General features: G+C 43.6%; 4 protein-coding genes across 4 annotated transcripts in view; 2 read left to right on the forward strand and 2 right to left on the reverse strand.

Moving 5' to 3' along the window:
- Positions 1-4,663: 4,663 nt before the first annotated feature.
- Positions 4,664-8,938, forward strand: bloc1s5 (biogenesis of lysosomal organelles complex-1, subunit 5, muted). The gene is made up of 5 exons (XM_036522184.1): positions 4,664-5,021; positions 5,179-5,261; positions 5,450-5,579; positions 6,424-6,482; positions 7,635-8,938. The coding sequence occupies exons 1-5, from the start codon at positions 5,003-5,005 to the stop codon at positions 7,806-7,808; spliced, it is 465 nt and encodes a 154-aa protein (XP_036378077.1). The 5' UTR covers positions 4,664-5,002; the 3' UTR covers positions 7,809-8,938.
- A 15,094-nt stretch (positions 8,939-24,032) lies between these two features.
- txndc5 (thioredoxin domain containing 5) lies at positions 24,033-33,676 on the forward strand. The gene is made up of 10 exons (XM_036517446.1): positions 24,033-24,320; positions 25,629-25,778; positions 27,372-27,477; positions 28,159-28,255; positions 28,855-28,970; positions 29,224-29,310; positions 29,738-29,878; positions 30,431-30,513; positions 31,009-31,138; positions 32,525-33,676. The coding sequence occupies exons 1-10, from the start codon at positions 24,133-24,135 to the stop codon at positions 32,645-32,647; spliced, it is 1,221 nt and encodes a 406-aa protein (XP_036373339.1). The 5' UTR covers positions 24,033-24,132; the 3' UTR covers positions 32,648-33,676.
- Positions 33,677-35,680: 2,004 nt separating this feature from the next.
- On the reverse strand, positions 35,681-65,194 carry bmp6 (bone morphogenetic protein 6). The gene is made up of 7 exons (XM_036517454.1): positions 64,319-65,194; positions 48,442-48,634; positions 44,128-44,276; positions 43,428-43,622; positions 37,906-37,982; positions 36,438-36,548; positions 35,681-36,163 (listed from the first exon to the last, which is right to left on the reverse strand). The coding sequence occupies exons 1-7, from the start codon at positions 64,722-64,724 to the stop codon at positions 36,014-36,016; spliced, it is 1,281 nt and encodes a 426-aa protein (XP_036373347.1). The 5' UTR covers positions 64,725-65,194; the 3' UTR covers positions 35,681-36,013.
- Positions 65,195-68,236: 3,042 nt separating this feature from the next.
- The window catches only part of zgc:101569 (uncharacterized protein LOC449822 homolog), a 13,258-nt gene continuing 9,794 nt past the window's right edge, over positions 68,237-71,700 (reverse strand). The window contains exons 5-6 of the mRNA XM_036521742.1: positions 70,217-70,366; positions 68,237-69,097 (exon numbers count right to left, since the gene is read on the reverse strand). Coding sequence (XP_036377635.1) covers positions 68,874-69,097; positions 70,217-70,366 — 374 coding nt within the window. The 3' untranslated portion in view covers positions 68,237-68,873. The remainder of the gene's footprint in view (positions 69,098-70,216; positions 70,367-71,700) is intronic.

Below are 71,700 nucleotides of genomic sequence, written 5' to 3' on the forward strand. Positions count from 1 at the left end.
TCTTTTTTTCCAATCAGCTCCTCTTCGCTTGCTTGTCCTAGAACGGCCTTGAAGAATCCAACAAAGAAGCCACCTCAGCTGATGAATCCAGTTAATAGACCTGTGAGACAGATGAGCTGATACACATGATATGTTTCATGCGAGGAGGAATCATCGCATGCAAACCTCAGCCGAACCTGGAAAATAAAGCCAGCAGATATTAATGTCACAGGACAGTGCTATCCTCATTATGTCGATGTTTGCTTTTTGCTTAAACTACTTGCATGCTTCAACATAGCAGTGTACAGGAAATATATATTCATTAAAAAACTTGGTATGTGCTTTTTAGGGGAATAATCTCATTTGTCTCAGATGTAGCACAGTATTTCTATATATTACCTTCTCTGCCTTATAGAAGGACAATTCCAAAGCTACTGGAAAATCTACAGCACCTCTGTAATTAAAGTGAGAATGTATAGAGGACAAGAAAATGCTCTTCATATCTTGTATGTACAAATCCATTTCTATTTACCATTTATTTTAACACATGCAACCAGACATGGTGCATACAAAGGTTCAAATGTATGAAAAATTAGATCAGAGTAAAACAATTGTGTTTAAAAATCTTCAGGTACTTGACTTGACTTACTATTTTGCACGTCTTTAGAGAAATAATACTATACTAATTATTACAGGTATAAGCCCAAAATATGGAATCAGTTTAGATTTAGTTTTCATGTTTGATATGTTTGACATTAATTATGGCTAAAATAACCAGAATTTTCTTTTCAAACAGTTTTGTTTGAAACAGTAAGCCAAGACAGGTGATTTATGAAAACACACACACATACATATGAAGCATTTAAGAGATATTTTGCATGATGACAATTTTTTCATGGAGTGTCCGCCATTTAATATTTAATAACCTGTACTGATATATTATAAATTTCCATAAAAATAAGAAGAATATAGTTACGATTATATGAATTGAATTCATTTCTTTATTTTTCCTAGAATGCTAAACTCTGTGTCATCTACTGATTAATGTCTACGAGGTAGACCCCTTGGTCACCAGGCAATGCAAGCCGCAATGATGAAAACTGTGATTGTTTGCTAAATTATATGGCCGACGTGAGCACAGAATTCCTTTATCTCAGACTGCCTTTTGAAAGAGAGACAAAATAAGCCTAGTACTTGGTAAATGTAATATCTTTCTTGGAATAAACATTAATAATGATCGGTCATGCGATATCTGAAATGTCGAGACTGCTCCTTTTATATTACTTTTCGTTCACATGCGCCAACATGAGTTCTAAAGAAAGGTCAACATTAAATTATGGTAACCTACTTTTTTATTAAAGATGTCGAAGTTTACAACGTCAGGGTCCGACCACAAAGGAATTACAGGTGTAGAAAGAATACACTATGAAGCGTTTACCTTTTAGCTTTTTTTTTAATTACACGTTGTTTCTGAACAAACCATAAATATTAAAACAACATGATGGAATCTATCTATCTATCTATCTATCTATCTATTTATATAGACATTAGATTAGATTAGATTAGATTAGATTAGATTAGATCCAACTTTATTGTCATTGTGCAGAGTATAGGTACAAATCCAATGAAATGCAGTTAGCATCTAACCAGAAGTGCAAAAGAATTGTATTATTTACAGAAAAGTGCAGGTAAAAGTAAGGTCTACAGAATAAGTGATGCTATATTTTACATTATGTACAGTGTTATTGACAGTGGGGAGCATCAAATATACAGATTATTAGGCCTATATATGTATAATAAATAACATTAGCTATTTATTTGGAATACACGAAAGATAAGTAGAGATAAACTGCATTTAAAGTTTAAAATGTGTAAAGCTATAATAAAAATGTAGACAAATGAGAAAACCCATTTCATTTAATTAATTGATTAATCGCTGCTTAATTAAATATTGGTTATCTGGACACCACGGTTAATTTGTGAGTTTAAAATGAACTTCAAAAATATCATATTTATATCACGCAGATCGCCTTACAGTTTGCACAGAAGATAAGGTTAATTCATCCGAAGAATACATAATAGTGGGTCTGTGCAAGGGTAACTGACAAACTGACGCTCTTGCACAAAGAATAAAGTTTAAAATGAACATTGTCTCCGCCTGGTGGTCAATATGAGGACAGACACACGTAACTCAGCTTTGGCATATTTACCTGGCCTACGGCCTACCTGCTTCTTTAGTGATCATTTGTTTGTTTCATGGGCTGTTGTTGTTTTTATCTCGATGTATCAGACCAATGCTTAAACTGAGAATTATACTTCAGTCCCTGAAGGCCTATAAATTTAACAGCATATTGAACTGAAGATTAGATTTCTAGAAAACCAAACCCTGATTACAGCATGATGATTGTGAAAATTGTTTCCCTGTTTAACAGCAGGTTACTAATGTACACACTACAGCTACAACTGCTGGAATTACTATTATAAATGAATTAGAAACAGTACCGGTCAAAAGTCTGGACACACCTACTCATAGAAAGGGTGTTCTTCGTTATTAATATTTTCCACATAATAGTAAACTAGAATAACAGTAAACACACAATCTATGAAATAACGTAAATAGTGAGCGACCAAAAGTGACCAAAAAGAATTAGCAAATCAACTATCTTGTATTTTAGATTCTCCAAAGTACCCAAACATATATATACATATATATATTTTGGAAAGAAATTCATACAATCATTCAAATTCATTCATTTACATTCGTCTCAGAAACAAATTTCAGGCATTTAAGAATAATGGCATTGAATGCATGTTTCCTGTTATCTTAATCAAGTGTGTCATTTGACTGGTACTGTACGTATAATACTTATACTACTATTATCATTACAGATATGACTGCTAAAATGAATATTGACCATAGTAATAGGAATTAATGATAAAATAGCTCTTTGCTATTCTGGTGTTTTGGTTCTATGATACTCTGAATTTCATGTCATTCAGGTTATTGTTATCAAAGACATTATTCTACCTGTACCTTTGCCAGAGATATAACACAAATACAGTAGAAGTTGGAAAGTTAATGTTAACAGATATAACATTATGGTAGGAGAACAGTGGGTTTGTAATGGTGACAGTTCTCATAAACCTCTGAAACTTTCACTCGTTAGCAGCAAATAAGACTTCCATAAACTAGAATCAATTTTTGTTTTTAAGCAACACCAGCCATCTGGTTAAAAGTCAACCTCCGTAGCCACTACAGTGGTCTGCCTCCCCCAAATAATATACCATGGCAAAAGGCTATGACGTTATCTTGTAACAAACTGAGCAAGACCAGAAATGTCATCAGGTGAAAAAACGCAATATGCTGAATATAAGAAAAGATAAAAGGAGGAAAGAGGATTTTATTGTCCGTTCCTCAATACATGCAGAAGTGCATTATACTTGCCAAATGAAAATGCCAAATATTAAAGGGAACTCATGCAAACCCTTTCCATGGTGCAAGACTGACATCTGCAGTCTGATCTCATACATGCATGCATTATCTCCAAAATTATTTCTTGTTGCTGCTGTTATTTTTATTTATGCATTTTTTTTTTTTTTACATGGAAGCAATTTGCATATTTCATATTTTACTCCCATTTTGTATGTTTTATACCACTATACCATGCTTGCGTTTTTACATGGTCTCCCTTGTCCTATCTGGTCAATGATATTCATTTTCATAAACAGTTTGTGTAAACTCCAACCCCTAGTTTTTTTTGTGTTTTCATGTATGTCCTATTTATGTGTAATCAATTGTCCTATTTTCATTTCCCCTACTGTTTTCATTTATTCAAGTTTTTTTTTTATGTAAGAAGCATTGGCCTGGAGTAGTATATAAATAGAGTGCAGAAAAGCAACATATGTTTGTTCGTGTTGGCATGCCTCAGAGCGCAATGAAAGTAGAGCTTAACTGTAGCTCAGCTGAACTCAGTTCAGTGAAGGAAAATACAGTAGTGCTCATGGGGAGAAGTGTTTATTTGCAGTTATCTACAAAGGTTAGAGTTATCTGCCAAATGCATCAAGGGAGACCTTGGCAAGTGTATGACAGGTAGTCCTGATGTCATAGTCATAGTCTGAGTGATCCATCATCAATAATGAATTTCAGCATGTGCTCTCTATTATATTCAAGGCAAGGAGGCAGGGTGGAATTTGAATTTTCATCTGTGAGTCTAATGCACACACTGTTTTTGTAAGAACCATCCTTGTGGTGTCTTTTGAAAGTGTGACAAACCACAATATGTTCAGTCCAAATCAAGATCCTATAACACATTACTGTTACACACCTGTATTGACTTCATAAACTGTACCAAACAGTTAGGTCAGGACTTGAAGTCCAGGCTCAAGCCTTGAGTACAGTGTTCCACATTCATCTTAGTATAAAGAGCAAAGATCAGATTATTTTTATACCATCTGGATGGGTTTATTACTTCAGTTTCATATATTTATATTTCATCCCATAAAATATAAAATAGTGGGTGTATTCAGGACTTAGATGCTCGTAAACGATAAGGTAAATTTAAGATTAACATTGTCTCCTCCTAGTGGTCATTACATTGTTCAGTTTTTCCTGAAAACACACACCTTTGCTTGGTTTGTTCCACCGACACGCCCACAGCCAAAACCCGGAAGTTGTATGCTCAAGCGATCTGATGATTAAATCGTGACTTCACTCTAGCTCGCCTGGTGCGATTACAACGGTGCCGTACTTTACGTTCAAGCCAACTAGAATAAACACATGACTCGTAACCGTATTATCAGCAACTTTATGCTAAAATATGGTGTAGATATTGTTTAAAGTAAAGTCATTGTACAGCCACATCCGCAACTAGCTAATTTTACTTGTTATCTAGCTGGCTAACTAGCCTGTTACTACGGTATGCACGTCTAGCTAGCCAGTTCTCATAAAAGTAGCTTCTGAACTCGTGAATCAAAGAATCTCCTTTTCTTGTTTGCTAGTTTAATAACGAGTAAAGTTGAGCCGATGGATAAAATATCAAAAGGTGAGTTTCTACTTGTAAATTTCCCTGCTTTTCGTTAAATATGCCTGACCAGATGACATTTGTACATAGCTTGCTAGCAAGAACTTAAATGAGCTGATGTTAGCTAATTTTATCTTCCCAATTAGCTTGCAATTCGTTGTCGATTTTCTTTCTCTAGATGTTGGTGATATTCAGTCCAGGCTGATAGATCACAGGCCAGTAATACAGGGAGAGATTCGCTTCTTCGTGAGAGAATTCGAGGTGAGTGTTCCACCAGAATGTATTCAGGCCCGTATCTTAACTGAATTAGCTAGCTTAACTTCACTTTGAATTGCTGTGTATTGCCAGTGATTTTGTATTCATAAACAATTAGCCATAGCTAGGTGCAGTAAGTAGTATGTTACGTGTGTCTATTCGTATGCAAATGCACCGTCTCTCATATTGTGTAGGAGAAACGTGGATTCCGAGAGAACCGTTTGCTGGACAATATCAACAAAATGGTGATGGAAACCAATCAACAAGCAGTCCCCAAGTGTTCAGAGACAATGCATAATCACCTTTGTGAGGCCCTGACGCGATGTAAGCATCCTCCTCCTTTTAACACGCTTCTGTAATAGATTTTCATTTTCAGAATTTTAGAATTCGTTATTATAACTGGTTCTTTGAAGCATCTTAACCAAAAGGTAGCTTTTCTCCTATTAAATTATGTGAGTTTTTGCAATGCTGTAGTTTGTTGTAACACACTGAAGTTTACCGCAATACACCATGCAAAACATTTGGTTTGCTCTTTTTGTTAGTAGTATTTTTTGAATATTTTGAGTCCTTATGTTGTAATTATTGCTTTGCACTTGCATGTCAATTTAGGCACAGATCTGTGATCTCAGCACTGTGTTTACCACTGACGTTTGTTCATGTGAGGTTACTGGTGTCCTCTTTATGCAAATTTTCATGCCACCTTATTACATGCACTGTGTAGGTTGCTCTGGATAAAAGCGTCTGCCAAATGACAATAATGTAATGTAGTGAATAGAAGAAGAAGAAATACTTTATTAATCCCGAAGGAAATAGTACTCCCTCTCTTTTCAAAAACTCTAGTATATCTACTCATACAACCCAATCACAAAGAGGACTTTTTTTGTGACATTATCCAAATGTGAGCTTCTTTTCTAGTATTACTCTTATAGTTATTAAAAGTTCATGGTACCCTCACTTGCCAGTTTGGTGCCTTCTAATAGGTTCTTGTTCAGAAGAAAGCTTGGAATTTAGCAGATATTTTGTACTACCTCTTGCTACCTGGTATTATTTGCATGGTGTCTTTCAGTAACAGACAAGTAACCTATGAGTCCCAATAATAAATACAGAATCTGAATTAAATCATGTTTGTGCCTGAAAGACAAAAATGCCCTTTCTTCTCCCACTGCAGTAGAGGCAGCTAATCACATGGCACAGAGAATCCAGCAGAGGGAGCTAGAAGCACAGAAGGTAAGCCATGTCAGCACTAACCTGACTCTCAAAGCAATGGCAAAGTTGCTGCGCTAACACTGAGTTTCTGTTCTGCAGTACATCACATTTTGTTATTTTAATGAACAGAAAAAAAACAAAGTAGCCATACATATTAGCTTTTTTTTTAGGAAAATCATTTAAAACTTTTTAACATTCTGTTGTATGTAATAATTTTACTCCCTGAAGTAAAAAAAGATTTACTTCAGGGAGAAAAGTGTAAGTAAGTATGGAGTAAGGGCTTCTAAGCTTCTGCATGTATTCTAGAACAATTTGTGTCAGTTATTCAGCAAAACAGTGAATCAACTTCATGGTCACAAACCCGGGATTGAGCTGATAGGAGTGAAGGAACATTCAGTCTTGTTCAGATAATCCTACCAGAAGCTCATTTTTCTGGTGTATCACAATATAGACCAGTACAGACCAGAAGGGCTGGATCTCACTATGAGGCAAACTGTCTGTGAGAAGTAAGACATTAATGTCAGGAAATGCCTCCCTATCGCCTTACATGTTTTAATATCGCAGTACCTTCCTGAAAAGTAGCATTTCATGTTCTTGTGGTAAGGAGATAAAAAGAAGTGGTTACAAGCAAACACATTATCCAAGGCATAGCAACATTTCGCTTTTAGTGAGGAAGCATTTTTTACCCACTCATGGTTAATTTGCACCATCATATCCATGTTGTGTAGCTACAACAAAATCATTTTCATTCTCTCCCTATAGTGTACTTTAAATAGTGATTTGAATTAATTTCTTCTTTAACACTTGCAGATGTGTTTTTGTATCATTGTTGCACCAAAATGTGTAGATTTGCTTTGAAATTTGGTTACGCCAAACCTCTACAGATCTCTGCATGGAGTGGAAAGAGGAAGCAGAAGTGAAATGAAGGCTAGTACAAAACCAGTGTGTTTTGATTTGACAGTGGATCTTGGACCTAGATGGCCAAATCTAAAATGGAACAGTCTTACGTATACTTACGTATAAATGTCCAGGTCAAACAGTGGCAGGCATAGGCAGGTCAGAGCAGACAGGAAGGGGACTCCTCTCTATAGCAGACTACCTTCCCAGTATGGACCCTGGTTGCCATGGCAGTGCGGCAGTGTGTCTGTATGTGGTTGTCTGTCTGCACCTCAGAGCACCCGGCTGCAGACTTGCATGGACCGGCGCAAGGTGGACTGGGAGGAGTTCCTGAAGGAGCAGACCCGTCTCCGAGAGGAGGTGGACGATGAGCACGCCAAGGCCGTGGGCCGCCTGAGCACCCAGTACAGCGAGATGAAGAAGGACCTGGCCAAGTTCTCCAGCTTCTGAGCCCTCCCCACAGCTGAGCGTGCTCGCACACATGCGTGCTTCTCCGAGCGGAGCGGAGGAGAGGGTCGACGTGTGTGTCCCCGCAAGAATGGAGCATGTGTGCGGGTTCTGTGTGAGGGTGCACTTGCGTGTGTGTGTGTGTGTGTGCATGTACGTGAGTGCGTGCTTGCGTGTGTGTGTGTGTGTGTGTTTGAGTGAGTATGCACATTCGAAAGAGAGGCTGTTGACAGGAACACCGCAGAAACCTTTAATTGACTCAGAGCCTGGCTGATGGCTCTAACAGAACATTGAGGGCCCCTCATGATCGCCAATGCCGCAGAGAGTTTGTCATTTGTCTGGATCAGAATAAGAGCTGTCTAATAAAGAACTCTGCATTTCCACAACCCATTAAAGAGAGAGGGCTGCTGTCATAGGACTGGAAAGATACATAATGCCAGAGGTTTGGAAAATGTCAACATCTTTAAAAAACAAAGGAAAACCGCATAGCTTTTTTGGCTGAGATTTTAACTCGCAGAAATTTCTGCATCTAATTTTTTAAACAGAGCTGTGTTTGAGTATGTTGGGAGTCCATTGGCTTCCAGTGTTGAATGAGATGTTAAAAGGAGCAGGAATCTGGCACAGAGATGTGACATTGTAAGTTATGTATACTGTTGTAGACTTGTGTGAGCCCGGGCATGTTGGACTGCAAAAACTGTCCAGAGCCTGATTGTTTAACAGAACCACAAGGCACGTTGGCCAATACACACTTCGCACCTCCACTCTCTTAAGTGTTCACCGCAAACTCTGTGGAGTCCACATTGTTAAAAGCAGACGTAAATCTGGAGCTGCCCATGCTTGGGTATGCTTGGCAAGGTGGGCAAACACACGGGAGGGGGGTGCCTGACGTGCTAAGGCAGTGGTGAGAGGTGTACGTTTGCCCCGAACAATGGCAGCCTGTGTGGATGGATAGCCTGGTATCATGTCACATTCCTGGCATGTGGACAGCGGTGATTAACTTCAGCTGAGGTGACAGCATAAATATTTGAAATGACTTTTAACAACATCGAGCAGAGGGCCAGACTGTTTCTTTTGTCCTTCTTCAAGTGGGGGGGAAACAACCTCGTCAATCATTGTAAGAAAATAAACAGGCATCCAGCTTCACATGGCTCAAGCGTGCAGTTTTTTTGGGGGGATTTTTTTCAGTTTTTTTTTTTTTTTTTAAACTTGGGGAAACTATGAAACTGTTGAGAGATTCCTTTAACATACTTGACTTCAGAGTTTGAAGGGAAAAGGTGTCGGCTTTCGGTAAAAGTCGAGTTCTGGACCTCTCTGCCTGCACCGTGGCACGCGTCCCTTTGCCTCTGCTGGCCGGGGCCGGTGCGTCTCGCGTAGCTTGGCCGGGGTGCGCTCGCTGGCACGGCGGGACCGAGCGGAGCAGCGGTGGCAGAAGTCCCGGGGCGAGGCGAGGCACAGCAGCACACGCCGAACGCGCCCGCGCGGCCGGGGGAACCGGGGAGCACCGCCATCTACGCTTAATCAAGACTGACAAAACTGAAACACAGCCCACCTCCATCAACAGGGCAGCTTTCATCTGGCCCTGAAGAGCTGGTCCCGCTTATTTAGAGTTTTTTTTTAACGGTGCTTTGGTCTTATGGAATGACTTGTGTGTTTGCAGAAAGGTTAAAAGAAGGAATATATCAACCATACCTGTGTTAAAATAAAGCCTTGCTTGCCCTCCACGTCATGCTGGAGTTAGACAAAAGGAACAGGGTGTATGTTTTAGAGGTATGTTTTTGTGGCTTTTGAAGCAGAGTTACAACTACTCTAAAGGGAAGCGGCTGGTTTCCCAGCGGTTGGTTCAGGAACTGCCATGGGGCGTTGTTTCCCTCACGCCCCACAGATAGACTCTCGCCATCCGGGAAGATGAGTGTGAGGCAGGTCGGGCAAGGACTGACCCGCTTTATCATCTCGCCCCGCGCAGCAGGAACCGGCCTTGTTTTTGTCTCCTCTCTCTATCGGAGCCATTGTGTTCTTCCTGTTATGGAAAGATTGCGATGATCCCGAGCCCATTCGAGGAGTGCGGTTCCACTGCCAACATAAATCATCGGGGAGAAGCATAGGAACCCAGCCTGTCAGAGGGGCTGCGGAGACAGATTAGGAAAAGTCTGATCACAGTCTGAAGAACACAAATGAACACACGAGTGGAAGGCAGACTCATTCTGGTCTGCCGATAAAATCAGGCAATGCGGTCGGGCGAAACAGCTCCTCCGATTCAGACAATTTTGTACAATGTGTGTATTTTTAAAATCAGTCTTAGCCAAATACATTTACAATGATCTCTGTTTGCCTCTTAATAAACTTTTTTTTCCCCCTCTCCTCAAGTTAAGGAGAAAGAGCACCATACTGTAATACCTCCAGTCTCAAAGGCAGTGTTCTCACACATTCAGGACCAATAAACCTTTAGTTCACCGCTCTTTCTGAAATCCTGACAGCCTTGGCAGTACTCAGCATGAGCTTTCAGCATACTTACTGGACTTCACGCTTCATGTGAGAAAAAGGAAAAGGATGAAAAAAAATCAGTGATATAAAACAGAATACTAAGTATTTTTCTACAGTCACATTCACTAGCCATAAATTTGTGCTTCGGTGGTTGTATTCTTCATTCTATTGTGCATCCTCATAGCCATTTTCCTCCATTATTGCTTTCTCTAAATGAAACCGGGTGTGAACAGTTGGGTGTACTCCCAATTTAATAACCTTATATTACAGCACTGCAGGTGTTCTACAGAGGGGTACAGTGTGGGTGGTAAGGCAAGGGCTGATATGAATTCTTTGGCAAAGCCTGACACTCACCCTGAGAATTCAGAGGAGTTGGTGCTCAGTGCTGAAGTATGATGATCAGGAATCGCATTTTGTTGAGAGGGGAGCAGAGAGGTTAATCGTCCACCGAGAACACCACCCGCTTTCAAGGAAGACTGCGAAAACAGATAAACCAAAGGACGTCTCTTCGAAAGCGATAAAAGATGACAGTGAATTATTGAAAGGGTCCAGTCCTGCGGTTTAAAAAGAAAAGGAAAAAAACGACCCCCGCTAACCCCTGTCAAACTCGGGTTGCGTGGCATGATGAAGCCCTCTCGTCCCCGGGTGCGTGGGGTATTTTTTCATTCGCTGGGGCGAGGCCCGTGTTCTGGCCCTGCCAAGTCCAAAAACACAGATAAGAGCCAGCAACAACAAGCGCCTTCCTCAGTCAATCACAGACAGAACAATGGCCAGAAAGGACACAGAGAATGGCTTGTCATCGCCGCTCCGACAGGCTCACCGCAGCCGGGACTCGCGGCCCTTGTTGTTGTACAGGGGTTGAGGAATGTCTGGCTCTTTTGCCAACATACCTCAGCAGATTTTTTCCCCTTGTAATTAGGGACTATTAATAATGATTTTTGTTTGAAAGTCAAAGTTTTGTCCTTTTTTTTTCACCCCCCTCCCCAACCTTTTCACTGGGCAACCTGCATAGGAAGCCTTCATCAGTGTATATTTTGGACCGGAAGGCTATCGGGTCATCTCCCGTGTCCGGATATCTCTCGGCAGGATTTTTCGATACCCTGCCCTGCTGAAATGAAAAGAAGAACAGAAAAAAAAATATCTGCTCTGATTCCTCTTGTCTCCTCAGGTTCTCTGAGAGGTTATGTACAGCCATTAGGGCCTAATGGATGCCAGTGAATATTATCTGAGGAGATTATACAGAATGTACCCCATTGTTCACAACCCAGTTATGGGTCATGTTTGACAGGAAAAGAAACAAAGAATGTCTGTTCAAGCTATTCCTTCCCCAGATGCAAAATGACACTAATAGGATGTAGTAGCATATAGCCACTTAAGTGTGCCATGAGAGATGCGATCAAGATGTCAACTATTATAGGCAGCTGGAGATCTCGTACAGTTTGGTCACAAATATTTATGGGGGATTTTAAATTTTGGAAGTCCAAACACAAAATTTTAGAATGGGGCTGACCCTCTCTCAAATTTAGCTGTGGGAATCAGGGGAGATTTCCCTCAGATGTATTTTCTGAAAATTCACATTTTGACACAGTATTCCTTGAGTTTTTCCTAAATGGCCAATCATTGCATTTTGACTATGTAATGTCAGTTTTGTGTTTTCTTTATTGATGTCATCTAATTAAGTACTAACATTGTTGGACTACATGCTTTAAAATGGAGATCTGAAACAAGCACTTACTTCTTACATCTTCCTTTTATATTTCCCATGGTATGCCTTATGACATATCCTTTCCTGGACATTATCCAGGAAATTATTTAAAGACAGAATATGAGAGAAAATGAGGAGTGCTCATTCCATTACCCCAAAGTCAAAGGGGCCCAGCCATTCAAAGGATTCTCAAAACGGGTACAGAAAGCAGGAAAAAATTACCATCAGCAGAATTTTGTTCTCAGTATCCCGTTTCCAAAGTAAATATGATGTTATGACCCTAAAGAGACCCCAGATTCCTAAATTCAGTGATCCAGTCATTGGTGCTTAGTTGAACTTTACATGTTTTCATATAAATTTTAATAAAATCATAAACTGAGCTCATTTTCATCATTTAAATGAAGCCGGTAGCTTCATTAACTGGATGGTGAATTTAAAAAGCTAAGAAAGAAAAAACGCTTTGGCACTCTGTCTAGGACACCAAGAGGGTATGGATGTCCAGTTTTAAGATAATTTTATATGCTGATTAATGCATGTGGTGATGTTATAGATTGTTATTCACCTTGTGAAAACTTTTGCCTGACGACTCAGTGTAGCTCTAAACGTACCCGATATGGTAGATGATGTAGCCTCGTGGCAGACAGAGCTTGATTACACGATGGATGTTCCCTGTTGACACAGGGACGGAGCCCTGATTCAGACAGCTGATTGTTATTGAGGTCCTGGATTTGGGCTGCCAGGCTTCCCTCTCCTCCTAACTCTTTGAAATAGGCTGGTGAAACCAGAGCTTCATCCTGTGCTCCCTGCATAGCCATTTCAGCGTGATTGTTAGCAGTGTTATGGCACCCTCCCTGCTGACAGATGTGCAGTAATGTGTCCTGGTAGGCGTGTGAAGCAGGCCTTGTGCCCTTTCTTGCTCTCCCCTTGTCTGTCCCTCCCTCTTTCTCCTCCTCACTCCCTCTCTCTCTCTCTCTCTCTCTTTGTCTCTCAAGCTCTCTGTTCCGCTGGCTCTGACTAAGAAATAGTAATCAGTTGCCCTCAATTTCCTGCAGAGGAACAGCAACAAAGGCTGGACCGTATGGGCAGGTCTTCCCTTTCTGTACATATTCCACCACAGGAGTCAGTATGCTCCTGTGATCACCGTCGCTCACAGGTATGTGTCAAAGTGTGAGTCGCTTCACCACACCGGATCCTCTGAACATGGTTCCGGCACACACTTAAGAGCTGTACCCCCCGGCGAAACGTTAACATTTATATTGTGAAATAAAGGAAATGATTTAACGAAATCTGTCTGTAAAAGTCATGGGAAAGGCATCAGCCGGTATCCATATTATTTATTGCTCTTTGTTGGCATATTGATATAGGAAAATAATTCATGAAACAGAGGAGTACAGGACTCAGTATAAAAAGATGATTCAGGGCCTTGTCTTTCCTACAATGAGTAAAGCACAATACCGCCAGGGATGTTATGCAAAATCCATAATAATGATGAAGATTCTCATATCCTCTTCACATCCTCTGTGTAGTTAAATCATGCGGATAACCTGTTTATAACAGACAGTCCCCTTCCTGAGTTCTTTTCATCTCCGCACCTTCGCCCTGTCCCCACTGCTAGTGCTCTTTCTCTATTTTAAGATTTACTGTACATTATTTTGGGAATGTTTCCTGTCTGGATTTCCTTTAAATATTTCTGGTGTGTTCTTTTTGCTCCCAGTCTTTGCACAATGTTTTTTTTTGCTCTGAATATTACAATGATACTCTATCTGGTCAAGCTTAGTTAGAGTTGCACTTACACAGGATTTAGGTAAATTTATTACTTCTTTACTGGCAATAGTGTATGCAGGTGTTCAGTGAAATTGAGCAAACTCTGTATTTTTGCTGAATTCCAGTGGGGGGAGGGATTTCCTAGGCGCATCAGATATCCCAATGAATATAGTCCCTAAAATAAAATAAATCATTCTGCTCCGTTTTACAAGATGATGCGTTACCCATTCAGGAAACTGCTCCTGTCTGTACACTACAGCAGCTATATGTTATGCCCAGAAAGGAAAAGACTGTGTGTAGCTGTGCTCTGTGTGCTCACGGGCCTGTGTGTGTGTGTGTGTGTGTGTGTGCGTTTGTGTTTGTCTGTGCATGTGTATATGTGTGTGCATATGCAGGTCTCCTCATCTATGTGTGTGTGTGTGTGTGTGTGTGTGTGCGAGAGAGAGAGTGAATGGGTCTGGAGCAGGTCTCTCTATGTGTGTGTGTGTGTGTGTGTGCATACATGCGTCTGTGCATGTGTGCGAGTGGCTCTGGAGAGGGTCCAGATACAGAGCCTTGTCTGACTCAGTCTCTCATCCTCTCGGCTCCTGGGAGGCCCGGGCTCTTGGCTGAAGAATGCACAGGAGTGGGCTTTTCCAATAAAGGCAACCCTTTCAGTCCCCACGCCAGGCTGCCGTTTACTTTTCATCATCTCGCTCTCTCAACTGGAGTGGGCTGCTTAGTCTCTGCCCTAATGACTTTACCTTTAGGCAGAGGGACCTGGACCTAAAAACAGCATTACTCACGTCCTGCCCGCCCATGTAACACACAAGGCACAGCTATCATGTCATTTTTAAGTGCCTGGGCCTGCGATGATGGGACTCGGAACAGAGCTGCACACTGTCTCTCTGACCTGCATTGCTCTGTGCGGCCCTGTCCCGTCTGATGTAACGTCTGCATCGGCTCTCGGCAGTAGAAGTGACTTCGCTGTGAAAGGTCCAGAGAGACTGTTCTGGTGTGAGAAATCTCAATCTGTATCGTCACTGGGTGTGAGAAAATTGCAAGTCTGAGGAAAAAAGAATAATGCAAAATGTGGAACGTCAGTGATTTTTGTGTATCTTTGTACAATTTGTATTTGAGAACAATAAAATACATGCACAGCTAAAATGTTTTAATTTTACCCACTTTTAATAACTATTTCCTATTACCTGAACTGGCAGACAACAGTATTACATTTACCATGAAATGGGCTGATCAGTCAAGTAAAGCTTATTTAGTTAACTATATTGTTTTTTCAGTATTGAGCACAAAATAATTGATAAATCATTATTGGGGATACTTGTCAGTTATGTGTCTTTTTCTGTTGGAGGTAATTTGTTTGGCATAATCTGATTAATTCACTACATAGTTTATTCAATATTTATTTTTAAATCATACATTACAGCTGTGCTTTATGTTACACACAATATGCTCAAAGAATGGTTTTGTATCTGTGTGTCTGTGTATGTATGTATGCTTTTATTTCTTCACCTCCATCTGCTTATAGCTTAGGATTGGCTAGCACAAAAGCATGAAAGTGCATTTCGGAATATGATCCACCCTGCTGTATTGTAGGGGGTTAGCTAGCTTGTCAGCGGTCCGGCGGGGTTAGCGCTGCCGAATCCTGAGGCGGCCGTGGCTGGGGCCGAGCTGGAAGACAGATCAAAAGAGGCAGTGAGCAGCAGTCCAGGGCAGAGCCTCACGGCACCTGCTGCAGCCCGGCGCCAAGTCAAACACATTATTCCACCAGCCGGGCCGCTTAATGGCTTCTGTTGGGACTTAAGGAGCATAGTGTGATATTGGGCTTCTCGAACCCATGCGCCACAGCGGTGCGTGGCTTCAAACCCCTCTCCCGGCCCCCCACTTACCTGCCCCTCACAAGCCTGCGGGGCCCGCTGTTTGTTACTCTGCGCTCTGTGACAGGGGTGTGTAGTTTTGCTTGGACGGGGTTCAATACGGAGAGAGAACAAATCATCCCTTAGAAAAACAATAAACATCTGTTTTGAGACTTGGCCACCTCACGTTGGCCGGGCCAGGCTGACTTCAGCAAGGTTAGAGCTCTTTTTTCCATGAAACAGTATGTGACAACATCTGCAATTTCTTTTTAAAGGGAAAATAAAAACAAACCTTTGACGTAATGCAGGTTTGCTTAAGTATATTGCAATGTGTGTAAACAACCAAAGGGAGACTTCATGAAAGCTCTCTAAGGCTGACAGATCAAAGCTTATCAACAGTGTTGGTGTCAGCAGTTACCACCGTTTCATACGGAGTGGCACCGGAAGTTGGACCATTTGTAACAATGAACTGCTTGTCTGCTAATCTACTCCTCTGCCCTAATTTGAGATGTCAGCCACAAGCACTGAGTTCCAGTCACCTATTAAAGCAAACGCCCAGCTGCTTCCTTATTAACACTGGCAGAAGTCACCTCGTGACATCACAAGTCCTGCTCAGAAGCCCCTCCCACTGAAAAAGTGGTAAGTTGCGACGAGGGCAGAAGCTCTGTGGTACCTATGAGGCGTAACGTGGTGATAGACTTTACAGGTTGGTCCGCCTGCTCCTCAGCTCCCTCCACACACCACAGGGGAGTCAGGGACCTGGCTTCCAGAAGATTTCCTAGTATTCGATGTGCGCGTCCCAGCCTCGACACTCCTAATGGGTTTTCCAGCAGGAAGGCAGAGAGCTTTCCCTAGGACTGTGAGCCAACGCCTTCAGCCATGGATCCAGTCCCCATGCCTCAGGTTGCACTCTGGTCCGACTCATTCTAACTGGAGCGCTCAGACATAGTGTGGAAAGGAACATGCAGACGCACGACAGGAGCCAAGTGTGCTTTGCTCTTCCAAACCCCAGAGGGCATTCCAGACGCTAGACTGTGCTCCTACAGAGCCACAGTCCTGCAGAACCTCAGGACCACTCCCTATCACCTGTCTCACACAACTGAACTTTGAACGAGTGGCCTTTTGAGTAACCAATACTAATAGCTGATCCAGTTCAGAGGCAATAAAAAGTAGAAGTTGACTCTCTATCTATAAACATGAGAACAGCAAATGCATAGCAAGTATTTCCTCAATACCCGGGCCATTCTTCTTCTACAGATGTTCTTCCCTGTGTCAGATCACATACCACTGCTCTCCTGAGAATCACTGACCTGATATAAAAAATGAAAATTCCTAAAATGGACAGCGTCTGAGGCCCTCCCTTGGATTATTCGGCAAAATGAGAACATACAAACACTTTGATACAACGGCGATAGCTATGGCAACCGACCTTAGCTGTCCGCCGGTTCCAGATGAAATGCTGCTTTAGATATTTTCCATACTGATATATTCTTGTAGGCGGCGTTCCACTGCCTTTTCCCATGAAAGGTGGCTTGTGTAGCAGTTAGTCTGTAAATGACATCCATTTCTCACAATTGATAGCTTCCTGTATCCATGAAGTCAATGCAAAATAACAAGCAGATGCAATCTCGTTCACTCCTCTCACCTCTACTTCAGTCAAAAGAACGTAAACCATGATGTATCAAATGAGCACAAGCATTTTTCAAAGTAAAATAAAATTACTGATGTGTTACAACACTGTATATTGTATTAACATGTATACCTAATTATTACTGTTGTCCAATTAGTTTCACCAACTAAAACAAGAAACCATCTGATGTGCTGTATTACCACGCAATTGTTTGTGTGTTTAATTTGGGAGCACTTCAGCTGCTATAATCAGCAATGCACCCTGAAAGTGAAATATCTTAAATGTACACTGCTAACCTTGAAAAAGAAAATCTATAATTAGCTCTGAAACTCACAGCTGTGTGCAGACCTGTTTCATATTCAGGGTGAAATGTAAACATCCTGACACTGCTCCACACAACAATAGGAGCTACAGTTTATGTGACGTAATGCACGCAGTATATACCACTGTCTATATCAGGAGTTATGTTATCAAGTTATCAAGCTTATAGGTATACTTCATTAGATTTTTTGCTCATGACATGTCACATATTTTGTTCTCAGTACTATATTTGTAAACCTTCAACCTTGGGTTTATTTCTAAATCCGACGGGATTACTTCTGGGTCAGTACAAGTGAGTTTTAAACACTTGAACTACATGTTTAAAGACTTGATTAAACACTAAATGGTACCTATAATTTGGCTGATTGTTGAAATCAATACAATGAATACAGTTGACAGTGTGCAAACACCTCTTATCGCTTGTGCACGTAATGAAGAGCGGTAGATGTATGATGGCCACATTAATGGCACTCTCGGGCCCACCAGTTGAGTGGCATTTTTTTCTCATCCGCTTTGGCAGAGCGCTAACAGTCCTGTCTATTTGGCCTTCTTTAACCCTGCCACCTGCCGACTCCATCACTCTGAAGCGCTAACCTCAGGCAATTAAGAAAATAAACAGCACGTCTTCAAATCTCCGCAGGCCATTAATCTACTTTTCCTATTACAGAACATTCTCTGGAGTCCGGCTCATATGGCAAGCTGCCCACCATTAACAATGGGTAACCAGTAGACACTGGAACTATTTGGCTGCCTCTGGGAGAGGGATACATAAATGTGTCAGCCACAATTTAGTCACATTTACCACTCCTATGAAATGTGAAGATTAAGCTGTTAGGATGAACTGTGAAATGTGGATCCTAGGAGGCCACAGTAATGAATGCTTTCCCATGAAATATTTGTCTATAAATAATACTTATGTACATGTTCATTGAAAATAATACAAAGAAAATCTGTAACAACGTATGTTTCATTGAACATATTGAAAATGAAAAAGTAAAGGACAATGAGTGATATACATCAGATCAAGAGTAGCACTCTGATCCAAAAATTCCCTTCTGTATGATAGCTCTGACAGACAATAACTCGGTATAACAGTGCAATGGGCAGGGTTTGGTGTTGTTATACCCCCCAAAAACGTTGAAAGTGGTCATATGTTCCTTGATTTTCCTCCTTTTGACGGTGCCGTAGCATGAAAAACACTATCACTCCCATCCATCTGTTTGGTCTTTTCCTCTAAACTTCCAAACTGACATTACTACCTAATCCAATGAAATCACTAATCAATCATGCCTTCTGTGAAAACGCTGGAAGAGAAAAAGCTTCTGCCATGGAGAGAGGTGGAAGTTCAACGCTAGTCAACCCTGAGGGCAAGGAACATCATTTATCTCCATGAAGACAGTGACTAACACTGTTACTCCATAAACAGGCACAGTCCCTGTGGACAGCTGGAATTTTAATGGCTGTCCTGAGAATGGAGCACTGCCACTGATCCCATGTAATAGGTCGTCTCCTAGCCAATACGTTGCAGTTCAACCTAACCAAACACACTTCATTAACACCTCATTCAGTGGCACGCCTGAGAGGGGCATTCGCATTTGCACCCCACTCAGTGCTAATTGTATGAAAGCCCTTAAACTATGGTTTTCCATACGATGTATTTTTTTTTTGTAATGAAAAAGGCCATTCAAAGAATTACACAGTACCTCTTAAGCATGAAACAAAATAAAATCTGACAAATTATGGAATAACTGAAAACTGTTATACCCCTATCTATCAATGTAGAAATCTTCATTATGAAATTATGGCGGTTGTGAAACAGACCAGAAATACTCTGTGCTGCCTAAGAGTTGACTGCCTATGAAGGCAGGGCACTGATACCTAGGGAATCGGACACAGATTTATAGGCCTGCAGTCACTGCGCTGGAATACAGCTCTCCTGGGAGGTGACAGCCACTACAGTAAATTGCATTAATTCATAGCTAGAAATGTACACTTTCTCAAGCATGATTGGCAATGATGAAGAAAAACCCATGAGTCCCATGAGGACCAGACCAGCTATATGGAGGGAGAAGAGCTCAACTTACACAAACTGCATGTGGTCAGTGTAAAATAATCACAGCTACTGACACATAATGGTTAGTCTTTCTGAATGAAGATGCGTTGATTATCTTATTTTTCTGCTTACGATGACATAGAACACGGTGTCATTATTGTAGGAGGGAACATGGGACACTGACACAACAGCATATAATTCTGTTTCATTTTGTTGTATATTTTTTGCCTTTTTCAGAATTTTTAATCATTTAGACAAATACTATGTACTATGTGCAGTTTGTACTGTACATATCGTGTGTATGCAAAGTTTGTCCTCAAGCTGGTTTTCTTGTAATGCGTAAGTGTACTTATTGTTCAAGCTCTGAGCCAATAAACATATTTGATGAACTGAACTGGAGACAGGATTAATGCAATCACTAGCACATGCAAAATGAACGCACAAATTAATGAAAATATACATATGTATGAATACATATTAGAGAGACAACAACTATTGCCAAAATACGGGGTTGCCAGTCTCATACACGTACCACAAGAGAAATATACTCTTTAAAGGCTGTTAAATAACAGTCTGCTGAAGAGTATTGCAGCCATTAAAAAAAAAAAAAACATCTGAATGTTTCTGCATGAAATGAGCTTTGTGAAAAGGGTTTATGATACGCTCCAAGCTGTCAGATGAAACTCTGAAGGAAAGCCATAGTGGCTGCCAAGGTCTTGCAGTCAACCAGAACTCTGTGAGTTCCACTCGCTAACCACTAATTTGACCTTTTTTTATGATCTGTTAATGAAATACTTTGCCATTGATTTGTCTACCACCAGCTGACAAACAGAGATTTCTAAGCAACCCTCTGAGGGACTAAAGACTGGACCACCAGAGAGTATCACTGGCTGGTCTCATAGTTTACAGAAAGTATCCAGAAAATGTGCAAAAACTAAACCCTTGGACTGGCCTGAGTCAAGTGGAGAAATCCAGACCTCCCAATAAAAAGGGGTCAAGAAGATTACCAAGAATAAAGCCAGGCACAAAACAACCAACCAGACCTGGGATAACGTCCAGAAGATAAGCACTGAGAAAATCTGACCTTTCCTCAAGTTTATTTGACCCTTTCAACACTACATACTCCATAGTTATCTCCATCTCACACAAGCCACTTTAAAACCCACAGAGCATGTAAAAGTTGCCCGGCATTTCCCTGTCACATTTGACTGCTAGTGACGAAGTCCTAAAAGTAACCATACGGTGGGTAAGTCAACATCACAAGGCAAACAACTGAATATTCAGAGCAGCATGTTGACAACTGTGTCTGAAGGAAGATATTCTCAGATGTATTACTGCATCAGATGGTATGAGCTCGAGAACATTCCCATCTCTGAGCTGTGGGGGCTTAGTTCATACTGCAGACACAGATGTGAGGGCAAAATAACTTTCCACATGATTTTAAAAGAAAACACAAATTCCATTCAAAACAATGAAACATTATGACTGACTAATAAAGACTACATCCAATTTTTATATCCACAGAACAGAAGCTATAACTGTAGTGCAAAGTCTGCTTTTAAAATTCCAAAGTAAAGAAGGTATCAAACAGGCAAATTTCCTCTGTGGGAGGAATGCCATTGTTCAAGTGTTTAAAACAGCAGAGTAAAGGAAGGCGTCTCATTTTACTTTATTTCCTGTTCTTCCATAAAAAATAATAATTCTCTGCAGAACTGTTCCTTCCCACTAGTGTTGATAAACAGATTTTCACAAAATAAAGAAGATGACTATGGTAATGAGCAATTCTATAAATGCTTGTAATGTTTGCTACAAATACCTGTGGTGGGAGGCAGTTTATTAGCAAACTAGCAAAAGTGTATACAAAGCACTACACAAAACACCCACCAGAGCGAAGTACTATAATTCTAAAATGTGTACTCAGCGTTATTAACTGACAAAGTATTACAAAGTGCAGCTGAAGGCATCATTCCTGAAGGTTGTGCCTCGAAAGGATTAAATTCTAGGTTTCAATTCACATGCATCAGATTCAAACAATCAATGGTTCCGATTCCATTTTCAAGGGGGAGCAGGCATCACTTAAGAAGTTTCTGACCTCCTACATACCTGTGCTGCAGTAGACATAGTACTTCATAGTACTAGGTCAAGTAAAAAATGCATATAGTTTCCTAGATAACCTATTTGGTGGTAAGACCTTAACCAGGCTCCCCAGCGCTGCCCAAGACTGTGGAGGCCACTAACAATGACCCCGTCATAACCAGGTGGTAAAATCTCATGACAGTCCAAGGAGAGGCCCATCAAGCCACAGATGTTATTGAGCAAAGAACCCCAGGGCAATGCACATGAGCTAGCCAATGAAAACATATCCACAATATAGTGTACCAAGCCCTGCTTACACAGTCATTCCCTTTTGGAATTGAAACAGAAATTATGTTTCAGACTTAGTGCTTTAATTACATATCAGACTTAACCTAAATGAGGATACTCCATGGTATCAAGTAATTCATAAATTATTCACAAATTCAGTTAATTTCGTACTGAGGAAAAGTTCCTCAATTACAAGGCAGTTTAGGCAATCTGTCTTTATTCAGTATGCTAGTGCGTACTGTACACATCTACGGGGAAGAAATATTAACCGGGTTTCATGTCTGAGCATTCACCCTCATCTAAATCAAAATTATCTTCTGGTCCCATATGTGAAGTCAGGGAAGTTTTGGAGACCTCACCCCTTTAAGGAACAAGCTGACAAGAAGCTGCAACACTGCTGACAAGCAAATAGTCCATAATAAAGAGACTAGTCAACATCTTTACATTACATTGTTGGCATTTAGCAGATGCTCTTATCCAGAGTGACTTACATCAATTACAGGTTTTTACATTGTTATCCATTTATACAGCTAGATTTTTACTGAGGCTGAACTGTGGGTTAGGTACCTTGTCCAAGGGTACAGCAACAGTGCCCTGTGGAGAATTGAACCAACAACCTACAAGCCCTGCTCCTTAACCACTATGATACACTGCCACCCCCATTTTGTATGACACCACGTCCAGCTGTGTTAAGCAACACTAACAACAGAATCTGCCCCAGATTCCATTTCAGACAGCACTCGTCAATAGAGCCTTGGATATCTTAAGTGTGCTCAGCACCATCAGGTCAAAGCCCAACAATTTCCCTCATCCAAACACCACAAATGCACATCTACCAACTTTGGGTCCAAATGCCAGATCAACCCCTACACCACAAGGTAGCATGTCCTCTTAAGTTGCAGGGAAACAGGGAAACCTGTTTACAGTCTTATTAGACTGATCATCAAAGTCCTGTGTAGCCAACCTGGGGCTATAATAGGACTCTCAATCTCATCTCTCCAATCTTCACTAGAACAGCTGGAATGAGGAGAAACAGTGGGAAGGCATGCTAGAAGCCAGTGGTGCACCAGGGTACCTGGGACTAGCATCCTTAGACCCACAAGGGACAAGGTGGTCTCCAGAGAGGTGAACATATATTCACCTGCATTTGGAAATGAGTCTTAACAGCCTCAATCAGTGGGTGGAGACACCACTCCTGACAAGAAGCCCTCCTGGACATGAGGTCTGCTGCCATGCTGGACAACATTTCAAGGCGAACAGAATCCATGCATGACCATTCAACAGCTTAATTCACAGGTGGTAGTTTGGTGCCAGGGCTGTCTCAAAAAAAAAAAAAAATGCTACACCTGCATTGAAAATAAAAATGTTTTTATTTTTTAACACATGACAAAGGAAGTAAATGAAGGTAAATGTTAAGACTAAGAGAAGAATAACCTACAAAAACTATCATCGGCACTGTCCTGGGTCATACAATTTGCAAAAATAAAATCAGGACTTCCCCACCTAAGCTTCTACTTCTAATTCCAGTCGAATTTGCATGACTTACCTCTAAAACAAATAGTTTGTGCACTTTTTATTTTTACAGGTAAAGTGCTTCCAGGTAAACGAACATCTTGTAAGTGCGGACTCACAGCATCAACGTTGTTGCAGAAATTGCAATACTAAATTGTTAACTGATAGGAGCTGTTTTCACGGTCTGTGCATTCACATTCAATAGCATATTATTATTTTGTTTTTCTTTCTACGAAATCAGAATTCACGTCCTTTATAAAAACTGGAGTCATAATGCATGCATACAGTTTACAACCTCTGGCACTTAGTTTTTCACAAGTAACTACTTGGTTACCTATCCACCAGCAAGCTTTGAAGATCCCTGATTGTGCAGATATTTGTATGAGACGTGACGCGCATGCAAATATAAATGAATTAAGTGTAAATAATTAAGCCACTGTACAAGGTCAATGACACGATTTACTTTAGACAGGTTACTTAACGCCGTGACTCGTATGGTTTATTACCTTGCCACACACCAAGTCACTTTACGGCACCGCAGTAGTGAAACCCGGCAACGCAGGAGGAAACTGAACATAGGGATTTCAGTACAGCTAGCGGTATCTTCGGATTGTGTGCTGTACCGGTAAACTTAAGATAGGATCATGGCCTCTATATCGTTACACAACTCATTCTTTCTGCATTGTGTAATTTATTGTACGTTACTTTTTAGTAGCATATTATGCGACAGTGAAGCAGAAGAAGATGAACATGCAAAACATACGTATACGGTGGACATGTTCAACAATGCTATTCCCACCGCTCCCCATTTCGTTATGTTCTTTGCGCCGTGGTAAGTGTTGGAAGTTTTCGTCATTGTTAGTAAGCCAGTTACGTTTTCTTTTCTTGTTGGTATTGGATTCTGCTGAAAAACGAGTAAAATCATTTTAACGCTGGGTAGCTACTACTAGCTAGCTCGCAGCGTGAGTGCGCTGTAACCTAACGGGCTACACTGGCTCTTTTAGGCCATGGTTGTAGCAGGTAAGATTACTAAATCAGACAGCAGTCAGTTAGCTAGATAGGTAGGTAGCTAACGACCATTAGCTAACGTTTCTTAAAAATGGGAAGGGCAGCAATGTATCTGGTTGGCAAGTAAACTTGCTAATTATGTGTTTGCCAGCCAAAGCATGATTGAGGAATCCATACAAATTCTCTTTGCCGGGTTGCGTCTCCGAACAATACTGTGAATGTGAAGGAACTTTGATCTGGACTGGATAAGGATGTAGCTGGCTCGCTAACAACCTAATGGAGGGTTAGCTAACTTCAGGGTGTCTAGCCGTAGCGATTCAAGCTGCCGAAACTTTGTGCTTACGTGGCAAACACTGACGTAGTACCAAATCCAGGCGGATATTGTCAGCATGGCCATAATGTGACTAGCTACCTAACATGAGAACGAATACAAATGATGGTTACCTATTGACTAGGTATCGTGCAGAAACACGAGTGCTGTGCTAACAACAAGCGAGTGATACAAGAAGAGCACGGAATTTAGCCAGCTATGTAACTTTGCAAAGTGCAGATGTTAGCCGGATGTCTAACTAGAGATATCAGTCACTTAAGTTTCCGGATAGTCTGTTTATCTGCCCATTATGATTAGGTAGATTATCTTAATTGTTGTAAAGCCACTTGGGAATGAAGGGTAGCTAGCGTCCAGCTAAGTAAATGTTTGCGACAGTTTAGCTAAATTACCTGTTAAACTGCTGTACTTGACTGGCTAGCTAATTGTGTGTTCACGTAAATTATGTTACAATTTATGTTTACTTTGTTGTAGTCACACATTTCCACAGTTCACCTATGAGTGATGCAATGGCGTACAACTCAATACAAATGCTGACTGTATAGCATTTTAAAAAGTTGTTAAATACTCTGCTAGAGCTGTAGATAGATAAATGTAAGGCGATACTCTTATATGCATTACTGTTGTTTAACGTGGTTAACCGCTTAGAAATATTTACAAGAATAAAATGTAACCATTAAATGAAGTCCGTTGTGCAAGTGTGATTCTTCAGTTTTATTCATGCTTTTTTTTTCTTTTTCATCTGAAATAATCTGGTTATTGACATTGCGCTCTAATATTATGTTCTCTGCATTGTGTGCGCAGGTGTGGCCACTGCCAAAGGCTGCAGGGCACATGGAACCAGTTGGCAGACAAATATAACAACATGGAGGCCCCACCCGCGTATGTCGTTAAGGTCGACTGCACGCAGGACACCAAGTTCTGCTCTGATCATGGAGTCAGGGGGTACCCTACGTAAGTGCTGCGCGTTAGCCCTCTTCATTGTTAGTTCATCCCAGCCCGCTTATGTGGTGTTACATAGCATCATGGATTGGGTGAGGAGGGGTACAATATGGAAGCCAGTCTTAGGGATGTTGTTGGATCAGGAGATGACAGAGCCGAAGCCGGATGTCTGTTGCAGTCTGACAGTCAAAAAGCCTACCCTGCCCTACCCCCCTGGGGTTGTGGTGCGTCGACAGTGTAGCACCTGTGAAACTGTTTGAAAATTAAATATGAAACAAAAGACTCCTTTAGCCAGCTCACCACAGAAGTTCAGAAGTGATCTGAGAAGCAAAAATAGTTATGCCCTTTGCCAGCTGTGTAGTTTCTCAGTGAATCCAATGCTGCCCTTCTGCTTTACCTCACTATAATAGAATCACTATTAACCTATTACAGTATTAATTTTCTTACGCTGCCTATGACTCATCATAGCAGACCCTTTGAAATTAGACATTAGGAAGACATCAGAGATTATCAGTTTTCCCCACACCTAACATGCTTATCAGTCATGCCCTCATGTCTAAAGTAAGACTCATCACCAGTTCTGTTGAGAAACTTGAAGCACAGTGTCTGTTGTAGGACAGCTAGCTTCTTCAGTAAGACTCATTCCACTTACCACCGAAGTCTGAAAAAACTCTCATAATCGAAACACAGTACGTTTATATATCCATACATTGCTCCGCTTTCTACATAAGCAGCACTTCTTTGTTTCTTGTTTGCCTTGTTATGAAGCGCTTATATGATGATGCAGTATGAACTTATAAATCAGTATTCATTTTTTAGTTGAATAGGTGTATTATATCGGTATTTTAGTACTGAACAGTCAGTCTTCCTTTAGACCTCTGTCACCTCTGTCCAACAGCCGGCTTGATTCAAGTAGGACCTAACTTTTTTTTTTTGTCATGATAAAATGCTTGCTAATTGCACATTTCGAGAAAGCAGCTCTGATCTTCAGCAAGTAAGGTGATAATGAAAGCACTATTAGTATGTTAGCACAGCAAAGACTTGTTCAGTGTTTTAAAATTCTCTCTTTTGTGCAAGAGGCAAAAAGATGCATAGGTGTATAGATGTACTGGTGGCAGTTATACAGTAATAAGTGTATGATTCTATTCTATAATTTTTATTTAATTTTTAATTTGCTACCTTCATCGAACTGGAGAGAAGTGTAGAAATTCATCTCTTAGCCCAGACATCCTTTCTAGAAAGAATGCGAATCACATGAGGATCATTGTGTGGCTTATCTGCATTTGACAATTGTAAAGCAAATGCAGATTGCTGACGATTCTACATGTTTTATTACTCAGGAGGATCATAGTTACACATTATTCAGTAGTAAAGCATATGGGTGACACCATAACTACTGGTAATTCATTCCCCCAAAATATGAAGTAATGTAACATGTTCACATGAAATCCCCTGTCTGGAATTAGACCAGTATATTTTCTAGAGTGGTTGTGTATGTGAAAATTGTGTCTAAATTAATTACATTGTGTCCAATGGAGTAAGAGCAGTGTAAGTGTAGAGTAAAGTCATACTGCAAAGTCGTGCAACGTCTGTGCCTCTTTCCAGTCTCAAGCTGTTCAGGCCTGAGCAGGAGGCTGTGAAGTACCAGGGATCGAGGGACATGGAGTCACTGGAGTCGTGGATGCTGAAGACTCTAAACGAGGATCCTGACGTGAGTCTTTGAATTTTCTCAGAGCAGAGGAGGCTGTCACTAAGAGTACAGAACAAGCTGTTTGCGCTTTCAGCACTTTGGTAAACACTTCGATATTTTGATGAACTCATGATTATGGATAGTCTGGATAGCAAAAAATATGCCCCTTTGAATGAGACGTTGTACGTAAGTCAGTCCAGCCTGTAGCATATATGTGGGTATGCGTGCATTTTGCGGTATACATTATTACTGCAGAAAGTTAAATGCAATGGATAGCATGTCTAATGGATATGAAAACTGGATTCTGAGGCCAGTCATATGAGATGCTGGCATCTTGTCATCATTGGATGGTCTGGCACGGAAGGCTCCCACATCACAATGTCACTAGCACTAGCACTAGCACTAGCTAGGTCACTAGCTAGCTTTCTTAGCCCTGTGCTGGCAAATTATCCAAAATTTCCAAGAAGCATGGAATATCTCAACCTTTATTGGTTCCACAAGTGTGCAATAGCTCTTCAGATTTATTCCACTTCTGACCCATCCGCACGTACGCTTCAGAGGTACCTTGAAAAATAAACATCTGGAAAAGTGAATTTGGGGAGTGTCACCGAAGAGTAATGTTCCACCGAGGACTTGCATGCTGAGTAGATGACAGTCCCTAATGGCTGTTTTCATGTGATGTTGTATTTGTGTGGCTTCCAGGAGCCTGAGAGCGAACTCGAGCCACCCAAAGCCCCGGAGCCAAAGCAGGGCATGTATGAGCTCAGCGCCGCCAACTTCAAGGCCCACATTGCTAAAGGTACAGTGCCAACAGAGTCCACATTGAAATGGCTACCCACAAATGCATTTTTAAATTCCACTGGTACGACTAAAGGCATTACCTGTTTTTTTTATTTATTTATTTATAAAAGGTCTGTTTGTAACTTGCTTTGTGTTCATGTCAGTGTTTTATTTAATGTGCATTGGTATTTCATTTTGTTGCCTGTAACTGTGGTTGTAGTGGTAGATCCTTTCAGCACAGTAAATCATGCACATATTGGTTGTCTGAAGGAAGTTACTTAATCTAAAATTATCTTTCAAGTAAAAATTAGGTAAATGTTTTGTTTTTCCTTGCGTGTATTAACAGTATGTGTAAGTACCATGTCATATTTTAAGTACATAGTGTATGTACATTCTTTTGTAACCATACCCTGAACCTTAACCCAGAACCCAACCATAATTTTATATGCAATCACACAAGTATATACTTACATAGCAGTTGCATGGAACTTCCTTACAGTTACAGAGCAATTAGTTGAGGAGTGTAATTACTGTGTATTTAGAGCATCCATACTGCCCACTTAATGTAAGGTGTGACTGTAATTTGTTTATACAGTGTCCTTTCTTCTTCTTGCGTAGGGCACCACTTTGTGAAGTTCTTTGCCCCATGGTGTGGTCACTGCAAGGCCATGGCACCCACCTGGGAGCAGCTAGCCACCACATTCGAGCACTCGGACAGTGTCAAGATAGGCAAGGTGGGTCAGCTGGAGCAGCGCGGACCTGCCGGCTGCGTGGGGTACACATTGTACACAGCCATCACGCGTGGAGAGATGGAAAGTGAATGTTCAGCTGAGGACATTTGGCTGCTGTACTTGTGTAAACCGAATGTTATCACTGCATCTGCCAAGCAAATTGATTTATGGTGGTGGTTCTTCAGTGTGAATTTGTTGACTTGCAGCAATAACCATTTGGCAGCCTGAAGGATGTCTAACCTGTTTGTTTCGGTAGGTTGACTGCACGCAGCACTATGAGATCTGCTCTGAAAACCAAGTACGCGGGTACCCCACCTTGCTGTTCTTCAAGGATGGAGAGAAGGTGAGGAGTAGATTGAGTGGAACATGAAATTTCTGCTGTCTATATACTACTGCACTGACTGAGCGGCTGAATCACCTGATACTTTTCATTGCTCAGCCTTTGTGCACACGTTATCTGAGCTTAGACAGCATTTAAGGCACAGCTGGTAAGCCAGGCTTGTCTTTATTGCTGGGTGTGTTTACTTCTGTGTTGTGACATACTCCAAGCAAATAGCCTTTCATCACAAGTATGACATACCACAGTCAAGAACCATGTCAATTTAAGGACAAACTTAATGAAGTTTTAGTCTGAGCTTAAGCCGGATGGTGTATGGTTTCTGTATTTGAGTGTATTCCACAGTAAAAATATGTACTTCAAACAAGCATATAGTTAGAGACATTTGGGAAGCATTCCCATGAGACTTGACGTGTGCTGTTTCTGTTGGTAGGTTGACCAGTACAGAGGCAAAAGGGACCTGGACTCTCTGAAGGAGTTTGTGGACAATCAGGTTAAAGCTGCTGCAGAGGCCGCTGATGATGCACAGGCCGACGAAATTGTGCCACCCAGTGCAGAGCCTGCCAAAGTGGAGGTAGGGTGTGTGCGTGTGTCTGTGTCTATGTGCGTAGTTATGTGCCTTTATTCTAAATCTGGGTTTTTGTATATATGGGTCCTGGATAATAGTTTTTTTAAAGGGGGGGGGGAGCTGTGCTGTTTGCGGTGAAGGTTTTCTTTGAGATCTAAATTTGGAGCGGAAACATATTGCATGTGTGGGTTGGCCATATTACTACATACCTCTTTAGATTCTTCTTATGAGTGAATAAGCTTTTGGACAGATGCTCTACCAGCAAGATTATGACCGGCTCTCAGCCCGCACTGAGACTCACAAGTGTTTCGTCAGCAAGACAGCGAAGTAGCAATTATGGGCTGGCTAGCTATTTCCTCCTGTTGATGCAGATTCATTTAAAATACATAATTCTATAAAATGATGACATCATCTTGTAGGCCTAAACCTGAAAACACACGCATTGAATCATGATAGATATGAAAGCAAAACTACTTACTGAACATATGGTATTTGTAATCTTTAAATGCTGTTGCTGTGATGTGACAAAGCAATATAATTGTCTTCTCTCCCTCCCAGTCTAATGTCGTGGTCCTCAGCGAAAGCAACTTTGATGAAACGGTGGCTAAAGGCCTCACCTTCATCAAGTTCTACGCCCCTTGGTAAGAGAACAGTCTCATTCCTTGTGTGGACACAGTGTGTGATTGTAATTCATAAAGCTGCCTCAACTGTTTTTAAAGTTTCTTCACCATATTTGTAGAAGCAGGGGGTGAACTGTGGAAACAACACTAGTAACTCGCAGAGAATTTCCTGAAAATTGGTGATATCGTGCCTTGTTTACTGTACCAGGCCGAAACCCAAACTTTGAAGGGGTTCGTGCTTTGTACCATCCTCTGAAACCAGCTTCACAAGGGGATCGCCGCCACCTCCGTTTTGGGCTGAAACGTGCATCCCAGCGGTGCTCAGTAATGGGCGCGCGTGACGGGCCAGACGAACAGGAAGGGCGCATCAGATTATCTGTGCGCTGGATCGTCTGAAGCGTTTCCTCGGTAGTTAAAGGCGCAGCCCCCGTACCGGAGGAGGACACCAGCGTGGCCAGCAAATAAAGGGCCTGCTCCTCTTGTGTGCCGCTGATGGCCGCGTGTGTGCTTCCCTAGGTGCGGTCACTGCAAGAACCTCGCTCCAACATGGGAAGACCTCTCCAAGAAGGAGTTTCCTGGCCTCACAGATGTGAAGATAGCAAAAGTGGACTGCACTGTGGAGCGTACGCTGTGCAACCGCTTTTCTGTGAGTCACCTCTTCACCTGGGGCCTCTCGCTCCTTTTTTTTTTTTTTTTTTTTAAATCTGTGTAACGACTATTATGAGATACGGCACTTAACCGTGTCCTGTGTTGATACGAACCGAACTGAAATGCTCCTTTCATGATGTTCTTCTGAATGAAGAGTAGACCTGAGGTTTCGCGCGCATTGACGTATATGATCCCGAAAGCCATAAACTCGTTTGAAAAGCAATTAGCCGTGCTTTGGGGCGTGGTAGAGCTGCCCGGGAGTTTCTAGATCGCTGCGGCCCCTTGTGGCCCTTGAGACAGCCGCCGTAATAACCTCACGGTAGAGCTTCAGTCCTTATCTGCGTCAGGATTTTCCCCTCTCGTTTCTCCCAGCAAATTTTGGCTCCCTCGGGGCCATGGAGCGGCCTGTAACCTCTGGAGGAGAGTAATATCGAGATGAAAAGAGCAGGAGCTAAGCTGAGGTTTTGAATGCTCAGCTGCCGTGGGGAGGCTGTAAGCGCAAGAAGCTTCTCCACAGAAACCTCAGAGGCGTTGCTGAAATGAGCTACAGGCTATCTGCACGTTCAAACATTTCTGTCAGCATGTCTTAAAAGTAATGCTGGATAATCCTCAGAGGAAATGCTAACTTCATCACCCTGGTATGTTTGTATGTTTTTAGTGACTAACCAGGGCCTGATCGATACCTTGTTTCACCATTATGTCCTCATAGGTCCAATGCCAGATAATTATTTCTTGTACTTTTCATCTTGCTTGATATGTTCTTTGCATTTCAGTTTGTATGCCAAGTGCGTGTAGTTTCAAATTTAAATTACAAAGTAGCATGTTTTTGGCGCAATTGCAGTTATCTGTAACTTTGAATAACTGGGGAAATGCAGATATTTTTATCTCTGTAGTTAGATGACCCTATATGCTCCCATCCCTTGTCTTTTAACTGAATTAAAGTTGTTCAGTATAGTGTTTTTTTTTTTTTTTTTTTTTTTACATTATTACTTTTCTCCAAAAAATTTATGAACATGGAAGGCAAGTTGTTTATCCATGTAGCTCGTCAAACAAAAATTATGGTTCAGTCACCCAGATACGCTTGGCCCTTATTTTAAGCAATGCTGTTTTTTTTCTTGGACTTTGTGATTAAGAGGGGTAGATAATGAAGAGAAGGAGGCTGGAGTGGTGATCGCACATTTTCTGTGTATGGGCCAGTCAGCTTGGTCTTCGAGCGTTCTGATTCGCTGGCTCATTACAAGCACTCTTGAAGGGGTGTGGTCTAAAACCGATCATCCATCGTCAGCATACAAGCGCAGACGCCATGCAAACCTTTGGTCAGGACAGAATAACTGTGAGAGAACCTCCGAGAGCGTGGTCTGACCTGCTGCACTGACCTCCACAGGTGCGTGGCTACCCCACCCTGCTGATGTTCCGGGCGGGGCAGCAGGGGGAGGAGCACAACGGAGGGCGGGACCTGGAGAGCCTGCACGGCTTCGTGATGAGGCAGGCCAGGGACGAGCTGTGACGGCAGCTCCGCCTTCCTCCACCGAGGGTCTCAACGCATTAGTCGGCCTGCGCACGGCAGGCGTTCCCACCGATTTACAATAAGGAAAGAGCTGCATCAATGCAAACCCTGTTTCCGTTTTTTTTTTTTTTTTTTTTCTTTTCTGTCAATGGCCTTGTGGGTAACAATGGTCAGATTCATGAGTCAAATTCTAGAAATGTGAGTATGTATTTCATTTCAGTCCTAACATGCTGTAGGTCAGCCCTGCAGTGAAATAACAGTGGCTGAAAATCACCGGTACGTTTCTTTTGAAAGCTGAACCCAGATGTATGGAAATAACCCAAATTGATATGACTCAAGGATGGTCCTCACTGTGCCTTCCACTTAGAGACTAATATTTACAATACAGCTGTCCATTTTCCCAGGGTGCACACAAATTCCTACGACTAGAAACCTTAAAAGATCTATGTATTGTACGACTTTAGTCAAAGAAAATGGGATGAGAGAAATTGTGACATGCCATCAATGTTGCTTTAGTGGAAGTGGACTTTCGTCTATGTTATCTAACATTGAGTGTTAAGTTGAGGGTATTTTCATCTGTGTCAGTGATAGCTGAACTTAACTCTCAGGGATACACATTTTGGAGAGTTTGGCCAATACCATATTTTGATCACTATTCTTGTCGCGCTGTTGAAGGGTTTCTTTTTTTGTGTAGTGTGTTCACAATCATTCTGCTGCCGGTGTAACTCAGAGATCAGATGCGCGAGGCTACCTAAAGTTTCCTTACGCACCATCTGTTGCTGTAATTCAAACGGCAATTTGTGTTGTGGTTTTGGATAGACTGGCAGATGTAGCCACACTGTGCTCCAGGAGTCTGAATGTAGTCCTTTTGTTTGCGCGTCATTGTCAGTAACCTTTTGCTGCAATGATGCTCAGAGTCCCGAGTCCTGCTTATGAATCACGGAACTTGAAATCTGACATTTTTATCAAGACCATTTTTTATACCAGCTATTGTAAAATGTATCTGTAGGTTCAGCTGTCCCCCCCCCCCCCCCCCCCCACCACCACTGTCTTGGTGCTTTCAAAAGCATTACTGTGGAATCCAACAACTCTATCAGTGGTATACATGCAAGGGTTACCAGGGTCTATATACAGCCTTTTATACAGTTTCACTGTTTGTCTCATTACTACAAGCTTAAGCACAAAAAATTAACATATCTGAAAAGGCCTTTGATAAAAATCAGTGTCGTTTTCACACTGGTCAATGGAAGATATGTTCACTACTCTTGTACAATTTTTATCTCTCTGACACAGTCATCGTCTCAGGCTCTAGGATGGGTTTTTTCCTAGATTTGCTGGACAAAGCCAAAAAAGCAACCAGAGATGTTCTTTTTCCCCAACTCCTCCTGCTGTTTTCTGTCACATCCAGCAATGTCAGAGTAAAGAAAGCACTGAAACATGGAGAAGTCCTGGTTTCACTCTGAATACACTGGTAGAAAGTGACCCCTTATTGAGTATACAAATTCAGCAATACCACTGCTGTTGATGTTTTTTTTTTTTTTTTTACCCAGCCTTACATTTCTGGAAACCCTTTAAACACTTTATGGTTTATGTGTGACTCCAGTCCCCCCCCCCCCCCCCATCACTATGTCAGCTTTTCATTTGTTTACTATGATAGTCCATCACTCTGTACCTTTTGCCATCTCTTAGCATTGTCTCTGCAGTCTTATGCCCTGCCCCCAACCCTTCCCCCCCCTTCACACATGCACACATGAGCCTCCTTTTCGCAGCACTACAGAGCATGCGAATGACCAAATCCCACACAGGACCAGTTACTGATCACTCCCAGTGTCCCCCATCCTCTTTGTTTACCAAACTGTAAAAAATCTGCTTCCTAATGATGTGCTGTCATGTCGGGGATTTACTGGGATTAAAAACCTGTAATGAGTACGAATTCTATGCAGATGTATGTGGCTGTGTTTCTCCACATTTAAACTTACAGGCTGTCAATTAAGGGAAACAAATGAACACACAGCAAAACCACTTAATGTCAGTAAAGTCTTTATGGATATCACATGGTGTAGACAGACTCAAGTGAAGGGAAGCAGTATTTTTTATGAGCGGGTTGTATTCTGCCCATGACGTTTTGTACAAAAAGAATGGCATCAAAAATAATAGCTAAGTTGCTAACATGGATTTGTGAAAATTTCGTAATAAAAATTCTTTTCCAAAAATAGTCTTGTTTGTTTCTTGTTAGATGGCGTGTGATTTATGAGATGCAATAAATAAGCTGAAAAAATGTACAAGTATTTACACACAAGTGGAACTCTAAACATGATTCAGAAAAATGTAAACAGCAGCTTACAGAGGTATGTTTCCTATCATAGTTCATAATCTGTGGTGGGACAGGCAAGAGGGGATGTAGTTTTTTGTCTAAAATTTGTGTCTTGTATGTCCATTATTACTGCAGCAGATTATTTTGCGTTGTAAGATTTTAGGCTTGTTTGGAATAAAAATGATTGTACCAAGTCAAAATGATGCTCACATTCTAAGCCATCAAGATTGGGAAACTGAGACTTAGGAATCCTTTTTTGGACATTAAACTTGGTTAAATATCAACACAAAATGGTTAGGATACAGTAAATATTTATGCACTGTAAATACAGGTTTATAATTGAAACAGCAGTCATATTTCCTGGTTAGGCTGAAATCTGTCATATTTTCAGAAATAAAACATGGACTGTAAACCCCTGAATACACTGAGGAAGACACAGTAATCGTAGGAGGGTGTTGTACAATTTGTAAATGTAATATGTATCATCATATACATTTCCATAAATTCCAATAGAATTTTACGTTAAGATCAAGCTTTGGTTAGTCCAGATATAAATATCTGTATAAGAAAAAAATGGTTTGGTTAATATTTTTTTTCCCACTGTCCTAAAAAGCTTTATATTTATTTTCAGTGACATTTGACCACATCTTATCGATGACATTATTTGCTCTAATGTTTGAGATACCAACCAATCCATCCCCACCCCCCCCCCCCCCCCCCCTTGTATTTTAAACTGGAAGATGAAGTCTGACTGATTATTTGCCACGTGAAAATCAAACACCATGGGAGTAGCGGCTAGCTTTTGAGCAGGGTGAGGGCCGTATGGTCATCCTGTTCAGGGGAGGAGAAAGCAGCACATTTTTCTGGTCATGTAGCAGTCCTTCGTTCACCCTGAGTTGCTGCAGTGAAGAGAGGGCAGGGCGAAGATCGTATTCACACGCGCACGCACACACACACACACACACACGCACACACTTGCGCACACATACGTCTGACACCCACATGGTATACAGACACCGTTAAGCTGCAGCCGTTAAGTCTGTGATGACCAATCAGTGGCAGCCGCAGGCTCTCACCACCATGTTCTTGTACTTCTTCAGGATCACATTAGAGTTGTCGTCAAAGTAAAGCACAGAAATGGCGTGCAACTTTGTTGGGGCACAGCAGGGCTTGGGGACATTTTCGGGGTTCATGAGGTGGACCTGGAAAGTGTCAGTTATTGCACACATTATTTACAGAAGCTTGGGGTGGCTAACAATACACAAAATACCTAACTCTATAGTCTGTGCTGAATCAAATGCTTAACGTGAACGGTCAAAAGTTAACTTTAATTGCTGTCCAGTTCAATACGGCTGCAATGTGCACACATGCTTTGCTTCATCTGATGGTACTCCCTCTGCACCAGTATCACCAGTCCTTGTTTCTGTCCTATTCACTTCGAATAAAGCGCATTTCGTAACGAATGCTGGAGCTCACCAGTGTCTGTACGATGGCATGGTTGGTGGCATTCATATGGGCATTGAGGGGGAAGGAGCACTCTCCGTCACAGTAGTTGGCAGCATATCCGTCTGGTGCAATAATCCAGTCCTGACAGACCCAAGAGTGACATGTACATATTACAACAGACCGCTTAGAGCGCACTCAGACATCCTGTCTTGTTTTCACTGGCCACCCCAGGGCACCACTGGTGATTGATTGTCTTCTGGGTTATTGTTCTTTTAAACAATCTCAAAGATTTCTCTGCATAAACCTCAAAAATAGTAATTCTTTGTGATAAGAAAAACAACCACTACATATCTGCACCTGCAAGATATGTTGCCCCTTCCTAGTTCAAAACATCTCCTGATCCATTGTAAACAGCAGTGCTGTGTTATTTCTGATATTGGCAGCCGTGTACCCCAGCGAGTCACGGACATAGAAGAGGAAGCTGGTAAGGTTGATTACAAGGGCGATGGTTATTACTGAATTTAGTAACATTCAGTCACACACTTGCAGCTCCAGGGCTCTGTCCATGCCCATGGGGTAATTACAGTGCCAAAGACCTCTTGCAAAGTCACTCTCCTTTAATTACCACTGTTGAAGTATTATTTTGGTTTTTAGGTATCCGGTGCAACCTTAGTAGCTACATTTGCCAGCTTTCAGAAAAGACCTTGGACCAGCGCAGGTGTTTCTTAATAGAACCCTGAAGGGAACGGCCCACGTTCATGACCTGTCAGCCGCATAGACTCATGTGGGAGCCGTTCCAGTCGGCTGTTGTTGTAGTCATGACACTTCTGCGACCAACAGTAGCCTGTTCTGCTCATTTAGAGAGTCTCAAGTTCACAGAGACCAACAGAGATCATGGAGGGGCTGTCTACTGAGACAAATTCAGACATGAACATTTCCGAAGGCATTATACACCCACAGTAGGCTTGCTCAGAGTGTATAATTCCCACAATTATTCTGAATCTGTGTGATAATTTCCCTCTAGATGTCAGTGCTGTGTAATTACGGATTTAATTGTTTGCAGGTAACTGAAGTCACTTGATTTTCTCTTTATAAACCAGAAGTTTCAAATTGATTCATCTCCATAATCCACAACACAAAGAAACACTAATGATCACTAGGTGTACGGTTCAAGCAAGCTTAGGAAAACAGGAAACGCCCATGGCTAATCTGTTTGAATAAAGAAAACATTGCATGCTTCCCCCCTCACCAATTCAGATGAAATTCCAATGAAAAGGTAGGAACGACAGCCATAATTGAGTATATACAACAAAATTCAGCAATAATTTTGTTATTATTATTATGTTCAACAATAAAAAAAAGGAGCTGTTGTTTTTTCTAACCACGCTATTTGATAGTGAAATGTCTGTGGAAGAATGTCTGTTGTATTCCTTACCAGTCTGGGATCTAACCCCTGACATTCAGTGCATCCCACACCGTGCATTGGGGGTATCCTTACCTGCCACCCCAGCTCCCGGAAACTGACGTACAGCTCGTGCTTCCGACAAGCGGTCTTCTGGTCACTGCTGTTGTAATCTGCAAGAGGGAGGAAGGAGCTAAGGGGATTGCCAGAGTCAAAGACATTCCTTGGGCTTGAGTACAGATCCTGAAACCATGCTTCTGAGTCATATTTCTTTTGCTTCTTTTGGATGATGTGCACATGATTCAACAAGTGCGAAGTCTGCTTCACCTCAGTTTTACGCTTCCCAGGAAACAGCTCTGAGGGTAACCGTCATTCACGTTAATAAACACACCAGTTTTGTTTGTTTGAACTGAAAGGGAGCATGATTTAATGTACGTATTTTTCTTTTCATGTTCAATTACCCGAGTTACGTAATATTAATTTCATTAATTATTTATCTTCTCCATAAACACCTGCCTGCTTCAGAGAGTCAGCTGCAGGTGAGGCTCACCGTTGGCATGGAAATCTACGCTGAAGTCAAACTCCTGAGCTCAGTTTTCCACTGACGTTTTGTGTACACTGTCTCATTACAGGCCTGAAAACAAACGTGCACAGAGGGCTATGATATCAGTGGGCCGCGGAATCACTTCCTGTGTTTGCGCCTCCGCCCAGCAAGCCCATGCGGTCTCGCACCAGGCACCAATGTAAGGCAGGCTGGATGTTGGCAAGAGGCACAAGCGACATCTTTGTGTCCGAAAACAGGCACGGGGGCAGTGGCATGTCACACAGGACCCCTTCCTGTTACAGCTTTTCACCATACTGACTCTGACCGCTGTGGGTTGAGCAGCTCTGAGTCAGTGCTGTGATTTTGAAACGAAGTGAGTCCACATAAAATAACGCCGGTGTTATTCAACAGGAAACTCGACATCTGATCTCTACACCTACTTGTTGTAGAGCAACAGGTCTTTAATTGATTTAAAATCATATTTTGGGAGACCAGGCAAGGCTGTTCTTGTTCAAGAATCATCAGTTATAATTATTTATGGACTTGTGCATGTACTTGAAGCTTAGATGAGCTGTGTGTTTAAATCTCTTCGAAATGAAACCTGTGCAATGCATTCGGGGTGAAATACCAAGCACAAAACCCAGGGAAATGTTTTTTAGATGCATTTATAAATTTGTGGTTTAAATTTATGATTGGGCCACCCAACCCTTTCCTGAGGTTTTGTTATCACAGAGCAACCTTTGGATGTCTGTCACTCAATTCATTCATCAAAATGTACATCTCATATAAGAGTGTTCTGTGGAGCCTGATGCCCACAGTAGTATCTTACATGACGTAAGAGTAAGCACAAACACCATTGTAATAAGTAAACATCTTCCCACTGGACAGGAACTGGCACTACCTGAATGGAAGTGCTGCTGCCTGACACAGTTTCTCACGAAGCGAGGGGAAAAGGGCGGCTCGGCCGTGAGGGGACGACAGGCAGCAGGGTCACAAGGCCAGCCTGCTAGTGCCAGAGAAACACCAGCTTCAGGTGTTTCCGCACTCTCACACTGCTCTTTCCTGTCGGGCAGGCTGACGGACTTGCTATGGATTCCTCCAACCGGTCTTTTTATAATTTGTGTGTGTGTGTGTGTGTGTGTGAGTGTGTGTGTGCGCGCGTGCGTGAGAGAGAGTGTGTATGTATGCGTGTGGGTTCTTCACTGGCTGTGGAGCTGGGGTGCGTGCGTGTATGCATGTGTGTACATGTGTTCACGTGTATGTGTGTGCGTGTGTGTGTGTGTGTGTGTGTGTGTGCGTGTGTGTGTGGGGGGGGGGGGGGGGGGGGTTTGTCCAGTTCAGGTCAGTCTGACTGTATACCCCACGGGGGGCTCCGGGGTCATCCTGTTACCAGGACCCACCAGTCGCTCCGCCTGCTTCACACGCATAAATATTTACAGAGATAAATCCTTTCTCAGAGACAGCTGGCTCCTTCCCAAGCGTCCCGCTTCACCGGTTCCCTGGGTCGTGGAGCCAGGGTGATTCCCTTCACACGGCACAGTGTGCTGGACTACACTGAACCCCCCCCCCCCCCCAACCCTCCGTTCTCACACACACACACACACACACACACACACACACACACACACACACACACACTGCCAGGTTTAGAGCTGGGGACATTCTGCTCCGGGCTGAGTCAAAGGGAGGGGATTGCAACCGTGACACACCACATCCGTCAGCGGAATTAATCTGATCTGATGCACAGTGCAGGGGGATACGGAATGAGAATTATGAGGCCTGTTTGTAAGGGGCTGTGCAACAGAGACGACAGAGACCAGGGCTGTAGGTGTATAAGGCCACTGGTCTCTGCGCTATATGTTGGCCCCGATTCAATTTCAGTAATATTAGTATTTACAGTCAAGGGGCTCTTTAAAGGAAATAAAGCAGATCTTTACTGTGGGCTTTCATTGAGTGTAAAGCCCAGATTAGTGGTACCCATAAAGCTCTACTCCCCTCTTTGCCACTTCCTGCCAGTAAAATTTAATGCCATACAGCTACTGCCGAGAGCAGCCCCCCTGCAAGGCTTCAACACTTGTGTGAAAATACTGGAAAGAATTAAAAATCTGTGTAGTTATCAAGCAGATGTTCAATAGCAGCTGGCACGCTGCCCATTTGGTTGTTCATTCTATCACTTATCTTATATATATTACAGAGTGTTTTGGTTAAATTACAGTGGTTATTAAAGCTACGTAACTTGTATTTTTGTAATGTGCTCAAAATAGATGCCTTTTCACAGCATTTACATCCTGCTGGTCAGAAATATATTGACATTTACCCACATCCTTCATTTGGTTAAACGGGGGCTCTGAGTGCACCTCCTTTGACACGTAGCCTCAGTCCCTGGATTCAAACAATAACTCAACAGTTGATTCTAAAACTTTCTAAAAACAGAAACCTTAGAAAACTGCCACTTCTCGGCAGCAATTACAAAGTAATGTTTCTGGCACAGCGGTGACAGTACGTCAAAATAATGGCCACAGCGGTGTAACATTTAAAAGAATTGCAACTCCTTCCTGGGGAGAGCAGGAACTGCGGTGGAAGAGCAGAGAGTTCTAAACTCCCATGAAGACTTGAAAGAGAATGTGACTGGTGTCTGTATCCATGTGATTTTTTTTTTTTTTCACTGAAGTTTATCTTTCTTCCTGTCTTTCATCACAGCGGTTATTAAACCCTCTCCAGAGCTCTGCAATGTCTAATTACGCTAACAGTAAACAAAAGAAGACTGGGGAGGGGCAAGATGAAAAAACACAGCTGGACAGTGCCATGTTATTATAATTCTTTAAGCAATACTGTTAACTTGGTCAGTCTTTTACCAAGCGGTTAATGACTGGCTAGAATAATTACAGGTCTCAGGGTACCGCTCCGATACGAGCAGTAGACAGTCATTAAGTCTCAGGTACAGGCCAGCTCAGCATCCATTATAGCTTAAACCCAAAATTATCTTTAAAGGTGTTGGTATTGTTTTCTTGGAAACACTCAAACCTTTCCCTTGCCCATCTTCCTTCGGCAATTCAGCACTGAAAATGGCTGTATTTTGCTTGGGAAATTCAGAAAATGTTTCCATCCCATTTCCATCTGTGTGTGTGCGTGTGTGTGCGTGTGTGAGTGTGTGTGTGTGTGTGATTTTTTTCCCTGCTCTCAATCCAAGCACCACTGTGATGGAATATTCCAAAATTCTCTCTCTGAATTTCTAATGAGAGAGCTGCATTTATTATCATCACTGATAGCTGTAATTCCAATCTAATTCCCTGAATGGACAGGGTTCACTTATTAGAACTCTCAAAACAAGTGTCAAAACAGCATGGCAGAAAATGAGACATCAGGGAGACCTAATAAATGACAGCATAAGGCCTCCATCTGCATTTGCTGAACAATAGTGTTTTATTCATTCTGTTGCTTTGACACATTGAGTGGAGAGTCCATTTCAAGCCTGCTCCTTGAAGCCTCTTAGAAGAGTGACGCGGTATTGGAACCATATGGTCAGCGGTCTGTCTTTCTGATACAGTTCCTACAGCCACGACAGGACGACTGTCACGAAACCTCACAACTTCCTCTGCTGTATCTAAATATTTACACTTCAGACCTCTCAAGTGCTGGAGCAGAAAGAAATTGACGTTCTGGGTCACAGAAAGTCCAATCCCTCAGATTAAATTGAATATATTTTTCTCCTTCACTTTAGAGCTGTGGCACATGGAAAAATTCTCTGGAATTTCTTGACTACTGTACCAAACTGTAACAGACAAAAAGGCTATTGAAGCACCACCAGCTCTCCCAGGACAAATGTGATCTGGTCTAATTTGAAAAGGGATTGTAGTGCTGTATGTGAATAAATGCTAAATGCTGCTCACTGGATTTTCTTCATAAAACGCATAATCTTAGTGCTGAGTGTGAACATTTCGGTGTTGCATCCATGAAAAAAAGTGGTCTTATGGTCTTTGCTGAAGCACGGAAAAGCAATGCTATCTGATTACATTTACTTAAACATTACTATCCCTCTACATTTCCCCACTCATTGCTGAATAAAAAAAAACAGTAACACTTTTGTGCAGATGAATAAAATCAAAATAAGAGAGGGAGAGACCACACACAACCCACAGAGTAGCCAAGTCTGTGTCTAAGAGTTGAGCTTCGCCACACTAATTCCATAGCTTAGCGTTAGTCCTGCCTCATGCGTAAAATTAGCCCTGGATCAAGCAGATATTAGCACAAAGCCCTGCATCCGCGGCCCTCCCTGCTCTGGGGGGAAGACGATACGATGAGACTCTGGAGGTACAAAGGAGGCAAAGTCTGCTCAGACCCCCTCACAGCCGGGGCTTTATATCAAGCACAACCGAATAGAGTCTGTGCGTGATGGGGCGGGGGAGAGGGGGGGAGTTCCCTCTGGCTTTAATTCAGCCCTTGTTTCCCAAGGCGCCCACCTGCTCCCGTTGTTGGTGTAAAGCCTGGTTGACGGGACCCGATAACGGAAAGCAAGCTCAGAGAGGACGGCGAGGAATTGGTTTTGGGGGGGGGGGGGTCCCCCGTCGCCTACTCCCACTCCTGCCCTGTTTTGAAAGCTGGCATTGATACCGTGCCTCAGACATGAAGCCTGAACGGGCTCCGCAAGAGGGAATGAACACCGCGGCGCAGTAGAGCGCCAATTCCAAGGTTTACCCATACGGTGTGAGTATGAAAGCTGCACCGTCTAATATTCTGATAATCTAAAAATGCTCTTCTGCCCAGGACTGGTCGTTTGAGCAATTTCCTTCTCTGATCTATAAACAGAATAATTTCAGTATGACTAAACAGTAATGTGCTAAACCCTGCGTGAATTCTGAAAATTGAAAAAAGGCTATATATATATTAAAAACAAATCCTAGTACTGTTTCTTATGTAAACTAATACCAAATCACAGATTTCACTGCCATTCTAGGGTCAACACATACTGAATGTGAACGTGACAAGAACATGAAGATAGCAGTGAAATGTTATGGAGAGAATTCTTTTTTTAACAGCATAGTGAATGAGAGCTTGAAGGGAGCAGGTCGCCCACCTGCTGCGCTGGGGCCCTTGGGTGCCTCCTGTGGCTGGGTGGAGCGATTGCGGCTCTGCTGCCGGCGCTTGTTGGTGGAGCGGGCCGTCCGGATGTGCACCTCGCTAACTTTGAAGAAGGCCACCATGAAGGGCTGTTTCTCGAGGGCCCCGTCACGCCCCACAAGCCCCGCTTCCTTTGGACTGATGCTCCGCCCTGTTCAACAGAGTCATGGAAAATATCTTTCAGTCTCCTCCATTAAGTATTATGTCACGGTCATTGCTTGTCTGTTCACTAGTCTACATCAAACACCCAAGGAAAGCAGCGTGTGTGGCAATATGTAAAAGGAGTCTCATACAGACACACCATGTCTTTACAAACTCACTTTCAGCTCAGATAGCTTTTACAATGGGTACAGCCATGTCCGTTAGGTTCTGAAGTATCATAAATGTCCACGGTGACATGATATATCTAAATATGTCCCTGCCCTTCAGTCCACTACAGCTGTTAACATTTAATCACATTTCAGCAAAGTAAAACCGTTGCTGATGTACAGGTCTAATATACCTACCAAACTAAATAATAATAATAATAATAATAATAAATAATAATAAAAATAAATAAAAAATAAATCAAACAGGAAGTGGGAACCTGAACATCCTGCAGCTAAAATCATGATTTTGTTGTCATCTTGCAGTAAGAGATAGCATGCAGTCCTTACCGCTGCTGGTCTCCACACTAATCTGCAGTCCCAGATTGTGATGAGGGCTCATCACCCACAGGTTGCTGGTGGCTGTGATGTCGAACTCCAGCCAGCCCTCCTCCGCTGCCCACAGCTTGCGCGACTCCAACAGGAAGAGATCGGCATCCCTGCGGGAGGAAGCCATAACAGTTTATGCTCACGGCTACATGAAAGGGTCTCTGAGAAAGCCACGCTCGCGTAACTGCAGCTTTTCATCTTCGCCGAGCAATTATGATCACTATCACGCGATATGAGCAGAACAAATGTGAGCAACTGGAACAAAAAAGGAGGATCCTTGGATAATGTCATTTCACCAATTATTATCTGAGCAGGGGTAGCCAGAGAGAGACAACAAAACTCATCAGTTATTCACCATTTCCCAATGATCCACCAAACGCACCTCAAAGACCATACAGACAGTTGATTGAAAGGGTTGTGAACTCAGCACTTTGCTGTTGTACCTCTCAAACACCCACCGAACGCATTCATAAAATTGTAGTGTTGGTAAAGTGTTGCGTTCAGGACTATCAGTGCTTTAGCTTCCTCTCAAGGCAATTGATTCTGGGGGGCAATTTAACAAACAGTATTGTTTGTTTCACAAACGCAGTTAACTGGCATTGGACACAACTTTATGGTATATAACAGTAAATTTCGTCTCCCTTTCCATGCACCCCTCCCTGCCCCCACCGTCCTCCGAGCTCTAACTGTAAAGTACTGTGTCGGGCTTGGGGAGCGGATGAGCAAAAAAAGGGGGAAAAAAAAGCCAGTTCCCCATTACAGTAATCACACACAACAAGGCTGTGAACCTCCTCCCAGCCAGACTTCAAAGCATGCATTCACACAGGTGCTCTGGGAATTCTCCTGAAGTCATGCATCAGTGGCCCTTTCTGCTCTTTTATTGGTCATTAATTAGGGCGTTTTTGAAGGCTTCCATATGATAGCGGCAAGGCGGCCCCCCTCCCCGCGCTGGTTCACACGTTGGGCCCAGCGGGAGGACGCAGCCGCTGCTGACTCATGTGGATTTACACCAGCATTTAACCACCCAGGCCAGGCGGAGGGGTCAGCCCAGGGGTGGGGGAGACAGGGCACTAAAAACTCTACTGTAAACTTTGTTATTGACTACTTAAATTAACTGGAATAATAAGGTCATGTGTCACTTTACTGCCCCTGTCATTGACCGCCGTAAAATACACCTTTGTTTTATGGTTTCAGCCTCCCTCCTTAGCTAGCATTCCTTACCATAACATATGTTCAGCAGAATTTTCCATACACTGCAAGGCAACAGAATTTCTGTATAGTAAAAAAAAAAAAAATGAGAGAGTGAGACTATAGCCTTGTACAAACAAACCGATAATTCCAGAGAGAGAGAGAGAGAGAGAGAGAGAGAGAGCATGCCTGGGGAGCAGATTTTGTAAGTGTAAGTTGTTAAAGGATGTTAAAATCGATTCCAGTTTGAGCAAACATCTGTGGCTTGTAGTAACAACGAATGCGAGTCCTACATTTGGCCATATTCGACCTACTCGAAAGACAGTCTTTATGGAAGACTTCCTACAAGATCCGGAAAAATTTGTCTGAGCAACACCAATTCTATACCCAATGTTAAATTAATTATAGAGTAGATCATATTATGGCTTATAATATGGCTTTATTATTATAAAGAATGTTAGATATAAATACCTACAACATACCATAATTCAGGGGGTAAAACCAGTACTGGCTGGGTGCCCTTTGTTTCTGGTTAGACACTTCTGTCTTAGGCAACCAAAAAAATAGCACAGACATCATCCATATAAATAGCTGTTTGTTTGTGTTATTTTCTTCTTGTTCTGTGGATCCATGGATCTGTAGATGCTCTTGTTTACACATCTGTTAGCACTCTGGCTTTTTCCTACCAATGTACTTAATTAAATATTTAAATATTTAAATATTAAGAGCTATAATCAAAGCAATTACATCTTGAATAACTTCACAAACTCGCAAATTAATTTGTTTGCCAGCAATTTCATATGCATTCCACAAAATAGTTGGGGTTTGCTATCACAGGTTTCAGGACTCTGTGACACAGCTGCAATTTGCTTAAAGGTAAATGTACCCCTACAATAGTACAGTAATTGGAGATATATGACCCCCTTTAATCTCCAAATATCTCTAAAAATAAAGGCCTCATACTGCAGGCAACAGAGAACAAGCCAGTTATTGTAAAGATCAAGGAATGTGGCAAATAAGTACCTCATGATATACATAAGAAGCTACTTGAGTAAAATTTGATAAGGTCATACTCAACAATCCTAATTGCACCCTTAATGAAATTTAATGGCAACTCTGGCAACATATAGTCTAATTTCATTAAACAACAGCAAGTTGTCCCGGATTCAGAAAAGAATTCAGGAAAAGACACACCTATTTTGCAAAGCAACAGTCCAAAATAACATTTTGATTCATGATCGTGCGCAGCTTTCGTGGCGTCTCTTAAACAATGAGTGCTGATGAAATACTGTGTGTTTCAGTTTCCATTGTTAGCTGTGTCCACACTGTAAATAACATCCCACAATCTCATTGGCTGTTTGAAGGGATATCCCTCCCACTGCCCACAATGTAAACGTTTGACGTGTGTTGGCCCTGACTCTTTTTTTGGACTCCAAAGCAGGACTATTTCTGAAGGCGTTGTGGTCGTGCCACTGCTAAATAAAATACACTGCAAAACCAGAGCTGGAAGTCTGTCTGCCGCAGCAAGAGAAGCCTGTGCAGAATTCACAACACTCTATCAATCCTGGCTCAGGAGAGTCTCCTCTCTAACATGTAATCAATGGGAAGGGAGTGCAGCCTTCCTGCTGCGTCTGCATCTTCACTTCATCTGGACAACCTCAAGTCTGAATGGATCTGTGTAACCACCTTCACAGGGCTGCAGAGCTCTAGCCTTGTTGTTTGAAAAAATGTAGAGACAAAAGTGGTTGTTCAGAGTCAATGTAAGGCTCAGATTCAACTCAGCTAAAATGCAGTTTGTCCCTTTGAATAGCTAAATAAAACTGTACTTTTGTTCACATTTGTTACTTTATTGGTACTTTTTATTTCGTTTTGAAATTCTCTTGTTATCAATGTATATGACTGCACATTTCATGACAACAGGCGCCTACATTAATGAGTTACACAAAAGTGGTGTTTATCAAAAGGGCAAACCGCAAAGCAAGAAGGCGGTATTTTCTCCCTGAGACTGTCCCTGTCTCAACTCCCTTGAGTAAATGTGTAACAAGGAAACAAAAAGAGACCAAACTGGAAGCCATGTCATCCCTCTAGACGACATTGCGATGCACTGAGGTCACCCAAATACGGGAATAATTAAAAACAAAATGAAGGAGGCAGGGATCAAGATAAAAGATACACTTGGCTGTACTGGAGTCGTCGTAAACAGATTTAAAACCAGGCAGATCAGCATTTTGATCGCATTTAAAATTTTGAAGGAAACGGCCATCCATAACTGGTTTCCCACATTTCCTTATTGCTCCAGAGTGATTTGCTGAGTTCTGACCTTTCCTTGCTCTGGTCTGTCGCCATTTCAGGAGGTGTTAAATGATTTACCTCGCTTTTCACAGCTGACCTCCTGACGGATCACCCCTGATAAGGAGCACGTTCCTCCTACGCCCTCCCCATCACCTGATGCATCATCAGTGTTCCAATACCAGGCCCTCTGGCAAAGAGGTACCCCTCAGGTCAGGAGAGCATGCTCCTTTACAGTTTGTCTAAACACTGCCTGCCTATCATTGCACGTTGGTGGTCTCAGCATGCATCACAAAAATCAAACAGCGAAAACGTATTCATTCCTAATTCCTTTATTCCTCATTCATAAAGACAGAAATCACTCAAGCAAGTAGGCACATCACATTACAAAAAGAGATCAAGATGAACTTCACAGCACTGCCCTGAATAATCCCTAATCTCTCCAATTACAAAAGCAATATTTAACGCATTATCGTGGGTTATCTAGGTTAAAATATGCAACAAAGAGGAGAGCTGGAGTACCACCAGTAACATGAATGATAAAGATGCTCACAAAATCAAACTGGAAAAATTTTCACTTCAGTAAATGATCAATGAATGCACCAGACCCAATAGTAACGCAGACAGTTGAGTGAAAATGCCTACAACCTTGAGGACCAAGTACAAAGCTGTCTTAGTTTGTCCTGCTCCATTTCTACATACATGCAGTTCATTCAAACGTGTGTCCCTCTAGTGCCAGACCCCAGCACGGAGGGATCATCTCCCCACAAGACAAGCACGGATGACAAGTGTACTCACCTGTCTGGGTGCTCCTGCACCACCTGGTAGACGGTGAGGACGAAGGTCTCGTTCTTGAAGGCCCGGTTGACGCACTCCTTGTAGAGGCGAAACTCGGAGGCGGTGACGGCCTCCCCCTCTGGGATCTGGGACAGGTTGAATTTGAACTCCTTGTGATGCCGCCGCTGAGGGGACAGCTCCCGGTCGTACTCCACTGCAAAAAGACAAAACCACTTTGGTGCTGCACCGTGACATTTACCGTGTTAGGCTAGCAGTCAGCCGATACATCAAGTGTCTGACGGTAAAGCACTAGCACTGAGTACAAACACCCCAATTCACAGTAACGGTAGGTTCTTTTTTGAAGCTTACCAAGGTGTAGTCTAACACCTACTGTCGTTTAGTTGGCACTTCCACTGAAACTATACAATTTTTTATAATTAAAAAGTTTAAAAGTTAAAAGCTTACTCAGAAGCAAAGAGCTCATTTTGATGCAAACAGTTTCACACAGTGCTGAATATTTTAGTGATTTTTAGAAACTGACCACAAAATAGCTTAACCTTGATTTCATGTACCAAGCTGAATAAGTTGCCACAATGCAACAACTATACTCATAGAGCTAATTGAAATAAGTTAGTTTAGTGAAGAGGTACAATATTTTTCAACAAAATGAACTGATGAAATGGAGCGTGCACATTATTAATTTCTAATAATTAAAAATTAACAATATTCCTGATTTAATCCAATGGAGTTATGACAATTGAGAAATATCTCCAAAAGGCCATTCCCTCAAAATTAAGCACTAATCCAATTTCATAGAGCTTAAGGTAAGGAAGCAGTAACCTCATTCTTCTTACGTCAGTCAAGCCACCCCCCACCCCCCCCCCCCAATATTTTACGCCACATAAGTACAAGTCCAGCCGGATGCCCGCCATAGAGAGCAAGATGAAGTGTCCCGCCATGATTGGATTTCCATCCCTCCCACGAGGTACGGAGCCCACACTTCCACCCAACCCAAGGAGTAAATTAAATTGTAGAACTAAGTGATTTTTGGGGGTGGTGAGGGGGGGGGGGGGTGCGTTCAAGCTTGAAGAGACTTGCCGCATGTGATGAATTGCAGTGGCAGCCGAAGGAGAGCTCTGAGGCGGCGGGAGGAATTTCCCAGATCCCTGCCCTTCTCCAGCAGCCAGTGAAGGATCTCCGTGGCACATGTGTTCCTAATTAGCGGCGGGGTTCACTCCGGTGGTTCGCGCCGGGGCGCAGGAGTCCTCTCGACAGGACCCCCATCCAAATCCCACACTGCCCGCCTAATTGACTAGCTAACCTTGGCCAGTCCGCCCACGTGCGAGCAACAGCACCGGCAGGACTCCCACGGCCGCTGGGCTTTAAACAGAATCCGCCGTGGCCCGGGCCTCCTCCCCAAGAGTGCCAGGTGGAGGACATGCCTCGCTTGGTTCTGGCTGCAGGGCAACGGACCAGCGGCCAACTTTCCTTTAACTGTCACCCAATCCGGTTTGAAAGCTGCATTTCTCTGGTCGTCTTTGTGATGTTTTTCTAATCAACACTTCTCCCTGGACGTGGTGACCGCCGCCTCTGACAGTGTCTTCCTCGTTAACTTCCTCACGCTCAGAGATTTAGTGTAACATGGGATTGACAGTAAGTCAACCCATTTTGTTAAAATGGGGAATCTTTCAAAGAGACAATTAGTGGAGGATGTGGTGTGACTTAGTCTGAGCTAGTCAGGGATCTGTGGAAACTTTCTGTGAGGTACCATCACAGTCAGAGAATCTGCAGGTAGGAGACACTTAGCAACACACTCCTGTCTTTTTATTATTTATATGAGTAAGGGAAAACATCACAAAGGAACACACAGCAAGACATGCTAATCTTGTTACTGAATGTACTGAAAGTCATACACAGCCTCACAGTAAAACTCAGCATGCGGTCTTTTGCTGTTGAAATGCTGCACACAGTACAAGCCTGAAAACCATCATGAAAGAACACAAGTTTCTGGGCATTTTTACAGATTTATAGGCTTAAGGGTGACAAGACCACAGCCAGGTTTTCTTACAGGTATGTGCAGGAAGCACCAAAGAATCTAAAATTATGGGATTATTTGCAGTATGGGGGTGTCAGAATAGCTTGGATCTAAATTCAGCCTCAGTCGGTGATTCACCCCCCTTTTTTCCTGGAACATGTAAAAACATTAAATTTATCAATTATGCTTTTTCCTTCCACGCATTAAAGGAAAGGACAGTATAGGTGACTCTGTGGAGAATTAGAGAGGGAAAGCTTCCATGTGCTGCATTTTGGAAAATCCTAATAATAATTTTGTCTGAAGTTCTGAGTTTCTGGAATGAGGCCACCTTCAGAGCTGTTTCATTACATTGATTCGAGCTGTATCTGCAGGCTCGGTTACGCGGGGATGAAAAAGCCACCGACCTCACAGCACGTGTTTTGCCTCAAAGTGGGACTAGTAAAGCACAGTCCCGGCCAATTGCAAGGTGTAAATGAGGGCTGACGGCCCATTTACGGATTCCTCCTTTGTAGAGGACTCTGAAGGTACAGCAGCGCATTCCTGTGCAGCCAATAAAAGCCAGGAATGTTTACAGCCCCAGAAATGAATGGACGAGAGAAAGTTGAGCTGCAGGATGAAATTAAAGGGTGATCACAAAGGGGAAAACAAGCTATTAATCTGAGCCAAGGACAGTTTGAAAAGGGCACTAGGATGGAGCTTTCAGGGGCGGTGACTGCGTGCGCAGTATTTTAACGGTGCCGATTTGTAAACAGCGCACCCCCCCTGCGTAACCGTGTAATGCAAAACACGGGAATGAATGTGTGACCGACAGCGGACGCATTCACGTAGGGCTGGCAGTAGGGACAGAACGTGGAGCTGATCATGTGATAAGCGCATCTTATCAGCACCATCTGCAGTCCCGCTGGTTGAGAACATCGAGCCAGCATTGTGAGAGTCCTATATTTAGGCAGCGCTCTGAGGGCGCAGCATGTGCCGACGTCGACAGCGGCCAACGACAACCAAAGGAGCAGCTAAGCAGGAGGACAGCTGGCAAGGAGACGCTTCCTGTGGGCCGACCGGGAATCGGGCTCCCACACACGTCGCCTGATCGTGGAGCGCCGGCTGAACCAACGCGGAGAGACTAATCTGCGGAAGAATGCAGCAGACCTGAAAGCGGAATGTCTTCCGAGAGCCATCACCGCATTCGGTACTCCTCACCTTCGCAAGACAACCCTCAAGGCGAGCAGAGGCCCTCGGCTTTGCTGGAGGGGGTCGAGGAGGGGAGGGGCAGTGGGGTTGGGGCGGGGGGGCTCGGCCCACTGACAGGTGTCAGCGCTCAATCTCCCGTTTCCACCTGCGCAACATCTGCCTCCGTGTCACAGTGTTATTGTCATTAGCCCGAGCAGGGCGGGAGGGAGGCACCGCAGGGAGGCAGTGCAGCGGGTAGCTATGAAAACAACTCCCCAAAAAAGGCTCAAAGGGAGAGAGAGAGAGAGTGAGACGGCGAGGGAGCGCTCGGCCGGCCCGACGCTCCCGTTTCATGATCCCGATGCCGGGAGGCGGGCGGCCGGCTGTGGTCGTCGGTCAGCTGCGGCCCTCACATTAAATGTTTTCCATGGTGTCCCCTGGAGGAGCCCGGCGGTCGTCTGCATTTAATTCTTTAACCACATTTCGTCTTTTCCACCCACCCGCAACCACAAAGAAAAACAACTGCATTTTTCTCCACTGATTTCTGGCTTTGGAGGACCCCCCCCCCCCCCCCCTCCTCCTCCAAAGAATTAAGTGGAGGGGAGCACTAAACAGCGAGAGCACAAGGTTAACGCTGTGTATCGAGGACAACAACGACAACAACAAACCCCAGTACGCTAGGAGCTCCGCAGCTCTGTAGCTGAGGAGCAAAAAGCTAGTGATCTGCTGAGTAACAGTACAGTGCTGGAAGGCAGAGGGTAGAGCTTTCAGTAGCCTGCAAGTCAGAGGGGGAAAGGCAGATTATTTATGCTTGCAGCTCCTCACCGTGAAAAGGTTTACTACTGCTCAGCTCTGATGGAGAATAAAGCTGTTTGCGCCACTCGCGTTCTTACCCCAGTTTCTAATTATAGGGCTGAACTGAGGATTGCTTGCAAAAAGCATCATCTTCAGTGGAAGGCAGCACAATGAGGCAGGCGTTGTTTCCGTTCTCTGTGAGCTTCATTAGCATCTTTAGTCATACACAGATTGTCGCAGGTCATTTTAGAATATTGTGATATTCATGAAGAGGCATCAGGTCTTTTTATTTTTGCCCTAGCTTTTCTTTTAAAATCAATGTAGTGCAAAGGCCAAATGAAATTTAACTGCAAAGCGATTTGTAAGCATATACATACATATATACTGTATGTACACACACATGTATAAATGCGTATTATTTATACATATAAGTCATTTTTACTGAATTTTATTGCATAATATCATATCATTTTTTTCTTTTTTTATCTTTGTATAGCTTTCATTTTGCTCAATTGTAAACAGTACTTTGTGATACTTTTAGAAACACAAAACAAGCAAAAATAAAAAAGCAACTATAAAAATACTTTTCAATACTCTGTAAATTGTGAGCACAGTCTGCTTTGTAATTAAATCTTTGTTGTTTCCTATTCATCCTGGGACCGGCGGTTGCATCCCCAGCCTGTCGCTGCGACTTGAGGAAAGGAAATCAGCACTTTATACGAGGCCTTCAATTAAACAGAGCGTCTCTGCACCCCATGAAACGGGCAGACGCAGAGATTCAAAAAAGACGTCTCCGATGGTTAAACTAATAAAAGCTACTGTTGCCGTAGGCATTTTAAGAATTCAGATGTGTTTATGTAATTATACTGCAAGACTCTCAGGCTTTCCTCAAATTTTACAGCTCCTACAGGGACCTAGTCACACATCCCAAAAGCTCCCCTCAGTAACTAATTGCACTAGCGCTATAATTAAAGGTCTGTACAAAAGCGTGCTCCTTCAGATACGCTCACGGTCCACGGTTCTCTCACGTTGCCATTTAACCCAAGACAGCACGGGCTTCTCAGCTCAGGATCGGGCAAGCGTGGGGTTCGGTTCCCACGGGGCATCGTTCTGGCTCAACGTGAGAAAATGTTGCTCTCCAGAACGGAAGCGTTCCGGTTCACCTCACACCGCGCCGCTCATGTATTCCCCCGGCTCTACCGCCCACGCTTTTTTTTTTTTGATCCTCGCCATCAGCCGTGCACTTCGCTCCAGTGTTTAAAACCTTGGAGGCGTCCCTCAGAGCAAAGGTAGGATCTCGCTCGGGGGGGGGAGAGAGGCCGCAAGACCCAGGCAGGTTTCCACGTCCTGCTGGGGGCGGCGCTCTGTTGTCCAGCAGGCCATGATCCCCCTCACTGACCCGCGGCCCGGATCAAAGCGGGGCCCCCGGTAGGACACACTGGGGTGAGGCGGGGGTCACGTGGAAGGAAAGGAGTTTACAATCAACCCCAGACTCGTTCTGAGAGGGGCCCCCCCTCACCTGGGGAGAGGTGCAGAGCCGTGCGAGGGGGAGTGAGGAGTGAGGGCTCACAGCGTGAGCACATGCTGAAGACAGAAGCTCCTCCTCCACACACACCAACCTGCAGCTCTGATCGACACAGGCTACAGGCTGTCACTTTGACTGTCATGCTAACATCACTGCGAAGGCAGTGCAGAATAAAGACTCCAGAGTCATTAACTCTCAACACAGGGAAGGCAGCAACATTACTGATGCCACTCTGGGTAAGTCAAAAAGTGAGTTATAGAACACAGTGCAGTTATAAATGACTAATATAGCGTTAATAACACAGTCTACTACAATCACATATGTACACCCCCATTTGAACAGTGTGCATTTTAACCTTTGTGGGGTTTTATTTGGAATCTGGTAACCTTATTCATGTCCTTAACAATACACTTGACAATTATGTATTTTAGTGACATATATTATTATAATAATAACACAGTCTACTACAATCACATATGTACACCCCCATTTGAACAGTGTGCATTTTAACCTTTGTGGGGTTTTATTTGGAATCTGGTAACCTTATTCATGTCCTTGACATGGAGGGAGGCACCGCAATACACTTGACAATGATGTATTTTAGTGACATATATTATTATGTACATTATTAAATGTTAATATGTAAACCATGTTCTAAAGTATTACTATGTTTGGTCATTTTATTACGTGTACTAGTCCCCATAGACTAGGAAGCCTTCAGTCACATCACTAGTGGGAAAAAAATGTTCAGAGAAAGGCGATTTCCTCAGACTTGTATGACAGAGGCAATAAAACTGACCCAAACGTTTTACATTCTCATGCAAAAGTAGAATTTGCCGATTGGTTCAGTCAGCTGAGGTGCTTGTTCTGTGTCCTGCGGCCCGAGGCCCAGCCCAAAATGATGAATCAGTTGACCAGGTCTCTTCGTCTCACTGGTCTGTGGCACACTCAGATAGCGTAAGTAGAGATGCCTCTATCCTCCAGTTGGCATCTGTGGCGCACTGTGGGACTGTTAGGGTGAATATTAGTCACTGTGAGCACGTGAGTGTATTGGAGGATTGTATTTGCCATTCCCAGTGCTCCTGTGTAAATGCAGAGGTTTTTGCCAGTGACACAAGCCTGATATGCAACTGACAATTCTGAAAAGGGGGTGTAAAAAGAAAAAAAAATCATAGAAAAAAAAAATAATGTACAACAATCAGCTGTACAAGTATTTCCCCATAGTCCAGCTGGACTGTACCCTGGGTGAATACCAAGAATTATAACAACTAAGCACGTTAGCCAGACCCAATGCTCTAAGACTCCAGAAAACACGGATAATTTGTGATCATTACGGCTCTGATAAGACCTTGCCTATGTCTGTGCCAGTTGCCCAGGCCGTACCCATGGTGACTATCAGGAGCCTCATCGGCCCAGAGCTCAATGGCACCACTCACGGCCTCATACCTGTGTGTCATTGGGAGATTTCGTTCCTATTCTCCCGCGGTGGGAATGAAAGGGACAGTGTGCGTGCCTGGATGCCGTGGCTGCAGGTGTCTGTGACCCGGCAGAGGCACTGACAATTAACGCACTGACAAGTACAGCCGGTTCAGATTTCATACACCGTGTCTGTGAAACGAGTTGTTACATCCGATGGCGATACAAGCCCTTCACCTTTCAACAAATAATACGGGGACATGATCATCACACTTGTGCTTCAGCATGATAAACACCGAGGCAAAAAGCATGAGCATAGAGAAAATGTGGAAAAACTGCATTCCTATCTCTCAGTTCTAAAATTACTTAGTTTCAGAATGCTAATATAAAAATCTAAACATCAAAACCATATGGATGTCGCTTTAAGAGAAACAGTTATTCAGCCTTTTATAGGACATGATGAGAGCGTAATGTTTAAAAGCTGTCTCTCCCAACATGACAGCCAGGCTCAACGTGTCCTTTTCCCATAGTATAAAAGTGCCGTCTTCTTGCTCCAATGGGGAAGAAATTTGACTGCTTGACCTTCCATTTGACGGCAACAAGAAACGAACTGCATTACCATAGTTATTGGCTTGTGAACCACAGAGCTGCAGCTGACACCAGCGTCTATATGACTATGGGCTGCTTTCCTTTTCTCTCCCTGTGTGGCCTAAAGAGTACTCTCTGCAGCGAGATCCAGCAAGGCTTCTCACAAAGCCCCACCGAGTACGCTTACTGAAGTAACGCCAACTGCGTGCAAAAATAGGGCCGCTAAGTAAGATAACATCTACGTTACTCACTATTTGGCCCTCAGCACACATCAGATTGTGAGATCGTTAAAAAAAAAACAGCTTATCTTATTTTCTTTAGTTGAGCTTGTTCTCCTTGATGTTACGGTCGATTTCCATTATGATTTCAGCACACGAGGACAGCTACTGGTTTCAAACAGCCCCAAACTACTGACCCCTGTTAGAAAATGACTCCCAAGCTACTTTCAAGTTTGGCTTACATTAACACAAACTAAATATTAACAGAGATGTACTCCACGGGTTTTGATGTATTTTCTGTTCTCCAGGAGTGTACATGTCTAATTTTTTGGTGGGCTTTTTTCAAAGCCTGCCAAGCCTATGATGTAGATGTCTCTTTTATTGGCCAGGCATGCCATCTGAGGTCTGGGGTCCCAGAGGGGTGTGTGTGTGTGTGTGTGTGTGTAGGGGGGACAGCGAGGCCAGTGGGGGGGGCCTGTTAGAGCGATCTGGTGTCTGCAGCAGCAGGTGTGTGTCTGAGCGGCCGTCGGGCACAGAGCGAGTAGATTTAGAGGAGGAAGCCCACGTCAGATGGGGGAGATGGATTTCTCCTGAGGGATCCGATAAATAAGGAAAAAATATCTTTGAAAAAGGAAACGCAGCTGTTTCCAAAGGAGAAGTCAAAATATTGCTGCTGTGCATTCCAGAGCCGAAAGGTAGAGGGACAGAGCTTCTCTCTCTCTCTCTCTCCCTCTCTCTGTCCCTCTTTCCATCTCTTTCTTTCCCTCCCTCTCTCTCTCACTCTTTTTTCATTTCTCTCTCCATTTCCCTGTGCCTCTCCCTCTCTCCTTTCCTCTCTCTCCATCTCTCTCTCTCTCTATTACAGAACTTGGGGCAGACCACAATGATACTAAGAGGCTACAAGCACTGCAGGTGCTGTGATTAATCAAAACAGGTGTATCTGAGTCCTCCTGTGTTCGTGGTGGGAGTAAGTGCCTGTTGACTTTACAGGTATCGTAGGCCCTGAGGCTCAAAACAATTAATCATAAAATTACGAAATATCGCTCAATAAATCTAACTGAACTTTGGCGGTAAACCTCATTGAGTTTGTGTGCTTCCGCTGAACTTTCTTCTGTTGGCGTGTTTTGTTGTTGCGCATGTTTACGCACATTCCTCCCACGGGAGATAAGTGGTGAGGTGGGAGTGTTAGCCGTCTGAGCGAGCGCAAACAGCGCATGAGGTGGAGGCGGCGGCTCAGGGCGCGTGGAATGTGCAGACGGGATGGGAGGGGGGCGGCTTCAGGTCCCTGTCGGCCCGCTTTGCAATCTAGGCTGTGATCTCCTCGTGTTTTCGCCCACCGCGTCGTGTTTGGAAAGTCGCCCCCTCCGGCAGCCCGGGGGCTCGTAAATTTGTCAGTGCAGCCTGTAAAACGGGCTCCCCAGTTTGACGGCGCTGGGCACGCCGCTGGTGAGAAAAGGGGGCCCTTGTTTTTTCAGGCACGTCCTCCTCCACCACCTAAGGGGGCCTAGAGAGAACGGGCGGCTGAGTCCAGCGATCCCACGCCGCATCTCCCCCGACATCTTCCGCGGAGGGGTGCCTGCATGCGGTTCATGACCCCGTCTTTCCTATACCCCTCTGCAGAGATATGGACATCAGTCAAGGTCTTTCCCTCTATCTCCCCACAGTCTCCCCATATCTATTTTCCTCTTTCAGTCACATTGTCTGGGCACATGCTTTTAACAGAGTGGATATACATGTTTGCCTTCAACAGTGCAGGCCAGTGTTGTGCTGTGAGAGAAAACCACCTCACAGGTGAATAAGATTGTACATGTAACATTGCTTTGTGGCTGATGGCCACACTTTTATAGCTAACATTAATGCTAATAATTTTTACCATCACCCAACATTTTGGTGTAATGAGCTCTTTTCAAAGGAGGAAAAGACAGTAGTAGTGGTCCCTGCACATAAGCTGGTCATTCTACACCATATGTTGGTCTGTATGTTTCCTATATACACTCTGGTCTTCTTCTCCTCCTCCTTTATCAGGTGTTTGCGTTGAAGCGAAACATGGCTTCTCTGAGGTGCGTGGGGCTGACCTCCGAGGTTTAGCCGAAGTCCCCGCGTGCCACACCGTGAGGGAGGTGCCCTGCCTGGAGGCGGCGGAGCGCGTGGAACTCTGGGTAAAGGCAGCTGCTTCGCATCAACCCACCCCAGCAGTGCTGACTCCAGACATACAGCACCTATCGCACTGAGACATCCATAACTCTCAGGGCTGGGGGCTGTACAGGCCGAGGGGCCAAACGGGGGTGGCGGTGAGGAGGGAGACCGTAGCCACAGTCCTGGCCTCCCCTCTTCTGGTGGTATAGAGGGCAAGAATGGTAAGCGCACCCTAAAGAAAAGGGCCCACTGTTTATATGGCCACATATTTATTACTCGTGGTCACTTTGTTATTTTTACGGCCCTCCATGGCATCTCTGGGAGTCCATCATGGGGAGGACTGGATGGTGGGGCCAGGAATGGGGGTGAGGGGTTTCGCCTGGTTAAGCTTGTATGTCTGAACAGCAACTGATGATGAAAATGATTGAAATAGTTATTTCTCTGATTATCCGTTTGTTCATTTTGGCATATGTATATGTCTGCATGTCAGGCTTTGCAAGTCACCCCAAGGAGTTGTAATTACAATAGCCATCAGGAACAGTCAGTGATACACTGTGTATATCCACTGTGTTCCAAAGTGATGATCTACCTGTTGAAAATGCTTTGTATTTGCCTGTGTGTATGTGACCTTCCTTACTCATGAATCGTGGCATAGTGCACAGTGGCTGAATTTTTCCTGTTATAATATATTGTTACATTACTCCTTTCAGCAATAAGATGGAACACCCTGGTGTGAACCTTGGAGTTTCATGCTCATGTTGTTTGTTTAGTGTTTTTGAGCTGAATACTAAAGGCCTGCCTTTGCAGAAAGCAGAGTCAGGATGGATGTGCGGCGTTTTCCTCTCTGGGGCTGACGCTTGCCCACCCCTAAAGGAAGGGGGGCCCGTATGGGCAGGAGTCACCATCCATCCAAGCTCTTCGAGACACGATCCGCCCGGCAGGGCTGGGTGACGCTGTTTCCGCCCTCCGGCATGCGGCTGGCATGGCCCGGTCCGCTCAGGAAAGCCACCCCGCTGTCAACAAAGGGGCCCTCCTGTTCTCCTGAGTGACCGCAGCTGTCCTGGCCACAGCTCTCCGCCCCGCTTCGGGGCTCGGCGGGTCGCCCGCCCACACAGGGAGAGGCGGCAGGGGACGCACACAGGAGGGATCACAGGTCCGGCGGGGTGTTGCAGCCATTCCTGCCGCGGCCATCAAAACAACACCAGCCGCCGCCGGCTCGCACGGGCTCTGCGCAATCTCCCAGGCTTTGGTATGTCCGTACCGCGTGGCTGTGCAAACAGTGCTACATGCCTGCGCGGGAGATGATATATGGACCCGGTCGCATAACCCTGACGCCCCGCCGGGCGTTATCAGCGCTCCTCTGCAGATCGTTAACTGTGGGGAGTGTGCCGTGTCTCTGCACGTTGGTGGGGGGGGGGGGGGGTGTGTTGGAACGCTCACGGCTTTGCGAGATAAAAACAGAGACACGCGCGACGCTGCTTCTGCGGAATCGCGTTCGCCGCGGCCTCCACCTCGCACTCCTCCGCACCGCATCGCGGATGTTATCTCGCCGGGACGGCCGCGCACGGCTCGAAGAGCTGGCGATAGGATCACAGTGTCACGCGTAGGTGGCTGCAGCACGGGCCCCCTGATTGAGCTTGATTATACTGCCAGTGAAGAACACACTCAAAAGTACACTCAGCTTTGCTGTGTGCTGACTGCCCAGCACTGCCACACAGCTTTCAGACCGAGGGAGACATGAGAGACCAGATACACTCAATTAGAGTACATAAAAAGTAATAAACAGGTCGTAATTGCGCCGGGCTACACTGGATATGTTAAAAATATCAAGAGCATAATGAGCGTGCAGTCTTGCTCAAACTGTAGACAGATACAATGGGGTTTAGTGTTCCTGGGATTCACAAACGCTTCCACATATTGAGTTACAGCGCAGAAAAATCTTCCACTTTTCGGGAAAAGCTTTGGATTGATTATCAGGCAACATAGCAAAAACACAGCTGCTCCAATTATACAAACAGTTGCTCTGATTCACTGAACACCTCTGCCTCACGTATGATTTTTCCATACAAGCGTCTCTTAAAGTGGCAGAACTTGTTGTTCGCAGTTTTAGTTCTGTTTTAAAATGTGCTCTGTTTTGAGCAGGTCTTTGTGCTAAGTCACGGTCAGAACAGGCATGCGAGAGCCGTTCTTGGATGCCTTGGGAATTTTCCCATGAACACTCATAAAAAAAAAAAAAAAACAGGGTGACATTGCACTCTTTTTGAGCAGCATTACTTATGGGATAACCGGCCTTGTGCACAGCCTCCTCAGTCAAACAATTAAGTCTTTGATCAAAGCCAATTGATTATTTGCTTATGCTGGAGCTTTGAGACACATTCTGGTGCGAATAAATGGCTTACCCCCTTAGATTTAGCGCTCGGAAATCCAACCAAGCATTAAAAAAAAAAGAAAAACACACAGACCCAGAATAATCCGGGATTGTCCAGACCCTGCTAATCTTCTGAACCCCTTCTACCTCCGGTCACCTTTTAAGCATTACGGAGATGCTTGGCTGCATACCAGTAGGCTCCGCGGGTGGCATTGCATCACCTAAAGAGAGCCACTGGCAGCTCATGGGCTATGGTGCAGTGAGGTATGGAAGCAGCACAGAGGTAAGCTGGAGCGGAGAGGAGAGGGTGGTACCCCGTCAGCAGATGTTCCTATTAATCACAGCCACTGCCGCAGAGCGAAGGTAAGCCGCAGGATCACAGCTGCACGGCTCTCGCAAAGGGGGGGAGGGGGGGGGGGGGCGGAAAATAACACGACAGCCTTAACGAAAACAAGGATGCGGTGCGAGGCTCAAGCGCTCAGAGGGCCCACGTCCCCCTCCTCAAATTACTTTGACAAATGCGCACCGTCTGAGAGCCGAACAGCTGGAGAGCTCTTTCACGCGCAGTGACAAACAAATCGCCGGGAGATCACACGTCCCGCCAGCGGGAGGCTGGAACGACCCAGCCGCGAAGGCCACCGACGCTCCAGCAGAACCGATAGCGCTGTGCCACTGAGCCTAATCAATGAGCGCCTCGCATCCGCACAGCCACACTCCCACTGTGGGAACTGGCCAAAGACAACGGATTTTTCAAAGTGATATCTGAGGGGCGCGGCTTGCGTTTTCTCCATGTTTCCTCACACTTCTTTACCTGAGACCCTCTGCCGTGAATAATAAATGGAAGATTTACATGAAATAAGATCAAACTTAAATAAAAGGAAGATCTCCTCTGAGAGCTGGTAAACCATATACACTCACAAAAGTGATCCTGTTACCCCACTTTGGAAGGGAGCCCTTCTGTAAAATCACCAATAGATATTTTCTCCTCAGTTCATGCGTACTGTGCTGTCACTGAGCCCAAAGGCTACTTCAGGCTGCGGGACCAGGACATTTATTGCACTGTGCCAATTAAGACCGCAGAAGCACGGGGCAAGTTGGGGCATGTTGAGCGCGAGTTACACACAGCACTGCATCTGTTCACCGCAGAGGGCCAGCACCAGCGTGTCCAGCATGCTGCCAGAGACGGTGCTGTTCTTGCCATTTGTAGACAGTAACAAAAGGAAAGAATGCTTTAGGAAACGCGACCCAAGTATTTTGACATGAGTCAACGGTATATTCACAAAAATAACATTCTCGCAGCAACATGACTCAATCTGAAGAACACAATGGCCAGTCACATCTGTGGAGCTCTGAAAGGTGAGACTATAGGGATAGGTGGGCATGTCAGTCCATCAGAAATGCTTCAAATTTAAACAATACCACTGTCATTGTATTTTTAACTTTGTCCCTTTGTGTGTGTGTGTGTTTGCCTGTTTTTATAATTACTGTATCACCATTAGTATTTTGTAATGTGTGTTTTCATGATGTTTACTGTTGCTGAAATTTAGTTGTAGTTTTCATTTCAAAAGACCCCTGTTTACTGCCTTGGGTATGAATGGAGCTAAAAGGCAACCCATCATCTTCCATGCAACACTACTCAGAAGTCTCAGACAAAGATATAGCCTGCAAGTCGCTCTTGGAATGTCTCCTTCATAAAATGGGGGGATACCAGCATCACCACTTACCCCTCTTTCTTAGCCCACCTGGGCATAACGCATGAGAATGACAAGTGAGTCCCTCTTTAAGTACAATCTCACACATACTAAATAGCTGTCTGGTGACACACAGTAGTTGGCCCTTGCAGTAGCAACAAACCAGATGGAGCCTGCTGGCCCATGTGACATTAATCGCAATTGCATTCAGGGAAATCGGCGTCTCCAAAGTGGTCAGCACTCTGTGTTCTATTAGGGAGATGGCAACATAATCCCTGGGCACCGGATTGGAAAGAAATATGAAATATTGTACAAGACATGATTTACAAAAGCAGATGCACAGATGTGCGGCAGCAACGGACTCATCCCTGACGGTAAATACACACACACACACGCACGCCCACCAGCTCGAGAAAGGCACAGCATCCTCACACAGTAGTCATTAAGTAGCTAAATGTTTACATAAGAGCAGCCCACGAGTCCACAGTTTGATTCTCCAGAGAGTTACCCTTCTGCACCGCAGTTCACCATATAAAGCTCCTGAGGATCATAAATTAGACGTTTTTACAGGGTAGTTCGTCTCATGCATTGTATTGCATCACGTCACCGGCGTAATTGTGCGGTTAGGCTCCGGTTCAAATTTCTCTCAATTCTCCGCAAGCCCAAATTCCTCCGGAGACGCTCCACGGCGTTCTCAATCTGAGTAATGTGACAACAGCCAATGAATGACATCAATGAAGCTAAGTAACTTTGACCAGTGTGTCTGGCATGGATTCTGTTTATCTTCGCGCAGCCTGTTTAGATTGTTTCTGTAAACACTTGCACTGCAAATGGAAGGGACAGCCGTGCCCTTTCATGTTTGACCTTTTATGATTAAAGTGTCCCTTTTAAGTTCGAGGTCTAATTACAGAAATGTAGCAAAACAACACAAACAATAACATACAGTTTATGCACACAAACTATAGCTCGTATCAGCGCATGCCAAGAATAGCTTTAAAACAAATACCATCTTGCCGGTTGTTAATTCGCGTATTTATTTTTGCTGCGGACATGTTTTTAATTTTCTCCTTGCAAACATAAATCATCGGACTGATTGCAAAATATTCTGTGGCTTCTGCTGTTTAGGACGAAACAACCCTTTTTTCTTTAGATGTAATGAGAGAAAATACAACTCGCCGATGATAATACGATGCGTACCCATTTTTATTCAACACAATCCCACTTCATTATCCCAAAACATCTCACCCGTGGTTTCTGGCGCCTTTGCCTTGGGACGTTAGCACAACAGGGAGAGAGGCCGCGGGTGTGCGGCGACGCAATCAACGCTGCGCAGTCGATCATCTCTCCGTTCGCTTCTGTTTGTTGGAATGCATCAGAACACTGGCGCATTTCCCAGCACCTGTAGTCTTGCAGGCCTTCACATCTGCGCAGCTCCCCCGAGACCTTTTACTTTAGCCTACTCCTCTTTTCTCCTGGAGGAATGTCCGCTATAAGGGCTACGGTTGCGGATGCCCAGCCGCACGCGCTATTGTTACGCACACACTTCACTCGAGCATTTTTAAGTGCAACTTAACACACGCCTCTTTAGTGGTTTGCATTTGTATAAACGATTAAGTGTGACATTAATAGTTGCCTTGATAAATGACCCTCGGTAATTTGGCCAGCTAATGGCTTTTTTAAAAGTTTGGATACCCGAATTATAGTCTACTTTTTAGAACGTAAAAACATGTTTGAATGAAAATTACGTGCAGAATTCACTTGCTAATAGCCTATTTCCTTGGCTTCCCGTGTTGCCCTTCGCTTCTCGTCAAAGATTCCTGGAAAAAAATCCAGAACAATCTGCAGACGCTCATGGCACCTGTAGATGCTGGGAACTGTTTCAAAATCATAAGACAGTTAACTACGTGAATATTTTCAGCGCATTTCAAGAGACAGAACGATGAAGTTACACTTGCTTACCCAGATTTACAAAGCTCATCACCATGTCGGCATCGTTTAAGAAGGCACTGTCCTGAAAAGTGGCCAGCGGAGGTCCTTGAGTGGTGAACATTGATTTATACTGGTCCAAAAGCCCCTCCACGTCATTTTTCTCCTCGTTTGAAATGGTATTGTATAGATCCAACATGAACAGAGGTGCCGAGTTGTACTTGCCATGTGACAGATGCGGTCGAGGTCTGTGTGGCAGTCCGAGGATGGAAAGAATCTCTTTCTGCATCTCTCTTTTCTCGTGAGTCCGCAGCCGCCGGTGAACAAAGCTCGGGTGTATTTCGTTATTGCCATCAAATAAATAATTGCTGCCTACAATAAGCAAAATACAATACGAGCTCCACCACAACCCCCCGAAAGTGAAAGAGTAGCTTATCATGGTATACCCAGTTTACAGTTAAAAGGGTATTTGTATTTGGTATATGTCTTTCTTTTTCGCGTCGTAATGTGGTTTGAGACTTTTGATGTAACGTTCCCAGACGCGCTCCTCTCTTTATGAAAAATGCAATATCCTTCAGGCCATATGAAATATTATCCAATGCGAAAGGTGTTGATAAGCGGTCCCAAAACTTTTTCGTCCCGATGTATCTCCATCAAGCCCATAACAGGGCTTTCTGCTTGATGCAGCAAAAAGTTGGGTTTTCAAAGTCCGATTTCAGTTAGCTGGCAACCCGAACCAATATCTATGTGGTAAAGGACTGTAAAAAGAGCAATCCTGCCGAATTAAACATTTTAATTTATTGTATGTTTATAGTCAGGTTTACATAGTTAGCAAGCATTTCAGACTGTCTCGTTATCTGTTGTCTTCAGCGACTTTTACAGTTTCCCCATAGTGACTGGCTACGTCGTTCACTGCCTCGAGTGACTAAATAAAGTGGCATTAGCAGGTAGCTAGTAAAGCGCGTGCAGTCACACTGAGTCCGCCCCTTTTCTGCTCACATAGGAGGAGCTTTCGGGGAAATTTCAATTATCGCTGGTCTCTCAGATGACGGGACAGTTCGTTATAAAATGACCATTCTGGATTAAGCGATTCGAGGTATTTCAGTAAGATGATTCTTAATGTTGACTCTGTGCTGGAAAGTAGCCTATTGCACTCGATTGTGTTGGGCACATCAGCAAAGGAATTTTGTAAATTACGATGATTGTAAAGTACTTATACAGTAACATTTTATAATCACAACACACACACCCACAACGTAAATTCAAAATGTGTCCTTTCATGAGTTCATCAAATGATGTCCGGCGGCTCCAATGAAACTTGCTCTCCCCTGATGAAGGCAAACTGCTGTTAAACTTAAGGGTTCCCCTGATTTAACGTGATAGTATTCCAGCTCAGGCACGACCCCTAACGATGAAAAGAAGAACTGCAACAAGACGTTACTAATTAATTAACCTCTAATTTCAGAAACGATTACACTCCCGACAATGTTTTGGCAGCCCGCCATGTTTGTTGCCCAGTGAGAAGAACACGAAGAACACGAACACTACTGATGTATCTGTGATCCGGAGTTGAAGAACAGATGTGGTTTCATAGTTTTTTATGCGAATTATCTTGATTTAAACACTGTAGAGTGAATTCAGTTGGGAGTAGCTACATGCAAACATGCATATACATGTATATAAAACTCAGGATGTTTCATTTAGACTTTCTCATCTGGGATTTATTTCCATTTGTCTGCCAATACAAACGTTGTTTTAATAATCTGCATACTGTCCAGTGCGTGGAATAAAATGCTACATGATAGTATAAACGTTTCATCGCGATGAACATTTATACATTGAATATGCTCAATTCTCTTTCATTTTGTGATCCCAGAGTCTGACTGCATCATGAATTTACAACCCACTGTAGCGCTGTAATTACGGCGATGAGACAAACTGAGTCTTGACAACTTTATAGCACATTGCGCTTGGTCTGGAAGCTATTTGCAAAGAACGGGAAAACGATGATGAATGTGCTGATGAATTATTATTGAAATTGTTTCACGAGGCATACATTTCGTCCCTTTGTTTGCAGGCGTAACCTGAGCACACACAACTCCGAGGACTACTGTTATCAAACCAAAGGATTTCAGCTCAATATTGTTGTGGGGAACTCGAGGCATTCAGACTGAAACTCAGTCAGCGGTATCCACAAGATCAGGTGCGAGACCTTTGAGCTGCGTGTGTTTGTTGTGGTACTGACGTTTTTGCCTTTAGCCTTTGAGTGGAAACAGAGAGCGCGCCCAGCCCCGGAATCTGGTGTTGTGTCTGCAGGGTCTCAGATCCTTTGATGGGAAGGGAACTCCTACCGCTCTGCAGGTAATCTTATCACGGAGAAGTGCAAATCCTGCCATCAAAGCCACAGATACCATCCCTTTCCGTGATTGAGGTGCAGATGGAAAAAGCATGGAAAAGGGGCCCAATATGTCTCAGCTACTCTAAAGACCTATGAAAAGAAATACAAATTACCATAGATATTAAGCAAATAATTCAAATGGTTTCACTTTATTGTGTAACATACAAAGATATATTCCACCTGTCTTTAGCATGTAATAAAGAAAAAACCCAATATGTGTGCATGTGGGAGTGTTTTTAGAAGCTACTCACTTTTAGTATCAATTATACCACCAAGCTGCAACAACAAACATGTTCTGTGGTGTCAATACAGCTTCCCTACGTCTGTCACATAAACAGCGTTCATATCGGGCAGGGACTGGAATGAACTACTACCCTGTCAGTCAGTGTAAGGACAGTTTCATCAGCATTACCGCGTCAGTGAATCATTAAATGTAGGGTCGGCTTGGAGAGACCCCTCCCTGTTCAGCCACAGAGACGTCTGCACTCTATGACAGGAAAGAGTCAGGCTGATAGGGAGATCTGCTGAGGCGGCAGAACACTCCTGCCTCTACAGACATGAGATAAGAGAGTCTAGCACCTTCTCCTAAGCTCTTCCTTTCTGGAAAGGAGCTTCGTAAACTGTAGAGTGTTGCTTCGTAAGGACAGGTCAACTGCTCAGCGTTCATTAGTGACATCAGTAATCGTGTCAACAGGCTACATTTATAGTATTTAACATTTATAATGTTGAAACACACATTTAATAGGCGCAGAGTAACTAAATGAGTGTTTTATCGCCTTTTGGCATTTCATACCAATGTAATGGTGGGAACCCTGGCCCTTGTGTTACTGTACTGTATTGACAGATACACAGAAAGTGTAAAAGAAGCACAAAGAATCATGCAGGATTTTTCGTAACATGATTTTCTGTCAGCAAAGATCAAAGGCAACTCAGCAGAGCAATGCAGAGGAAGCCAGAGGGCGACTGAGGCCTGCACAGCCTGGCTCCAGGCAAGTTGCTCATAAGTGCTGATCTAGGACCAGTTGCTTTTTTTGCTTACAATGGTTACGGTTAGAACTGTGCTTGGGGAATCTGGTCCTGGGTCAGCACTTGCGGAGCAACTTCTGCCTGGAGCGTGTGTCCTGTGATCACAGTGTCTAGACGGAGCCTCTTCTCACCCTAATTATCAGATGGGTCAGAGCGCCGCTCAATCAGCAGTTGCGGTCAGGCTCACGGCACTTTCTCTCCCCTTGGGCTGTGGCAGCACGGATCAGCACCTCCTACCAGACAAGATCAGTGCCCCGGGGCATCTGGGCTTGCACACACAGTAATTAGAGCTGCCTGGTGCTTTCTGCGAAGGAACTCTCACGGCATGCACCGCCATGCCGCATCCTCCACTCAGCCAGCGTGGTCTCCGGGTGCCCACATGCACAAACGGCACACCTCTTTTTTTTTCTCATTTATTCATAACTGTTGCATTACGTCTCCTTTATTTATAAATTCATTCATTTACATTTATTCATTTAGCAGACGCTTTCATCCAAAGCGACGTACAAAAGTGCATACAGAGGAGCCATATTTTTCCACATCTGATCGCATAATAATGTTGCCTCCTTAAGAGCTTACATTAGCTCCTTATGGTTTTAGTGTCCCTTTGAAGACACAAAGAAAAAAATATAATTACATCAATACCACGACAAATTATAATTCCTGGCATTACAAAACAATATTAAATTACCCGGCGAGCCTACAATGGCCGACATTGTGGCTCTCTGCTTCTGTGAATAAGATCCTTCATCAGCACAGCAGTGGTGCACTAGTAAACCACAGCCTGGTTTTGATGCCCCACAGCTTCCTGTCTTTGTTTCCCGAAAGCTTCCCCCACCTCCTTTGATATGGGGATCACAACGGATTTTGCTTTACAAATGTGCGGCAGGTGTCTGTTATGATCCTTGTTTAGGTGTCTAGCAGGTGATTTGCCAGATATGTCACCTCCTGGAATGGCGGGGTTGAGGGATGACTCTGTTGTCCTCAGTGTTTAATACTAATGTATGGCGCACTATCCACTTCATATGAAAAGGCACTCCTGCATACAATAATGCAAAGCAGAACTGACAAACCTCTCAGTCTTTGGTTGTGACCCTGTTATTACTCTACTATACCAAAAAAAAAGGCCTGAGCAGGAAGGGAATATTTCAGTGTACAAGTATTTTAGGAGAATGTCCCTCCCCTCCCAGTTCCTGAGCTGAACCGCCGTGCCCCAGCGGTGGCCTCTGCCTGGATGACGGGCACTCCGTTGTCGATCTCGTGCTGCATGGCCTGGGAGAAGGACGGGGCATCGAAGGCACTGTAGTAGGCGGAGGAGCGGTCAGCTCTCAGGCACCGCTGGGGGAAGGAACTGATCTGATTGGCCAGCTCCAAAGCAACCTGCAGAGCTGAGACACAGGGCATGTGTTACTGGGGTGCAGGACCGCACAGCAGACACACTCACGACGACTCCATGGTGGCCTACTCACAGGGCAGGAGTTTCAACATATACAGCAGGCTCACAGATCGACAAAACACAAAATACCAGTTAGGCACATTCCCTTTTGGCCTGATGTCTCCATACTACTCTACACTATACTCTAAGCTGATATCAAAACTCAGATTCTGTGAACAGACCCATGTTCTGTTCTTGACCTAGAATTTTTGGCACAAGCTAATTAAAATTTTCCAGTGGAAACCCTCCTGATGTTTGTCTTTGATGCAGAAGTGCTGCATTACAACTTAGCTATCGCTGAGCAACCCACCCAATTAGCTGGACTTGGCTATGGCTGTGGGAATGGTTTCCTCAAAGGGCAGAGTTAATCTTTTAATGTCATTTGTGGAATTTACCCGAGTGTGTGTGCAAAGGCAAACGTTCTCAAAAATTTTCTGATGATGTTGGACCATTGCGTTTCTTTAAAATTGCCGTTTTGAAAATCGCATAATGTTGAAGCCATCCTGCTCACATGTCAAAAATGTGTCAAAAATACGTTGAAGCCACCCTGCTTACATGTCAAAAATAGGAAAGGGCTGATTAAAATCGAAACAGTGAGCAGAAATTTGAGCACTGCTCTTTGCTTGCAGATTGACATTGCAAAGGGTTCAGTTTTCCAGAATACAATGCAATCTACTGCCTCCTTGTGCAGCTGTGTAGTGGATAGTATACACTGCCCAAAGTACAAATTCTTCAGACGTGAATGAAAAGTGCTCATTTCATAGCCCTCATTACTATGTCAATCTATAAGATATTATGGACAACAATATCACATTAAAAGATACTGACCGCAAAATTGAAGCCGAGTGTTTAGAGCTACGATTATTACTAAGATCTTTACTAAACCACTGTTTTTACTATTATTAATCTATGTATTCAACAATCAGAAATCTTTCTTAAATTATATTAAATAATGCATAACTTGTACATTGCCGTATTAATTTAGCCTCCCTTGGCCTTGGAAAAAGAAGTAAGAGGTATTTAGTTAAATTTAAGCACACAGACAGCTGTTCCAAAACATGGCAAAGCTCACCCTGCCCGTCTGGCACCACTCTATTTGCCAGCCCAAAAGCCAGCGCTTCCTGTGCCCCCACGGGCCGGCCTGTCAGGATAAGGTCCAGGGCTCGGGAGAGCCCGATGAGGCGGGGCAGCCTGACCGTGCCCCCATCAATCAGAGGCACACCTACGGACACAGGGCAGCATTCCAAAGTTAAAACACAAAGCGTCCCATGCAATCTCACAACAAACTGGATGAGACATCCAGACAAATTCCATTTCACTTTAATTCCTGTGAAGGGAGACATGTGAGAATCAACACATCACTTTGCAATGTACAGCTGCCACACCCAGGTGTGCGCACACACGCACACACACACACACACATTTTATTACATTATGATAACGTGTTAAACAAGATCCTCCAGGGATCCCTTTCCCTGCTCTTGGACAACAGCAAGTCTCGCACACGCATGAACATATGCACACATTCCTCTCAGTAACAGTAACTTAGATTCTTGAACAGGTGAGCTGTAACTCCAGCAGTAACTATAACTGTCACAGAATAACTTCAAGTTCTCAGAAGAGGTCTTCCGCTTTCTTCCCCATTTTAGAACTAGCGTAGAAAACCTATCACTATGAGAGATATGTATTTTCATAACCTGAAATAATTCCTTCAGCTGTTTTTCTAAGGAATCCCACGTTATGTAAATAGCATAATTATATTTATATATGCAGCCAAGCTCTCAAAATCCATCAAGTGCATCATATCTGAATAGAGTCTAATACATCTGTAACCAATAAGGAGGGCCTCAGCCTGTCAGCTAATAGCCCTCTTCCTGCCTCTGTTCCTTTACACTGACATCAATCATTTCTCTCTGTTGAGTATCCTAATGGTGAAGGATAGCACAGAGCAAAGCACATGTCGTTTCTGTGTTCGTCTGTGAGTTACAAGACCCAATGGAGAAAGCTTTGAGACAGGCCGTATTTCAAACATCACAGCAATATTATGGATTGGATTTTTATTGAGAAATGAAACAGGTAAAGAATGTCAGCTCAGTCAAGACAGGTCTCATGAGCACCTCCCTGAGCTTATGTTTTTTTTCCTTTGAGCCTTAAGCTAAAGGAAAGTTTCCCTTCCAGTGGTGGTAGGATGCATCTCTGATACTCAAAACCCATAATTTCCTTAAGGGACAGAGGCAAGGTTAGATTACAGCCCAAAGCGGCCAGATCCTTCAACACAAAAAAGCCTCTTCAGCATGCGTCCAAAACTGTTAAGCTTGGTTATAACACAAAGGAGTCAGTCAAGCTGACACACATCCATCCGCTGTGTTGCCCTCCTTATCCAGCTCTGTGCCTTTGACCAGCTGATTCCCCGGCCTCAGAGATGCCCTGTTTGCCTGCCTGCATGCCTTCAATAGTCTGCCTATCGTCTAAAATGCAAACACAATGGCATGCTGTGGCTCAGAGATTCCTTTCATACGAACGGCCTCTTTTCAGGCCCGATAAAAATGCTTTGGA

The sequence above is a fragment of the Megalops cyprinoides genome, chromosome 2 (genome assembly GCF_013368585.1).
Source record: "Megalops cyprinoides isolate fMegCyp1 chromosome 2, fMegCyp1.pri, whole genome shotgun sequence".
NCBI classification, from domain to species: domain Eukaryota; kingdom Metazoa; phylum Chordata; class Actinopteri; order Elopiformes; family Megalopidae; genus Megalops; species Megalops cyprinoides.

Bases quoted from the DNA above. Each gene is read 5' to 3' on its own strand.
- bloc1s5 (XM_036522184.1), top strand. The intron at 5,262-5,449 runs GTGAGTGTTCCA...CATATTGTGTAG, and splicing joins TCTTCGTGAGAGAATTCGAG to GAGAAACGTGGATTCCGAGA. The intron at 5,580-6,423 runs GTAAGCATCCTC...CTCCCACTGCAG, and splicing joins TTGTGAGGCCCTGACGCGAT to TAGAGGCAGCTAATCACATG.
- txndc5 (XM_036517446.1), top strand. From the start codon at position 24,133: ATGGCCTCTATATCGTTACACAACTCATTCTTTCTGCATTGTGTAATT. The intron at 27,478-28,158 runs GTGAGTCTTTGA...TGTGGCTTCCAG, and splicing joins CTCTAAACGAGGATCCTGAC to GAGCCTGAGAGCGAACTCGA. The intron at 29,879-30,430 runs GTAGGGTGTGTG...TCTCCCTCCCAG, and splicing joins CAGAGCCTGCCAAAGTGGAG to TCTAATGTCGTGGTCCTCAG.
- bmp6 (XM_036517454.1), bottom strand. From the start codon at position 64,724: ATGATAAGCTACTCTTTCACTTTCGGGGGGTTGTGGTGGAGCTCGTAT. The intron at 37,983-43,427 runs GTGGGCGACCTG...TCCCTCTTGCAG, and splicing joins CAAGGGCCCCAGCGCAGCAG to ATTACAACAGCAGTGACCAG. The intron at 36,164-36,437 runs GTGAGCTCCAGC...GACACTTTCCAG, and splicing joins ATGCCATCGTACAGACACTG to GTCCACCTCATGAACCCCGA.